At 38.5% G+C, this 72,089-nt stretch overlaps 2 protein-coding genes across 2 annotated transcripts; both read right to left on the reverse strand.

Annotated features, from left to right (window-relative positions):
* Window positions 1-22,286: 22,286 nt before the first annotated feature.
* Window positions 22,287-32,292, reverse strand: LOC112468199 (fatty acyl-CoA reductase 1-like). Its single transcript, XM_025037270.1, has 4 exons — window positions 32,108-32,292; window positions 29,818-30,291; window positions 25,503-25,730; window positions 22,287-23,403 (listed from the first exon to the last, which is right to left on the reverse strand). The coding sequence occupies exons 1-4, from the start codon at window positions 32,290-32,292 to the stop codon at window positions 23,085-23,087; spliced, it is 1,206 nt and encodes a 401-aa protein (XP_024893038.1). The 3' UTR covers window positions 22,287-23,084.
* A 3,752-nt stretch (window positions 32,293-36,044) lies between these two features.
* On the reverse strand, window positions 36,045-39,710 carry LOC112468208. The gene is made up of 4 exons (XM_025037296.1): window positions 39,065-39,710; window positions 38,109-38,390; window positions 37,185-37,567; window positions 36,045-36,104 (listed from the first exon to the last, which is right to left on the reverse strand). Exons 1-4 carry the CDS (start codon window positions 39,708-39,710, stop codon window positions 36,045-36,047), a joined length of 1,371 nt encoding a protein of 456 aa, XP_024893064.1.
* Between the last annotated feature and the right edge of the window lie 32,379 nt (window positions 39,711-72,089).

Genomic DNA, 72,089 nt, shown 5'->3' on the forward strand with positions numbered 1-72,089 from the left:
TTGAATATTCATAATAATGAAATAATACGAAATAATAAAACGAAGTAAGCAAACGCCGAGTCGAGTGATATACCTAAGTTGCGAGATGGAATTATAATACGTATATTTCACTTATTAATAACGTGGGAGGGAAGAGGATTGTAACGATTCTCATCACGGGGAGTTATTTTTTATCAGTTCCGCGGATCTATCTATGATGCCTAGGTCGGGCCTCGTTAAAAATTTTGTGGTTTTCTTTGCAGGGAATAATGGTTTTCTTGATTCCTGAAAACTTTTGTAATAAGTTAACGACAACAATTATATATGTTTTAAAATCGAATTATGAGATTAGTACATTATGAGAGAAAATTTTATTCTTCTTCCATTATATGTTCTCCTCTCGGTATTAATAATAGCATTAAAGAGTGAACATGGATATAGCAATTTATAGATAAATCTCAATTATGAAGAAAACAAATTTAAATCATAATAAGTTTGATAAGGGTTATGGTTACGAATGAAAATATTTAATTCTTTAATTTTTGGTTTCTTTTAAGAGACCATTTTCAGACAATGCACATCCTGTCACTTCTGCTTGTCAAAATATGTTTCTAATATGTTTTTTTAGATTTTCTTGTAATAAAATACATGCGCAAATTATAACATGTTATTTAACATATTTTTATCTCTTAATTATCTCTTAATTAAAGTTTAGTACACATACTTATGTAATAGATTATACCTTTTCTTTTAGTAATTGTATGAATGCAGTTAAAAATGTGCGGGTATATTTAAAAAATTCGAGACAAGTCGAATGGGTACCTCGATACCAGTGGGATATTTATTACCTTTGTTATCTTACATGTAACGTTTAAATAATACTATGCAAATATCAATTTATGTTACAGAAACATTGATAAATTTTTGTTAAATATCTTTATATTCAACTTTCTAAAATTATACTGTTTTAATTATCGGTCTCGATTTGTTTCGAACAATTAGTACTCAAGAATTATTTGTACCCGCACATACAATAAATTAAAAGAAAAGCGCATGTATCTTATAATTTTTAAATATATTCCTTTGTAACCACATTTTCATATAAGAGACGTTCTATCCATGTATTTTTTAATAAAAGGAGATATTTAGTAACATATCGTGGGAGAATATACTTTTTGTCTGAATTTTACTCTCATTCATTAAAACACAATGATAAACATTGATTAAATTATCGCAGAAATATTTCGAAATTATATAATATTTATATTATGCAAAAATTTGAAAAAGTAAACATTGTTAATTCTCTGCCAAAATTATTAAGAGCTGTCCTTTCTGCGATAGGCGATAGGAACAAATTACATTCGCTGGATCGCTTAATTTTTTTTTGCAATTGATTCCGTGGAACTGGATATAAGTAGAAGCAAGGCTTGTAAGACCGTTCTCCACTTTGAGGATCGTTCTTTCCAGTATCGGTTACTAATTAGCGTACTATCCAGTGCGAAGGAACTTTGATCTGTCAAAGTCAAATCGTTGGGTCTATTATCCTCCATAAAACGTGGTAATAATGTAGTCTCGCGATTTTTAAACATTTGAAAAATGTATCTTTAATTTAACATAAATAAATTTTATATATATTTATAATTTTTTTTATTACTTTATTTACTTAATTAAAAGTAAAATGTATTCTTGATTTGCTAATGTTGTATTAATTTTATTCTATTCAGAACGTAAAAATTTGATAAAAAGTGATAATAGATTAAGTGATAAGTAGCCTTTCTTAATATATTAACATCTAATCTTAGATTCAATTTTAAATTATTTCATAGTCTAGAACATTGAGATTCTGACGAAACGTTAAAAAAAAACATGATGGGATATACATACCAAAGCAATTGTGCTCGATCGTTAACGAGATCGTCGAGTAGCAGATAGAAGCAGCCGCGTACAAGACATTTCCGTATATATACATATAATTTACATATATTTTACATATCATATAGGATCCTTTCATATAATTAATACACACGATCTCTGATGGCGTAACCTTTCATGTACAGAATAGTTCTAGCAAGACACTTTGATCGATATATGTCGTTGATATTATAGACGCTGCAAACGTCACGGACACCAGAGACGTCATAGACGTCGGGTCACGTATCTAATGAGCAATCGTGGCGGCTAAGCGTTGCGATATCGATACCACCATTATCTAATTTGGGGCCAGGTTGTAACTTGCAGTATCGTCGTAAATCCAGTCGCGTAGTCGCGAGCAGAATTGACCGGTCTTCCCTCGGGAGAGCGAGAAGTACCCATTCTATTTCGTAATTGTCTCGAGTCAAACAAGACCTACTTACGTCTTCAGCCGCGGACATGATTGAATCCCTAATGAACCAATAATTTCGCTAATGATGCACGATCAGGAACTGTTTGTTCACCACATGCGTCTATTAGTACCACTGTTTGGAAAATCAGTATAATTAATTGGCAATAGACCGTGATTGTTATTGAAATATTTAAAAAATGCATGATACCTGAAATATATTATGATGGATATTAAAGAATAATTGTTATCTATTAATATTGAGTAATAAAATAATTAATTTAGAATTTCCATTCACGTTTCAATTCTTATATTGAAAAAATAAATTGCACGAAATGTCTGCTTTGATGAATACTCTACTTTTATATGGTTGTGAATCATTAGTCAAGAGTTATCTAATTACAAGGACTTGTAATTTTTATTACTACTTTTCAAATATCTGATATTATTTACAAACAATTATCTTTTGGATAACTATTTTTAATGATGAGAAAAACAACTCCGTTTTTTATATTACAAATGTATTTTTAATATATTTATTATAATGGCTTCTCTTTATATCTTGTAACTTAGTATTTTTTTTCTTAATTCTTATATACACGTAAATGTCATGATAACAATTAACATATGTATCAAGATAGGCACGCGAAACGCAGAAGATTAGTTTTAGTCGCATGTCGATACGTCGATTTTTCGTCGAGTTATAATATTTTAAAAATCCGGCGCGCGTGTATCATTTATGAATGAATGTAACGCAGAAATGTGTGCATATACATGTGACATGTATCTCTATTTTTAGACATCATCTAAAGTATTTGTATCGAGATTGCAGATTGATATAATTTTTGAAAAATTGTAGCGGTGCCATCTTAGTTTTGTTCGAAAGACTTTATCGCTTCCAATTAGCGTGAGATCATTTATCTTAGATTAATTTACGAAATATAATTGGTTAATTAAAAAAATAAAATTGCTTTGCTCTGAAAATAAATCTTACTTAAAATTGAAAGTCACATTCATGTATTCGAATTAATTTATTATTATCATTCTCTATATCAGTTTTTCTATCCCAAAAGGATTAAAATTATGTGTTTTTAATCAATTATTAAAATAGAATTATCAATGAATCATGTGCATATTAATCTCTTAATACGATGATTGCCCGGCTCATTGTTTTCAATATTAATCGTACGTTAAACGCGTAATCCCACAAAAATAAATAAAATCTTATTAATAAGTTATTAATAAGATTTTATTTATATTATAATATATCCTACTCGGCGTTTCAATACTTTAATCACTTGATTCGATTATGTGTTTAATTTTTCACATTTTCTATCCAGAAATGTAGTAATGTATAAATGCATTTAAATCGACGAAAAGTTTAAAGTGCAATGCGAAATATATATTCAAATTTAAATATTGTTAATAAATACACGTGTGATATTAGATTATATCCATTTAAATTAATTAAATTACTGTTTCAGAGACTTAAATTACTTGTTCAAAGACCAAGACAACTCTGAAAATTCATTAGATTCTTTATTCTTAGAACTACGTTTTAAATGAATTTATTGTTAGAACAGAAAAAAACCATTAATAACTGTTAAAGAAATTACTTAAAATGTACATCTTAGATTTAACACCACATTTCCTCTTTTTATCGCGAAGTGCGCAGTAGAATCGATCGAAAATTTTTGACGATGCTGCCTAACCGATATCACGGGAAATGGGCGCATCCCTCTACTGTTCTGAAATCTATCCACGCAAAGGGGTATGCGGGGTATGCCCTGTGTGGTGTACGGTTACTGCGCCCATTCTTGCTCCACTCGATGCAGAGACGAGTTTCTGCAAAGTTGAACAGGAGCGGCTAGTTGCACGTACGGGCACGCGATCGAGCGGGAGATTTTTGCACGCGATCGCGCGCCTCGCTGGCTGAATTCCCGAACGACGACGGCCCTCCCAAGCCCGAGGGAGCTGGTACGTGCGTTAACGCGACCGTAACCATCGGCCGTCGCGAATAAAAGTGTATTAAACGTAATGAAATCGTATTTGCGAGAATCGTAGGAATATCGCGGCAACTGATAGCTGATATCGTTAACGTTGAACTGTAACGAGATGAGGCTTGTTTCGGGGAAAAAAATGAGGAGAAAAAACTGGCTGGAAAATTCTGAATTCCAGACAAAATCGATTTGTAGCGAATATTAATATGCCAGCATTTAAAGCTAATAATTTTTCAATGATGTATTATACTTTTTATTCAATTTATTCTTTTTATATTTTATCCACGATACACTGAAAAAAAGGTTTGGTTATAATAACCTAAGGCTTGGTGAAATAGCTTTAACTAAAGGGTTTAGTGATTATGACGAAATATTTGGTTAATGTTAACAAATTTGGTTAATGTTAACAAATTCGGTTAACATTAACCAAATATTTCGTCATAATCACTAAACCCTTTAGTTGAAGCTATTTCACCAAGCCTTAGGTTAATTATTCTAACCAAACTTTTTTTCAGTGTATGTAACTTAACAATTAATAAAGGTTTTTGTACAAAATTATTTATAATGAGTTTTTTTAAAAGTAAAATGCCTAAAGCTAAAATTTTTTATTAATTTTCGTATTGATCTAGTCTTGAATTTTACTTTTCTAAATTTTACATAGAATGTTGCTAAAAGCCGTCGAAATGGATTGGAAATACCTTGTTTGACCGCGAGGCTTAATTATCTGGCTATTTACTGTAGGAAATTGAACGGCTATAAGCAATTAGAGCGGACGTGATACACGCGGATGAACGCAACGTCGCAGAGCCGATACCTCGTAAGTGTATACTGAAGAGAGATGTGTTTGCTATATGCTTTATTTACCGTGTTTTAGGCCTAATCGCCTTGCATTAGGCCTAATTGCATTTTCCTCGTTCATTTTCCACGCTAAACCGGGTTTTAATTAGATCACAAATTGAATTTCCGCTGCGAGAAGTCATTTGCAAATTATACGTGAGATAAAGTCATCGCATCGTATCGGCACTTTTCCAAAGTACAGTTCCTATGTCATATAAATCAAGTATCCACGTTAAAGCCAGATAATTTCAAATAACGATAAAATACGGAATGAGTAATTGGAAGGTAAATTATTACGTCTGCCTTTCGAAAGGTGCGGAGTTTTTTTTTCTCCTGACCGGACAAGTCGATCGTTGAAAGTGGTCGCTGACCAGATATGCGCGGTTATATACGAGCGAGTGATCGATAAGAGGGTGCTTCAACGATGATAAGAACGAACCAGTTCTGTGCTACCAATTGCTCCTTCGCCTTTAAATTGCAACCAACGAAAGGGATCAAAGGCTCTGCTCCCGTTCGCCCAGCCGAGCAACTTTACTGACTAGTTTTTGCCCCAGATATCTTATTTCGCATGGTCCATTCTCTTTCTTTCTCTCTTTCTCTAATTTCAAAGGACGTTTATAAGATTTGAACGGAAGTCATAAATATAAGAATATAGAATCTACCTGCATTTTAACAAACACATATTTAATATGCCTGAGCGTGCAATAACCAATTTGTTAGATATAATACTTCGCTTCGTGTTACTTATTCATTCGCAGTGAGCCGTGCGTTTAATCGCGTGTCGTATCGGTAGCGCAGAACGAAATACCGCATTAATTAAAGTGTGCCGTAGTAATTAGCCGGTAGTAATTACCTGTCGGTGTGTCTCGCAACCCGAAACTGCCGATCCTTTCTCGAGTTTTCGTACGAAATAGGAACACGCGTGCAACGAGGGGGTGTCGAGCAAACAGGCGAACGACACTGTCGTAATTAACTACATTTTCACGTTCGTATCAATGCGAGTCTTTGCAGTGAAAATCTATGAATACCTGGAAAGAAAATTTAGATGACACGATGATATCAGAGTTAGTGAGTACATTTATAAATTCCTGGATGGTATGTGCTCCGGGAAAAATATAACTCACTTTGAGGTCTACGATTACGCGTAACTAAAAATCGTAATTAGCTATTTTATTTATTTCAAAGATTTTTAACACTAGTCAATTCTCTCAATTAGTTCTGTCGATATTCAGTTACGCAAAGATAATTTTTACTTAAGGGGCATTAACCAAAATGTTAGGGTTTCAGTATCCAAATAATTTGATTACTTATAATCGTGGGCCCCAAAATGAGTTATAACAGTCTTTATTTTTCCCAGAGATGTGTTATTTTTGCAATTATTTTTTTAGCCTGATAATAATAGCCAATGAATTTTAATTGTGAAATAAAAAACGGTATATTCCTCGAATATCATTAAAATAATATTGTATTTGTTCAAAAGACAGATCAAACGGGTGAGTCTTTATTCTAGAAAGATAATAGGTCTCAATGACGTCTATGTCTCTCATAATAGTTGCGTCTATAACATTTTTTCACCGTTTCCCTATCTTGTCGTAGGACCAACTTCCTCTCGAACGCGCGACAAATCGCGAGTCGGTGATTTATCGGTACTGCCGGACCACTCGAACGTTCAGGATCGCACCGGCGATAAATTAAGCGTTTCCACAGGGCTGCAGCCCGTAAATGGGTGACACTCGATTTGCTCGCGTGGCTTTTAGAACACAGCCGGAGGTACGATCGAAGATATGACCCAAGATTCGGTTGAGAGTGTGTGCCGTTGTATCTATCGAAGGAGCGTGGTACTTTACGTGGGAGAATAAATGGTATAATGATGGGGTCCCTTTAGGCTAGCTCGAATAGATTATTGATCAGAAAATCGATAATATCGTAAACCATTTCCTTGTAACACCTAGAAACATTTATCTTGAAGAAACATACGTTAAATACCCATGCAATACCCATGCAATACATTTTCACAAATTTTGTAAAGAGATAATATAAAATCACAAAATTGATTTGCAAATATTTTATTTTAATTATTTCAAATTATAAATATACTAATTAATTATGTCTTGCGATATGCAAACGGTAGCAAAACATCAGTTTTCAATTAGTTTTAAATGGATTTTAATACAATCTTACAATTGTGAAGATTTAATTAGAAAAGTTAACATTGAAATTTATAATTAACGACAAATGATAATATCCAGCTACGTTTTTGTTGCGGCAGTATCTATCGCGAAATTCATTAGAGAATATGATCTTAAGTTTTGAAGGCAAACCTCACGGAACATGCTGCACCGTGACTTTATATCGTTCAACTTATCTTTTATTATGAAACAAGGATAAATAACTTCTTTCAAGGCAGTTTCCTACGATATTTCTTCTACCGCCGTGCAATTTATCCTGCAGGCAGACGGCTATAGAGAATCGCTTGTACAAATCTGAGACGTGGTTTACCGCATGAGTTTACTCGGTGGGCTCTAGTCGTTGTTACAAGAATACGTAACGAGTGTGGCGCCCTAGCATTAAACCGACCACGCGCATAACATTAATCCGCATTACGCTGTTTTACGCGATCCCCGACGCTTGCTGGGAATAATGCGGGATTACGTTGTAAATAATTCCGCACGCTGTTACGCGAATCACGGGCGCGCGAGTAAAAGATCGCTTTCAACGCATTTTTATCGATATAGTCTAAATCACCGCAAATATTTTAAATTCATTACATTTCTTTGGTTTATTTAAATGAGGTAATACGCTTACAAAGAACGCATGCGTAATGCAAAAACTTTTTCGGTTAAAAACTGCAAGTATGTTATAGAAGAGAGAAACGTAAAACTTCATACATCAAACATTTGCATAATATCTTGAACACACTTTTATATTTCAAAATTTTTTTCTATATTTTTCTTTTTCTTCTGTAAATCGTATTTTAATTAAACTAACTGATTTCAATGGACGAGCGACTATTGTCTGTTTTGTATAAATTCAATGCCAAATAATTTTCTATTTTTCTTCTTTCTGACTTTCTCTTTCAAAGCTTTTCAAACTCTCTAGATGAAGTGAGAGCAATGATGATAATTGTTATTATTTCCCTTGGATTGCAATAAACATAACGTGAGACCTAAATATGTATACAAGTCTTAATACCTGATGAATGAGTCTTTCCACATGGCGCGGGCGGTACGATCGTTAACCATTTAAACGGATTCCCACGATGGCTTTAGAAACGAGACAAGGTGTAGCGGAGTGGCGCAGGAAGACGGTGTAACCTGGGGGGTGGAAATGGTTAGAGTTTCCCTAGTTTCGATATCTGCCTTCGCGAATGCTGTAGCGGGCCGCGCGTAGCGCTCAAATATTTATCGGACACGCCTTACATACCCAAACTAAAACTCCGGATTCCGGCAATTACGACGTTATTAATGGCCCGCTACGAAATGCTCGTAAATTTCTCGGGAATTTAACGCCAATTCTCCTTTACACGATGCCGGAGGTCGATCCTTGCTGGAGTCGGCAGCAAATTGTTTACCATACCGATTGTCCCACTTTCCCTAGGTCTATAATTGGTCATTCTCTGTGTATTGAACAATAGATATATTAATCCCATTTTGTCTAATTCCAAATTAGGGATCTAAGTATAAGAGCAGTACAGGCTGGTATTTTTCTACGAGCGCGCGCATAATTAATAAATCATGCGCTGCTCGTAATACCTGCTAGTATCCTGCGCTTTCGCCGTTTCCTTCATCGATCCTACTACGTCGAGAACGATATACGAGCCTCTTATAAAGGGTCGAAGACACTGGTCCTATCTGCGTATAATGTAACGTACAAGATTTACGAAGCAGCTCTTGCTAGGCTTGCTTCGTAAAACTTTTAACGTTCCTGTAATGTGTAATAAAAAATTCATGGAGCAAGCGAATCCTATACAAGTTTTCAAATTTGTATCGCGAAAAAGTACATAATCTATAATAATTACACGTGATTTAAGATACACAATTAATTTATATAATATAATAATCACAATATATTATACAATCTTCCGTTTATTATTTTATCTCGTTTAAGCATACTAAATCTTTGTGTCAAATGTAGTTTTATTTTTTTCATAGATGCATATGAAAAGGTATAAGGAAGTGTTCGTAGCAGAACCAACGGAGAATAATCGGCTTTTTTCTACATTTAATACGGGTATCTTTGCTTAGCGAGCGATAATACGCGTTTTCATTATATATGTATTATACGCTGAAGGATATTAAACGTGGTACAAAAGTCTCGCAGTCAGGATTTTTTTGTATCAAGCGCACTTTTCGTAACGGTATATTTCACGACGCGCTTTAAACCGAAGTGTCTTAAAGGTCCTGGATAGTATGGTCCCGCTGCAAACGTACGGGGCTTTACGCTTCGCCTGCATATTCTGGAGTGTTCCCGAGTATACGCCGATGTAAAAGCATCGAAGACGAGACGACGCGGGTTAAGCTCGTCTTTTCCTCTTGCAAATGAAAAGTCGCTCTTCCGAAAGACGAACGAGGTTGTAACCGCGAATCTACGGGTTCTCTCCCGGCGGTTTGCAGTGACGAATCGAAAGGGGAATCCTTGAAAGCTTTGGCTTGCCCTTTGAGAGAACGGTTAATTTGCGAATGCTTTACTGGTATATCCTTCGTATTTATTCCAAGGAGTATGAAGAACGTTTGATACAAAAAGAACGAGTACATCATCGTGAAATAGTGTTAATCCGAGCGAAACTAATCCTTTCGCATTTATTTCCTATATGCTTTCCTATTTGATTTTTTATTCCCATTGTATAATATTATCGAGACTACGATAAATTGAGTTAATCTCGATTAACATCTTAATGGAAATTTTTCCGATGCACAAACGCTTTGCGCCCGCGAATGATTCTTGCAAACCATATACACATGTATAAGACTCGCGAAGACGCTCGACACTCTTTCTCGAGAGGAAACACTCGAGAGTTGAACCATTGACGTTTACCGCGGTTTTTCTCGTCTCTACTTCTCCTCTCCTGACGCTCTACCAAAAAATCCATTAATAAAATGGAGCAAGTGAGGCAGAATACGTCCGTATGCATTCGTATTCTCGTGTTCTCGTGTACTCGTGTTTGCGCACGAGACTAGAGGTAGAGGGTAGGAAACTATAGGAGGACAGAGAGAATATGGAAGAGAAGAGGATGTGTAGGTAGACGCGGCGAGCCGCGTAGCACGAAATGGAGTACATAGTGGATTGTGTAGCTGCTCCCCACGTAGAGGATATGAGCGCATGGCACGTCGTATATACGCACGTTACGTGCGTATGTGCATTATACGCGCGGTGCAGGGTGCGATTCGCGCTATCGTGTTCTCGGCTCGGCGCGCGCGCCTCGCTCCTCCTCGTACTCCAATATCGAAAACAATGCGATTTTACTGCCGCGAGCGCACAAGCGAAATGCACACCGCGCGCGGTTCTCCTCCGCGCGAGTACACTCCGGAAAGCTACTAAAAACCGTGCCTGAAACGCGGCCTCCATATTATCGTTACACGCGTATTCGCAAAGCACGGTCGAAGGAATTTTTGGCGGGGAATAATAGCGCGCGATACGCCGTGAGTGCGTCGTTAAGCTTAAGCGTTTCGCCCAGCAGTTTGCGTGCTCTTGCAGTCAAAAACGCGGCCGCTTGCATCGCAATATTAGATACCGTAGGTGCTTGCCTGTGTGTATTGCCTGTGCGTTAAATTTCTGCCGAAATTAGATGTAATTAGCTGGGCGAGAGCGGTTTAAAAGGATGCCGTCTCTTTAATATTTTATCCGCTTTAATATCCGATATATATATGTCTGCGTATAATGGTTCCCGAGCTTATTATCCGAACGCATTACCCAAAATGGGGGAAGAAAATAATTATGGAAAAATGTGAGAAGATAAAAACTATATATCTATTTTTGCGAGATATTTTCTATCGATAGACCTGCCGACCTTTTTTTGATTTCCACTCGTTATATATCAACCTGAATTACAAATCATAAGGTTACATGATTGCTGATTCGTTGGATATCGCCGAGAGCGATGCAGAAATGGCATTACATGCAGAAACGCGCGTACACACGGAGCAATCTTGGCTGATTTTACGGAATTATATTTGATTACATCTGATCTGATTGCATGGAACAATATCGCTGATCGAAGACGATTGATATATTATTATTCTTAACGTGACGTGCATCTACAAACCGTCGCCGAGCACACAGTTACTCCATATATCAGTTTCATGGAAAAAGACTGAACCCGCTAAAATTACATTGGTTAAATCTTGAAGTAGATTCTATAAACGATCTGTCCGCAGTCTTTCTATAGTCGCGGTATCTGCCACGGCACACGGCGATCGACCCCATAAATTCTTCAAAGTATTCAACGATGCTTGAAATCTCGGTAAACGACGTCCGCTCGCTCGGGCCAAGCAACACGGTCTTTGTCTGCCCGATTTGGTTTAACCTCGATCGAGTAGATAAGATTGAAATATATGACATCGATAATACCGATATCGCGTTATATGCTTCGACGCTACGGTTGGGTATATCGAATAATTCCGAAACCAGCGATGGATGCAAGCCATTAGACTAAAGACGTACTACCTCCGCGAAATTAGAGAGACATGAACAAATCATTTTACGATTCGCGATTCGAATTTGATGAGAATTAATGCTGAGATGTATATTTCACAATATAGCTAATTTTCTGTACATGATTACGTATGGCGCATTAATGAGATGAAAATTCTAATAGCTTAAGGAGAGACTTTGAAACGTCTTTTATATCAATTAGAAGAATTCAGGCAACTTACTCACTAATTTAGTCTTTTGCGTTCGTTTCGTACCTTTAGTTGTTTGCTCCATCGCGGAAATTTAACACGCGTATGTACTTGAAACAAAGAGCGCGCCGTCGCGCGTCGCCGTTCTTCTGTCGGGTACAAAAAGGCACACTGCAAGTATTTTCGACCCGACGCTCGCTATGCGAAACAAAAGCATCCGTTACACGGACTGCACTGATGACCGCGCGTGGTAATTTTTCTTCCACCGATCGCGGCGGACGCTTAATGATTAAAAGACCATTTCGTGGCACGAGGAGTTTTCCTAATGGAAAGTGCATGAGGTGACTCGCAATATCGGTTACTGCTGCCGTCCGTCGTTGCGATCTTCTGTATACCGAGAATGTAATTATTTCATCGACATTAATAATATCGAGCAAGGAATAATGAAAGCAACATCGATTTGCTCGCCTTTATATGATACTCGCTTATGGTAATTATCATGTCAGAGGGAGTAGTATCGCGTATTATTAAAAGCGATGCATAGAGGTGTAAAAATCTATCGCGGATTGTGCGGGTTCGTGTTAAATATCATCGTGAATTACAGTGTATGAATTTACAGTGAGAACGCTAAACGCCCTGAATTTATGTGAAATCGAGCTCTCAATGTACGGATGAAATTGTCAGATTTGTTATTAAATTTTATCTGCTATCGGATTACGAGAAATCGGTAATCTGACCGGGTATTATAGAGGTTAATAACGGCATACATGGTACATACATATATATATATGTATTGATTTAGGTCAATCCCGGTTGCAATAGGTAGTTTGTTTAGCTTGATGCACTTATCTACCTTACGCGTCATTAAACCCAAACTTTTATGTCTGCTGACACCAGTTGAAAAGCACTATCAGTACAGGGAGGAGAAATGAATCTAGGAAACTTAATATCTTGAAATCTTTATTTTATACATTTTGTGCGCTATATATTTTTTACTCGAGACTCTCTTATACCTATCGTACATTTTATGACTTAAAAAGTCCTAAAGTAACAAAATACGTTTCAACTCGTATTTTTATCGCAAGTTTTATCATTTTCTTTTTCTTTAATTTCTTATGTTTCTGTAGTTTCGAGCAGAGATGAGACGATTCGCGACGATAAAATGTGCATCCAGCATGCGCGGTATTTAGGTGCAAGGAAATCCGGCTCGTCAATAACCACCGCGTAATCGTGATAACGCAGTAGCAAATGGTGATGACACACCCCGTGGCCGTTAATTCGTCGAGTGTGACTGTAAAGCGTTTTCGCTTTAGCGTTCTCGTTAAAATGCGCTCAATCTGCGCTCTCTCGTCGGACCGACGACGGTGGACGGCGGTGACGGCGCCGGCACGTACCGAGATGGGCGAAACTAATTTCCGCTCGGAGATGAAACAGCCACCGTCGTTTAATTCGTGCCTTAGTGTCAATGGGGCCATTAACGCTTCATCGGGGTGTGGATATTTTGCGCGTCGTTCATCCGTGGAAAGTACCGCGCGGCTCTGAGGAGAGAGATCCGTTTTTAACGGATTCATTTCGTTTCATAACGCGCGGTAGCACCGGTCGCATCGCGAGCTTTGCATTTTGATACCGTGATGCGCGTCGAATGCGCCTCGTTATTCCGCCGGTTAATGATTCACGGCGTAAAACATGGCTTCGAAATTCGAACACGTCCGCAGCGTCGGCTTTGTGCAGTCTCTGCCAGCCTGGCAGTTAAATTACTCGATGCGTAATCACGAAATCACCTAATTTAAATTAATTTTTTTGCGAAACTTTTGACTGAATTTCCTGACTACTAAATCTACCGACTATTCACAATTTGTGCAACGGCCAACGTATTGATTGTTAACTGATTGTCAACTAATTAGCCTAATTTATTTGCTATTGTTATATATTATCTATCCGCGTGATTTACGTAATTTTGGAGTTGATACGAAACGAGAATTGCTACAGAATATGTTTTTATTTTTAAATATGTATGTCACGTAAAAAATTTGAATTTAGTATCATGATTTTAACAATTATTAGTATAATATATATATCGATTTATTTCGATAAGAAGTCTCTCTCATATTTTGAGATACGTCGAAGATATCATGTTCTAGTTAAAGCAAACAAAAGCATCACTCGTGCCATGCGAGAAAGTGCACGACAACGCTTTCGTCGACCGAAAGCGCAGCTTTTCTCGGCTGGCGCACCGCATAAATGATACATAAACACTGGCATCGCGTAAGAGTGTACATAAGCGGCGCGAAGCGTGAAGGCAGTCTTCGCCATCTACGTATAAACGAAGAAGCGGTCCCCTCCGGTGCTGCGCAAACAAATGCAGAAATTGGAGCCTGGTACTTTGCCATCGTCGCCATCGCCGCCGACGTTATCCCCCCGAGTGTTGCACAAGCCCCACGGTCAATAAACACCAACGCCTCTTCCCTTTCTTTTCTCGTATCATTCTCCTCTTCCGGAAGTTGCTGCTGCGAATGATGAATCGCCCTGAAATACGCGCGCGCGCGAGCTTTGCGTTCTCGCTGTAAATTCGCTGTAAGCGGATTTAACTCGGTAATTACGTTCGTTGCGTATATTTATTCCCGAGAGATGTTCCGCTACGGTGCGTCTTGCAATGCACTTTATTTATCGGGTTATTTGCAGCATTATTTTCTGAGACAGAGATGCAAATGCGTTTTACGTATTATACACTATCTGCACAACACACAGAGAACTATCGTCACAACTTTGTTTTATAATCTCCTGGATTTCGGTCTAAGCTGCAGCGGTATTTTGTTTGTCCATTAAAGTCATTGCTTTTGTTATACAACGCGCTTTCATATTCGTTACATTCGTACAAGATATCGCATAACTTTTCGAGAGAATTGCAATCGGTGCTTTTAATTTATGATGCCAGTACTCATTTATCTTAACATGTCACTACATTTAAATATCGTCGAGTGCTAATTAAAAGAACTAATTAAAAATGTTTTTCTGCCGCGTTATCGCGATGTTATCCGAGTTTCTCTAAATGAAAACTTTCTCAATGAACCAATATTTTTCACATTTTTTTCATTTGTTCTTGTTGAATCTCGACGATGCGGTGATATAATTGAAGATAGAATCGATGAGATAGCGATATGCGCATAAATATATAAAAAAAGATACGCATTTTTTATTTTTATGCACACATGAGATGAAGATATGAATGCTATCTCTGTCGACGTTTTTATATTTCTTGCCACAGGGAAAAGCGATACTGTGATTACTTTAATGTTTGAATTCGTATTGGCTTTTCCGTAGTTGTTGCGATCGCAAAAAGGAGAGCGTTTTCTCATTAAAATAGTATAATAAAATATACATATATAGGCCTCATTAAAAAATTTTGTAATTTATTCGTTTTAAATGCTTTCTCTGACGCTACAAATAGGTTAATGTAAAGGTTCGTAAAATTTACCGCGAGCTTGTGTCCGATGATAGCAAAGTTTTTGATTTGCAGTGTTCGAATTCCCCTTGAGCATCGACGACAGTTTCTACGACATTGCTCAAATGAGTTTCCAACTGTCTTTCGCGGTTACCGTATGACAGCGAGATCGTTTCTAAAATAAAGCGGATATTGGGAAATGTCACAGAGAGATCGAATCATACTTCGCTCCGTCGATAGTTCTTCGGAATGTTCCGTTGTACTACTTTGCAACAGCACCCGAGTACTACTTCCTCACAAAGAAATCACTAACATCTGCCGTTTTTGCGGTCCTTTTTATCAAGACATTCCACAATGTTCCGCTGTTATACTTTTGTAATTACTTGTTCGGTATAAAGCTTTTGCTATTATATTTGTAACAATAATAAGAAGTGTATTCTCTTAGAGGTTTTGTAAGAGAGACATCTCAAAGAAGTTTAGCGAGTGAATTTGAATAATTAATGTATTATTGGATAATAATTAACAGCTAGAATATTTTGAACATTTGGAATATTCAAGTAAAAATTAGCACAGCGGATTTGTTTCTCTATTTTAAATCGTGAAATAAGCTCGTTTGTTTCGATTTCAAGTTTCAGGATTTAGCTGTTGCGATTGTCCGCGCATCGCGTTCATTAAGATTCCTAGCGCATCAACGGTGCGTTTCTCTCGTGACTTTCTTAAGAACTACTCGTAGCGTTCGTCGCTCCTGCGGTTTCTACATCTCCCGGCAAGGATAACACTGGATACAATAATGGCAATTATACGGCTCGGAGTGCCGTTAATTGCCAGACGTAACTCACGACTGCCGCGACGTTCGCCGCACGCACGAAGTTCGTGAGTGGGTTGCGGAAACTTGCCTCATAATGCGCTTACATAAGATCGTCCCGAGTCACGGGGGGAGGATGAGATAGAAATAAATTAATTCCTGTCAAATGAGGAACGGGGGCGCGAATTACGCGAAACGGTGGAGCGCATCGCGGAAACGGCCGAAACAATGTTGAAAGGGGCCGCCGCGCCGTATTGCAGTACAGCTATAGCAGTCGACTGTTAACCGAACGATAATACGGAAATGTACGATCTGTTTGTTTGACTTTTTTTGCAAACATTTGCGCGCAGACGTAATGGAAAGCAAAGAAACTTCAACTGATGCCTTGCATCATTATTGCACCACTCTTATTGCACCACCATTAAGGTCCATAATTCTCGACGAGTTTTTTGCGAAACCTCGTTTCTGAATCGCGGAGCACACTAATTGTTAGAGATATATGGTCGTAGTACATTGTTTGTAGTAATGCTCAGTCATTTTTAGCATATTAAGCATGCATTATTGCAATTTGCTTGCGACTAAATAATGCAATCTTTAGCATCTTAACAATCGCGATAGAATGGACAAGCAAATCTATTGCATTATTTCCTGCAATTTTATGATTCCTCGAACAAGAACCGCATTTTACGTAGTAGGTCTTTAAGGCGTATCGGAGGAAGGTTTTCACTTCCTTGATAATTTCATCGCCGTTTGTGGAACTTTCGTTCTTGGATAGTACTTTCCATCGAGAATGTCTTTGCAAATGTTGGCGAATATTCTAGGTTACTTCCTTTGCAGTCGTTATCGCAGGAAGGTCTCTGTGTTTACAACTGTGTTTACAAGTTCATTGTAATGTTAATAAAAATTCATCACGTTGATGATGTACGGCGGTGCTCACTATATGACTTTATTTTGTTGAATTTTATACGCTTTAAAAAACACTTTCACATTTTTTAATAATATAATAATTGGACCGATAAAAGACAAATTTATTTGATTAACACGTATCTCATATACATTGTTCAAATTTTATTTTTTATTTTATATACACTGAGAGAAATGTTTTGTTGAAACAACCAAAATTTTGTTACAGTAACAAAATTTTGGTTGTTTCAACAAAACATTCTTCAACATTTCTCTCAGTGTACTAAGTGGTAGATTCCGGTTCATTTCTAGCTGATAATTTTGTGCCCTAAATTGTTGGAAATTGTTCTGGTCCAGCTAGATGTCAGCGAATTTCAGATTATTCGACGTATGTACACAGTATATCAACTACTACTTAGAAAGTTCCGTCGAGGAGCTTGCGTCCCGCGTTTACTCTGCTAAGATCGCATATCCATCTACTGACACGGATATCCAGCTGTTTTCGCCGTGCGAAGAAGTCACGCGAGTCGAGCGAATCTTAGAAGGTCTCATCTAATCAGTGATCGCGCAGTGTGTGTGTATACTGTGTATTTACTTAGAAAACGTCGATAGATCAGTTTTCACTTCGTTTGAGAAAAACTAAGGAAAGTACTTTCGATTCATCAAATTTTGTCAAAGATCCATCAAAGAGGATCTGTTAGAATAAAAATACATCTCGCAGGAGCAAGCTCGGGTCCGCCCATCGGGTGAAAAAGAATTTTCAATTAACACTCGGTAGGTTCCCAGGTTACTCGAGCGCCTGTCGAGAAACCGTCAGATGTTGCGTAACGAAAGAGGAAAAGAACGCTGAAAAGCTTAGCTTAACGTAGATGAAGCGCAACTACTTTATCGCAACACACTCATTCGTGAAAAGCTTCTCCAGTTAAAGAGTTATTCGCGAAATTTACGTCGGTTCGATGAAATGTAACACTGCTTGAATTCGGACAATCTACTTTGCACTGCGATTATTAGATTAAATTGAAAACGATTGATATTACAATAGCATCTGCGTTGCAATAACAAACATTAAGATTTTTGATTTAACAAACGTTTCCAACAATATAAGAATATGTAATATTATTATAAAATTATTACATGGATTTTTATATTTTTGTCATAATTGCAATTTATTCTTTAATAATAATCATTTGTAATGAACGTCTCAATTGCTCTACACTAAAGTCGATTATTACGGTTTTTACAAGCAATTATACCGAGTTCAAGCGATAGAAATAACTTCGTACACAAGAAAACACTCTTGCCGTTTATAATTTTCATCTTTTTTTTATCGCGCTTGCGCTATCTCGTTCACGCCTAGGTATGGATGGTGGTTGCTGTTTGTACGTAAATCATTTCTCCGTCCTTCTTTTTCGCTGTTGTTACGAGAGTAAAACCATTTTCTTCCGTGTTCTTTTTACTGAATTCCCCGTATACTCGGCTATACTTCCACATTTTTCTCTCCCTCGCGTACGCGCTTCTTTGTTTGTGGCTTCGAGACGTGCGTTTTCTTCGATATTCTTCCTCGTCGATCGCGCTAACAATAAGTCCTATGTATGATTCATGCTTAAGACCTTTTCCGCGAGTTGTGGCTTGATTAAACGAAATCACGAGAAATTTACGGTCTCCCATAAAAATTTCGGGCTTGTTGAAATTCGCGTGAGAGACACTATTCAAGGAGCAGGAAGTCGTAGTCTGAAAACGGCAATGAAATTACCGTGCTCCGGATTATATCTACGTTCTTTAATCTGCTAGATTGGAAGATACTGAGAATGGTTGGGAGTGTACACTCATAAAGGAAAAGCTGTGCCACAACAACGGAGTTGTATCGCAACCTGTTCGTATCCTTATTCCAATTAACCGCCACATAAATTCTACAACCTCTTAACAATGTTGCGCTGCTGCGAACAAAGAAGATAGCCAGATCGCTTTCCAGCAATAGGAAATGTTACTTGAACTGTTCAGTGTAATCTTCTAACTCCTTTTATGTAATCTTTTGAAGTCACAAAATAATTGTTACAATTTTCTACCGAATTACTCGAGGAATTACTTCAATCCTAAACTTAATTATTAGCTTATTAATTTGTTTTCTTATATTTGATATAAATCAAGAGTACTCTGACTCTTATTTCTTACCAAGAATTCAGCTGTTCAATGTTAATATAGAAATTTCAAAACAGTGTTAGTAACCTAAGGACCTATTCACACTGAAGAGAAGATATCTTCTTCCATCACAGTATCAAAGCGAACGAAGATTTCAAGAAAATCTTTCTTGATTCTTATATTCTTCGTGCTGCGAAAGTGGTCAGATTGTTATGGAACGTTGCATTAGTTGCGAGTTTTGCAACTGCAATTATACACAAAACGTACGCGACTTTCGTTTCGACCGCGTATTATACACTTCCGCAATAAAACTCCTTGAAGAGCTACCGGATAGTCGTCATTATTGTCAAGGTTTTAAGAAGTACAATGGTCGAGGGATAGTTTCGTGGTGAGGAAGACGTGCCAAGGACTAAAGTGACCAACGCAAGGAACGTAAGGTTAAGGAACAACTCTCGATGGCACATGGTTTCCGTCGTGGCCGCGACCACGCGACAAGTCTTTTCCATCCCCGCGAGAGTCTTATTTTGTCGCGGACGGTTAAGTCACGTCCGTGCATGCGACAGCTATAAATACTATTAATTGAGGCCATTAATTGAACGAAAAGGAGAAAATAATGCGCCGTGACGGGAACCACCGAAACTACGTTTTCCTTATATTTCACTTGATTCTGGAACCATACACGACCATTGTATCTATCCGGCTGCTGTGGTCGAGCTTGCGAGTCCCGACGTTACCAAGGAAATAGAATGGCTGCAATTAATCTCGCCCGGTACAATCGGACCAAGAAGGTGCGCCCTACGTTTATTACTGCAATATCTCTCGCGCTGATGACGTTCGCCGCTCGAGTGCACGTTCGTCACGTAACGTATCCGCCGTATAACGTCGTTACACACTCGTTGTACAGCTTGTTTGTAATATATTGCCGACGATTTCTTGGTCTAATTTTGATTAGCCGATAGCAACGTGAATCTAATAGAGATGACTACAAACGTCAATGTATATTTATATCGTAAAACGTTTTTAAAATAATAGAGAAAGAACCTATAATTTTTTACGAGTATTTCTTAATCTTTTTATGTTCACAAATAACTATATTTATTGCCAGAAATATTGCATAAGTTAGTATATAACATGTAAGAAGAAGATGAGGATCATACTAGTATACATGTATATTAACAATATTATATTATATATTGTTAAAATTATTGCTATATATATATTAGCACGGCTCTTGTATCATTGAAGAAAAATAGTCGTTGAATCCGGAACTTCCGTTTATTTCAATCTCGCTTCATTACACGTGTACGCGTAAGAAATACGGCTTTTCAGTTTTCGGTGAAATTTCCGGCGGAATTCGAGCGTGCGGACGGTGCACAGAAACACATCGGGTAACTGCCGCTTGAGAGTTTCAAGTACTTCTGCAAGCAAGAAAGATATCTGTTCTAGCTCGCGTAGCAGGTGAAGGCGAAATAAGATCGAGGAAGGGGGTGGGGTGCGCCCAGCAACAGCTGTTAGAAAACTTTACAGACCTTTGGGGTAAATAATCTCGAAATGGCGAGGCACTCGCTGGAAAGAGAGCGAGAGAGAGAGAGAGAGAGAGAGAGAGAGAGAGAGAGAGAGAGAGAGGCTCTCGTTTCTCAGAACTGTCGAGTTATGATAATTCTTGCAGTTCGCTCGGTCGCGCGAATACAAGGAGACACGATGACAGAACCATTAGGAAATTTAGAAGTAGGTACTAGCAAATTTCACACTTTAATAGAGGATGATATTTATAAAACCATCAAGAACGCTCCAATTTCCCTATAAAGTATTGATATAAATTGTCTATTGAAATATGAGATAAATAATACCTACACATATGTATTGCTATTAATTTCTATAATTAATAATTATTTTGATATGCAAGGATAAGTAACAGACTTTTGTTACTATAGATGAAGGAATGTTATCAATTTATTATAACATTTCTCGCGTACACTTATCAACGTTGTCGCGAAAAAATTATTTTCATCTACACTTAATAGTTGCAGAGATTTTTGCGAAACGGTTCTACAGAAATAAGAAACGTTGGAGGAATTTACAAAGGGATCTTTGATGTTCTCTCCCTTGAATGTGCTATTCTATCGTTCCAGGCACGCCGGCATAACTCACTTTTGCAGAGAAGCAATCACATACATATTTACTCGGATATATACATCTTATTCATACCTGTTAGAGTTAAATTGAATATGTACACCCACCACGTTCTCTTTTCGCTTTACGATTTCTCATTCTTTCCTGTGCTATTTTTTCCCGTTATTTCATTCTTTTCATCCACTATCCTACTACCTGCGACTTCTTTTTTAACTTCTCAACCTTTCAGCGCCGGGCCTCTCGAGAAACTTCGTTTCACGGAATAGACGTTGCCTATTATTATTATGAAAGCACAATTCCACCCTCCACATCCAATTATATCTCGTGAAACTAATCCGCAACTTTCTTTGCTAAATTTCACGTAATAAAATTTTGAAAGCATAATTCGACTCAAACTCCCACGCTACTGGTCACGCGAACGAAATTTTGCTGACAAGGAGGAGCGGAAAAAATGGGATGACGTACGTAACGTAGTGATGAGAATATCTCACCGTGAGATAGACGTTACTATTCTGATTGTATTACTACGGAAATGATAAAAGAATTTAAAATTTGCATGAGTTTAAAAATAACTGAAAGCTCTCAAGCAAATTATGCGGCAGCTTTTAATGTATAGTGGATAATATAAATTTTACAACATCATGTCTGGTTTAATACATGGTTTAATACGGATGAAATACAATGAAGGAAGAAGAGAAAATAAGTTATGACAGGAAAGAAATCTCTTTTATTATTTACAAAATACAATTTCATTTTTGTGCATGTGTCTAACAGTAATAATTTATTACATATGAAATAATATCTTTTTGCTGAAAGTGCGAACAATCATCACAAATTAAAAATATCTAATTGTGCATAAGTAGCAAAAAATAGGATTTTTATACGCATTTTATTGTTCTAAACTATCGTTACTTAAAGTATTATCGCATCTTATCTTCGCATTCGGCCTTGAAGCAAGGCGATTCCCATATACCGCGTTATTGCATATACCGAGCAGCTTTCGCGAGAATTTTGCGCATTCCTATTCTCAAGAGGAAACATACAAAATCTGCAAATAATATTCCTTGTTTTTCCTGTATCCCTTTCGATAGGTGGAATGAATGCAAGTCAGCACGGCGATATTGCATATATAGAGAGAACGTGCTGGAAATATATCTTCGTTGATACTGCCGCGCCTAGAAACTTTCACCCAAACGGCATTTCCTCATGTAGGCGTCTCGTGCAATTCTCACGAATATTTGCAAAGCGTTACGTACGGTTCCAGCCGAGTATGCTTCCAAAATTGACCTCGTGAATGGTCGAGGTATTTTCCTTACACCAGAAAAGACTTCGCGCTAGAATGACTTATAATAGAGTAAATATTGTATTATTAATATTATTAACATATACATATATATGTATATACTACTAATATAAAATCTAATATACTTTAATCTTATATGCTATTCGATTGAATAAGGCTACACCTGACGAAAATGTAAGAAATAAAATTAAAATTTGAAGTGTAAATTTAATTTAATGTAAATCTATGTATATAATGTAATTACGTAAACGTGATTATTAATTATAAAAGTATCTGTTCTCAGAGAGTATAGATGTTTCAAAGATATGTTGTTTCTTTTATATAAATTTTTGCAAAAAAGCCTTTTTGTGTACAAAAAAAAAACATTATAATTGTTACTTAACTTTATACGCGTGACAACAATGTACGTGACGCAATATACGCGACGACAAGTATCACGGGCACGGATAAGAAGAACAGATAAATCATTCTTATGCTTTTAATATTGTCTTCGTTCACGCAGTACTTCCGGGTGGCAGCTGCGGCGCAGAGGACATAACTTTCAATGTCGATCTCCGGAACGATCGGAAATACATCCTGCTCCTCCTTCGTGAGACGTTCCTGCAGCAGGTACACGCGATTCCTTTCCGCTGGCCACGGCCTCGTTGAAATTGACTTCAAAGGTTGAAGTGCATTACGAACTCTGTCGTACTCCGCGAGAATCCTGGGGAGCAGTAAAGGTTTTACCTTCAGAACCGATCATTTCTTTTTACCTCCTTCCTGCCATTAATGGCCGTCTTGCCCGATCTTTTTGGCACTCGAACTCTTAACGATTTCGACTATTCCCATCTTTTTTTTTATTCTTTCTGTAGGATAGAGATCTTTTTCCAAATATTTAGACGAAATCGTAGTTTTCCTCGAATATGTATGGACGCGTATATGCGATAGAATGAATGAAACGTTCTTGAGATTGATTTTTAAATAGCCATTTCAATCATAGTTGAGAAAAAAGATCGCAAAGTACCATTAAGTGTGCGAGCAGGGTAATAAAAAAACTTTCTCCGTCCGTCGCAAACTATATAATTTCCAATCCAACTTATTACGAAGGAAATCGCGGAAAACTTGACGGGGGAGTTTCCTTTCAAGAAGGAAGAAAGCTCGAGCTAAGTTAGCGCGCAAGATTTACTCTGCACGCGTCTGAGAGCAAACGAAAAAATCTGAAAAGTATTTGACAGGACGAATGCCGAAAGCGAAAATATTTTCGTTCACAACTTGATCCGTGAAACGAATCGGTTTCTATAATCTTATTTTTCTTGTCCTTCCCTTTCCTTCTTATCGCGCATGGAAATGTATAAATAATATCAATTATTTATTTGATATTTTAATACTCTACTAAAAAAAATTTTTTTTTGAGAAGGTTTGTTAAAAAGTTAATAGTCATTCGAATGAAAAATTCGTTGAATCGCTGGTTTCTTGTTGTAATAAGTCGATACACCCTCTCAGAACATAAAAACGATAGCTTACGATAGCCCGTCAAGATTTCCCGAAAGTTTTTTTTTGTTGTGATCACGACAGACCTCACTTCTCAAAGCAATCAGATATCGGTGGCGCAATTTCTGCAACCGTAGAAACGAGTTTTTCCGTTCGAAGACGCAATTTTCCTTCTCGCAATGTTCACGCACGCAAGCGAAAGTCTGTTTACATCACTCTTGCGCCTAAATCGCAGTTCCAGATAACTTTTACTTTTACGATTTGCGGCGCGCGTTAACCGAGTGCTCCGCTGCAGGCCTTTCACGACGCCGGAAAGTTGAAGAGGCCGAGTGTAAGCGTTTGCGATCAGGCGATCACGATCAAACTTTCGCGTGAAGTCTCGTCGAAACTTGCTCGCGAGAGTTAGTTATCGGTAAAATTCGAAGCTTCATATATGAACGGTTTTAATCTTTTCTTAATGTTCGCGTATGCAACGAAGGATTATCTTTGAGGTGCATCGAAGTTTAATACTAAACGATTACATCCCGCGATCCTTAGAATTTATAATCATCGTGTCATATTATTTAAGCGATAAAACGTACAGAAATTACAGACACTATGTGCATGAATTTTGCTATTGTTAAATTTTAAATTGTTAAATAATAACCTCGTGCCTTGTGTAATATTTTACGCAAACGGAAATAATTGCGTTAAAGAAAATTGACGGTTTCATAATTTAGTTAGAAAGTTACGTAGAATTTCTATCTTAATTTTTAAGCTGCATATTTTAACGCAACGTATAAACTATTTATAACTTATAAATTGAACCGTAATATCAACTAGTAAAGCGTTACGCTCTTAGAAAATGACTTAGTACCTTTAATAGTGTTGCGTTCTCTGAACAAGTTAATATCGCGAGCAAATTTAATATTGCCAGCTGTTGCAGAAGAGCGTTGCGAAACCAACTTTAAACTTAGACAATACTCCGGTACAAGCAGCTTATCCGTGATCTCTCGATCAAGTATCTAATATAAAGAGTACGTAATACAAGAGTAAAATGTAACATCTATTTCAGCGATAGCTCCCCCTAGCAATTTAAATGTGTCCTATTTACATAAAATATCAATAAATTATGAAATGGTGATTAAAAGTTAACGGAAAGGAACAACCTCGACACTTTCCAAAGGTATTAAATCATTTTTAAAGCAAAGTTAGTGACGGCGAAAAATGGCTGCGCTGAATTTTCCGTGAGACTAGGAAAGGGCCACGCCAACGAATAAGACGTTGACGAAGCTGTGACGATAAATTCGTGACTCGTGAAATTTCACGATAAATTTCGCGTCCGTATCGTACCTCTGTTTTCTGCCGATTAGACCGAAGACAATGTCGCAGAGTAAGGATGGCAGCCATTCGAGGAGCAGCACCAAAATCCAGTACAGCGGTTCAAAGGACGTCATTCCGCGGATACCGAAGGTTGGATAGGGAAATGTGCAGCCAGCCCGTTGACTCTTTTTAATCAGATTGTCCCACGTGCAGCCCAGCAGTGCCGCATTATAGACCACCGGTTTCGTAGCGTTGGTTCTGCGCGAAAATACGAGAAAATGCATGAGATAGAAAAAGAGAACACATCCATTCACCGCACATTTGATGATTATTTATTTAGCATCATGCGATAATTAATTAACTGTTCTATGAAATATTTTGAGTACTTTGTTTCATTTAAAATCATGTTTTATTTAATAATTTGTGCGAATATGTACGTATATACATCTGCATTAACACTTAACACGTAAATTTTACAAGTTTTGAATGTTATTATGATTTTATTTTTTTAATTATAATTTATTTTATTATAATCAGATGACGAAAGATTGTATCACATTACAAAATTTGCTTAAATGTTAATTTTTTTGCACATGTAAAGGAAAGATAACTCAAACATTGTTAGACAGTTTATCCAGGTAATAGCTTAAGGTTATAACGTACTCCTAATTTCTTTGTTAAAACTTACGTAAAGTTACTTTTAACAATTATCAATAATTAAAAGTATTTCTAATTAGTAATTCCTCTCAAATACGATAATAATCGGTAAAAGCGAAAGGAGAAGGCACAAGAAACAGATATAGCGTGCTTTGCTTCTTGCAAGGCGAATGCAATCAACTTATTCGCAGTTCAGTCGTTCGGAAATACTTCAGAGCGAAGCGAAGAGATGCTTCTGGTTGAAACTAGAATCAAACGTAAGCTCTCTGGGTTTTCTAGGAAAAGCCCGGAAAAGCCTAGCTATAAGTTTCATTCGATTGGCCCGTTGTTGGCTGACTTAAATAAAGCTTGCGATTTAAAAAGTCCGACTTGATTCTCGTTGTGCGTATCGTCTAATTAAAACCTTAAAGCGGATAGAAACGGAAGTTTCGTAAAGGGTATCATTAGCTGGGGATTTAAATTAGTTTTCTTATGATCTGATACGCGCGTCGATGTTCTCATTACAATATTATTTTAGATCTCAGATCTTTTTTACGCTCTGCGTGACATGCACTTTCGTCAATGCCTCTTACACGTGAAAATCAGAAAGCACCACCTGTATTTTCGACTATTTCGTTTGATAAACTGATTTAATACAACTTAACTAACTGTTCCTGTTATGAGCATGGGATACAATTTAATTTAACAATTTAACTATCGATTTCAATTATCGTCTCATACACAATATTCGATAATCGCTTTCTTTGTTGTACACAAATCGCCCAGCCGTTATACTCCCTATAAGAATCGAAATTGTACTCACATCGAAAAGATATATTTTTTTTTAAATTAACAAGAAATGCAAAAGTTCTTAGCCGATACTGCCTAAAACTCAATAGCAAGTTTGTCGCGGTCCTTGATTTAAATTAATACTTCTTTAGGAGTATATTGTGCATGATTTTAATACAATGCCACACTACAATCATGTACGTCTGAAATTTTAAAAGTATTAGCAACAGCAAGAATTAATTAAAAATTAGTTGGAAATTGAAACGAGTAATTTTACATATTTAGATAACGTTACAAGTCTGTAACGTTACAAGTCATGAACTGATATTAAAATAATGAATAATAAAAATTTGATAGATATCTCCAATAAGAATATTTTATATTTTTAATATAGACAATATATTGTTGAATGCAAGAATTAGTCTTTCAAATTTTGGTTATTCAAGAGGACTAGCAGTTTTGTTCTGTCGATACAGTGAATGCCAATTTACAATACCTACTGACAGTCTGTACTGATTGACAGTCATATTACACATAGGTAACTGCGTTAGAGAAGTTGTCGAAATATTTGTTAGCTTTTTCAACACAAAGAATTTATGATTTCGTCAAGACGGGAGTAATCATGCTTTCAGCGGATTGAGGGGTGAATCTCAAACAAAAATCGAAAAGAACGAAATTCCGCTTTAGACAATTGGAGCGGAAGCGTAGAATGCGAGCAAACAGTAACAACCACGGAAACCGCGCGCACATGTAAAACGTGTTTGTCCGTATCCAATATTTCGCATTGGAAAACTAGATAAGCCGCGTCTGCAACGAATTCCGATTGCGATATGTTAAAACCTGCAACGGATAGAGAGAAAGATTTTATCCTTTTTTTAAATTAATGATTTAAATTTTTTTAATCAAACAAATTTTGTTTTTCACAGATCCGTTAATCGATAAGTAATTAAATTTACGTGGGATTTTCCACGGATTTTCACGTTTTTTCCCCCTCGAATGGATTGCCACCTTGGAGTGGTAGAGGGGTTTACGGTCGCACTTCAGTTACACTCGTTCAAGAGTGTAACTGAATGTGATCCATCAAGAGGAACCTTTCCGCAAGCCAAAGTGTAAGCTACCGTGTCGACGGCTGGTGGCGCAGAGGGAGCTACCCGAATATCGTTTACTTTCCGGGAGTACGGACCAAGCCCCGGGCATTCGCGGTTCTTGATTCGGTTGACATCGCGCGATCGTGATACTCGTGGGACCAAAAATGTAACCAGATAATAATAATATAAATAATGTAGACAAAGTCCTCCAGGGCGTCTAGCAGAGAGATCCCTGGGAAGCGAACAATCGGAGAAGTTCTCAATTGCGGAGTCGGGTCCGACTAAGACCCGAGCTCATTATAACAGCGCTGCCAGACACCGTTATAAAACGCAGCTGCAGAGAGAGGGAAAAAGTTCAAAGTCCTATCTCTGTGACTGCTTCGAATTCAAAGAATAAGAGAGGAGGAGAGGAGAGAGAGGTGTGATGTGGTCGGCATGCAAAAGCATGTCAGACCGGATTATAGTACTCTCAGTCTGTCGCTCAGTTGCCTGAATAAGAGGCCCAAAATTACTAATCAAAGGTCACGCCCAAATGACTAGAGGCATAATCAGGCCTTTGTTCCTGAGAGCTACCCTGATAAGAAGCTACGTGTTAGTGAGGTAGGAAACTGATCAGGGTGCGTATCATTGAACTTCCCGAGGATATGTTGACTTCCATTTTCATGGGCAGGTGGGGGAGGGATAACACAGTTATCTTTATAAATACTCCAATGAACGATTGGCTAATTAAAAAGCCAATTTGCCGAGATCAAAATCGGGGATACTCCTTTCTATGCGCTGCGGGCTCAGAGTTACTCAAACGTCATCGAGTAGTAGTACACGTGGAAGAACCAGATTTTTCGAGAAAACTACTAAGTTTCTCGACAGACAGGTCTGGCGGCTAGAGTGAGTCATTGTAAGGGAAAATCAAACCAGAGATGCTAAATATACTCATTTTGCCTTGATCGGCGGCCCTTCGTAGAAAGCTCTGCAAGAATTGTAATTTGTAATTTCAAGTCCTGCGGATTAGGTCAGGCAACTGTAAAGTTGCTTTAAAAAAACGTGGAAGATATATGAAGAAAAACATTTGGGATAACAGAGACTCCACGCTCTTTAATTTCTCTGGATTTTGCACTTTATGCTTTTGAAAAGCAGACAGGCAAGATTATCATGCTGACATTAATTATAGTAATATTATTTGTCAGAGAGAGTATAATAGTTATTTATTTACGCTTGAAATCACTTTAATATTTACCTGTAAAAAGATGTTGAGCAATTTTCTCTCAGCACTTCTCGAGAGCTTTATTGAAACACAATAACGATAATTATTTTTCTGAACTGAGTAAAAACTGCTATACATGCTTTGAGAAAAAACGACGAGTTGCACAATATGTGTTTCTGAGAAGAGATAGCTATAATATCATCACTTTGTGATTCATATCTCGTAATTAGATTACTGTTCCGTAACGTTGCATAACACCGTTGCATACACGTGAACGCCTTTAGCACCGGGTTTGACTTTCTCTCACTCTAATTAAACATTAAACGAACGTAATATTTAAGAGCAACTTGATATTCCTTACGTAAATATATTGTAAAGGTATATTGATAAATGGTTTTCTGTGTAGAAATTTAATTATTACAATGAGATGAGTTATGGCGTGTTAAGTTTGATTAATGCGAACACAGCCATAAAATTTCACAGCAACAAGAATTAAAAGCGCTTTAAATTCGAGCTGCTGGATTAAATTATCCCTGGACCATCAAATATCCTTGTTATTCTTATTAATGAATAAAAACTTTTATAAATATAATGCAAAGTAAATAATATAGATTTTGCGTTTTATACGTACATGCCAATTTCCCACGCGGCCGCGATCATCGTGTTTACCGCTGTGTCTAGCGGGGTGACTTCGGCCGGCAATTCCGAATTGCCGAGCGCGAAGCCCGCGCCGATCATGAGGGCGGTGGGTGCTTTGAGGGTCTCAACGAAACCGGGCATAGGTTCCTTGTAAGCCGGGCCGATGCAAGGAAAACGCACCAGAGCGATAGGTAACTCGGGAATCTTTTCATTCTGTAGACACTCTTCTATCTTGCCGCGATGCTTGAAAATGGTGGACGCCACAGCGACGCTCTTGAGCTTCGGCAAATCCTGACAATATTCCAGGAAGAAGTCGTGCGGCCCGGCGGCATGGAAGGCCACGGTGACCTCTCTCAACGCGGCTTTGTCTTCAGTGCTTAGGGCAAGATCCTCGTAAAGCAGATTCCCCTCGAACGTTTTCACGCGTGAGATCGCGCCCGGCATCTCCTGCCTCAGTCGTTCGTACCTGCCGGGTGATAATAACGTTGGTGACGTAAATCGGCTTTGGAATTTACTCTCAGGAGGTTTCATCAAAATGGAGATGCGCCGCGGCAGGAAAAGATTGCGCGAAACGGACGTCGTTAAAAAAAATGTCAAAGAATTGCCGAATAATGCACAAATTTAAATTACGCGACGCAAAGTCCCATCCCTGAGCTCATAGCCAGAATGACTATCAGAGACACCCAGAAATTAAGATGCACAGTGCAAAACTAACGAAAGTAATTAATATTAATCACTGCGAAGAGAGAGTAACACGAATTTTATTCTATTACAGAGATGTACGTAACAATTATTAAAATCTTTTCCGATTCTATGCACTTGCTGTGCTTTAGAAAAATAAAAATAAGAGCACAGCGCGCACATTTTGTCATTTCGAGTCTTGCTTAGAGATTTAGACAATTAACACCATGACTATGCGGAACAATTTAGGGGAGGGGTCGCAAATAGAGCGAGGAAAATTGAACAAGCCGCCACATTCGAGAGCGATTTCGCCGAACGTAATAGCGTTGAAGCGGTTGCACCTTGAACGCTCGAGCTGCTCATCCATTTGCATTTTCTCATTTACGCGCGGGGCGATCCTCTTTTTCAAGCGGAAAAACGCAGCGATCCGGCGGTAACTACGATTTCCCGGGGGAAGACAATCCTTTCGCGGATTTTAATTTTGCGAAATTCAAAACGCGCGGACGAATTTTCCGCGCGGTCGCGGATTTTGCAAGGACGAGGAAGAGAGAGAGAGAGAGAAAGAGAGAGGAAGAAAAAGCACCCCGGGCCGCGTATACTTCATAATCTTTCTAAAGGGGGCACGGAGGCGTGTGCTAATGAAAATAAATCTCTCTCTACGAGCTTTAGCCGTACTCTCTCCGAAAAGGAAAAGGACCATCGCGCGATGCAACGGCGCTGAGTTTCATCTCGCGAGCATCTTTGCTATTCGGACGATCATTGAGACGAGCACGGGATTTAACGAGGCAATCGGGTTTGCGCGACTAAATACGTGCCTAAACACGTGCGTTTGATCGTATCTAGCTTTCTCACTCTGAATTCTCTTGTTATTACTGTGCGATTTCGGACGGGCGATCGCCGGGCGTATCGAGTGCTGCTATCATTTCAATCGACATCGTTCGCGGTAAGTTTCCAATTGTCGAAATTGCAAAACTGTATATAAGGAAAGATTCGACAAATTGTAAAAGAGATCGAATCAAAAGGTTCTAAATTACTTTATTTATATTTTCGGATCTTAACTAACATGTCAAATGTTGGATGGAGAAGTAAGATGTTACAAACAATAATTAACATAATATTGATGTAGAATTAAATTCATATTGAGTAATACATGGAATCAATAAATCAAGAGGAAAATTTCTGTGCTGTGCAATATCACAGTTTTTTATGAAAGAGTAATAAAAGTGATAACAACTTTATTTCGAAAAAATTTTTGGAATGTGTCGTTCTTCCCGTCACTGCGCGTGACTGCTCGCGAAACGAAAATCTAATTTCGCAATCGATTCCCAACGTAAGGTGGGGATCCTTCCACGTTCTCGGAATTCCCGCGGAAAACCACTAGGCGTGAAAAGAGAAAGAGAGAGAGAGAGAGAGAGAGAGAGAGAGAGAGAGAGAGAGAGAGAAAGGTGTCTTTTTCAGTTCGATGTCCTCTGGAATAAATTCGGCGCACGCGAGCACCCCGACCGGAATCGCGATCACAATTTAACGCTCACAAAGACGATATCGAGCGACCGGCGCGATTTACAGGCACAAGATGAACGCGAGGAAGATACCGCTCGTACCCAGGCGACGCGAATATCTTCTTTAGCCGTTCCTCGGCGTTGAGACCATTTTGGGATCTGAGAACGACATACACCCTGACGCCCGGTAAGCACCGTAGGATCTTCTCCAACAGAACGCGTCCCAATTCGCTGTTGACTCCCGTGAGGAGCACCACGCGGTTCGCGTACCACTCGCGCAGAGACATTCTCGATGACTGGGGCCTGCTTGAAAAGTGAACCGCAGTGAACGGCGCGAGGTGTCCGTTTCCACTTGGTGATAGTACCTGGTGGAATATTACTTACGAGAAAGGAAAAGAGACATTTGCATTCTGGCTTAATGCAACGATCAACGTGCAAAATTTCGAGATTATGACAAACATTATTAGCCTTACGCATAATTTGCAATAAAATGCAATATTATATATATACATACATATATTAAATAATAGCGTACCAAACAATATAAAAGAAAGATGTCTAATAAATGTAAAAGAAATATATGTAAATAAAAATTTAGAATGTTTTTTTAAAACGCGTTTAATATGCTTTTCAAATATTTGCGAAATTATTCGGTTTTCTCACGCAATAATACATGTGCTAAAATGAAGTTTGTGTACACTGTATGTACACACACATGTGGGCTACTTTCTAAATGCATTTTTGTTACCGTAAGCATTTTTTTAGCATTATAAGTGGTTTCGATTAAACGTTCCTGACTAACGTGTGCATATTGTTTCACAAGACTAATATTAAAGATTGTATATACGTTTTGTTAAATTATTATTTTATATAATTTAGATTATTTTCTGTAGACTCATACAAATATTGGTTCTTTTGAAATTATTTGCACATTACAGAATAATATACAAACATCAAGCTTTAATGAAATAAATATTTAAAATTATACATTAGGAAATAAATTTGGAAATAGTATGACAATTAGACTGTGGACCACATAATCGATCCGTTTTGATGAGACCTTGTCTCCATTGTTGCAAGTGTCGAATGATCAACCGGGACAAAGGAATTGAATTGGCAAGGAATTGGTAGTGCAAGGAGCCCCATCGATGTCACTGGTATTTCGATGTAAATGAGAGAGACGTTTATGGTAGCTACGTTTACCAAGATTGCCAGTTACGTGGGCTTTACATTACCATAAAATCCGTAGCTTCGAATACGGTCGAGTACTTCATTGCGTTTAGATCAAGCATCACGTGTACCTCTGATTTACGAGCAAATAAATTAATGAATAAAAACGCCCGTAATTTTTTATCACATTGTTGATTTATAATTTAGGTTTGTAGCGAAAACTGGTATCATATTTGTCTGATATCCAAAGGAAGTTAATATATCTCCATTAGTGATTTAATGAGATCTGTTATTTTTTATAAATGGGTATTTTTAGAACGCATGCATCAAATTTAAATATTTGTGTATTTATGACTTTTCGTTATGACTAATTTAAAACGAAAATTACAACTGTGCTCTAAAGAATATAGACAGATTTAGATTTAGATTCTAGATATTGATATTTTGTTCTGTACATGCCTATCTAAACAAAGGTGTTCTCACGACGTCGATAGCGAAATGACGCGCTACCCCACAGATGCAATTTCAGGCCCGAAATTGATGTTAGGACGGTCAATTGGCACAAATAGATATGGCGCGGGAAATATTCGGATTTTGGATGTGTCCGGCTATTCGACGCGCAATTTCCCTGTAACACCGCGCGCCGCGCCCGGCCTCGTTTTTCCCCGCCGCGGTATTTCCATGTATGAATATGTGCATTTTTTTTGTTCCGGTGCATGTTTCGTTTCATACATGCCCGTCCACGCGCGCCTGTTGTTTTCAATGCCCAGGCCCGACAAATCGCGCCCGATGGTTCGCTGTTTACGAATAAAAAATCAAGCCAATTTGAAGCAAACCGTGGTTTTACACACGGATGAAAATCCGCGAGCTTTCCAGCGATGGCCGAGCGTCATAAAAGCCGGTCAATAACGATAATATGTGTAATGATACCATGCATGCAAAGCGCACCAGCGCTGCCTCACAGTTTAATTACTTTTTCTGATGAGCCTTGCTGGTCGTCCGATGTATTATTTGTACCAGAATTTCTTTCGGTATCATACATCTCGTTAGTATACGTAATAATAATAATATGTGCTAATAACTAATGAAATATATACATCGATATATAATATTTTGACATGATGTTAATGATTTAATGATAAAGAAATTGATAACATATCTTCATCCGTATTATTTTTCTCTCATCTATCTTTAATGTGGAGGTTTACATTGATATTTTTTTTAAATTTTAAGATAAGATACATAAGCCGACAGATTTTAATAATGCATACACACAAAGCGAGAACAATGCTGAGAGCATTTCGGCAATCTTTCGAAAGTGTAGTTTAGATTTATGTAATTAACGTTTAAATTAGAAACTGCATAAGTGCTGTGTGTGTGCATTATAGTTGTAAAGTGTGGCTGAAAGTATACGACCATAATATCAGTCGCGTGAGTGCATGAAGATAGAACCGGTTTGGCGTGGCGTTGCATAACAAGGATTGAGATCGCATGAAAGTACGATATCGCGATTCTTAGAATCAGTGGCCGAGTTACGTAGCCTCGACGATTGTTTGTTTTTATTTCGTGTCGGCGTATTTTGCCTCGCGAGATAAGCAACAAAAAGAAAAGGAAAACCACAATTGATAGCACCGTTAACTGCTTCCTTTCCACCTATTTCTCGGCTACATTTCAATTTCTTATTTATTTAGTCTGCAGGGATGACTGAATCCGCACAGTCATTTGGGCTTAGCGAACCCACGGACCCAAGCTCGCATTACACTGCGGACGCACTCACATACATTTACACATTATATATATTCATGCACACGCGTTTTTATGAGTGATACAATAAACATTTGAGGAAAAGTAAAAACAATTTAATGTAAAATAAGAAATATAAAAATAATAATTAGATTCAAATTAGAAAACGTATTTAATATCGAATAGAATAGCAAAAGTTTATTTTTTCATTTACATACTTTAATTATGTAAAAATAAATAATAATGCAATTCATATATAAAAGTTCAAGATAGAGCGGTCATCAATCTTCCCAGTCCAATAAATCGAGATAAACGATTACCAGGCGATCATACCTTGACGAATGATATTATACGTCAGAAATAAGGAAAACTGCCGTACTTTATGCATTTATGTATTACGTAGAGCGCGGGGAGTTCTTTTGGCGGAAAGGCGCTGCGGTTCTGCCATTCGAACGCGTCGATGAATAAAACAGCATCGCCGACCTCGCCAGACTCTTCGTTCGATCCACCTATATATTTTTTATTGTCCGACTCGGACGCGTTCCACGCATATATTCTGCATATGTTCAGATTTCTCTCCGCGTCGACGGTATTTTTTCATGTGAAATTTTACAATATAGCGGAAACAATGAAGTAGCGCATAACGCATGTCACTTGTCAGTTCATTCTGGATGGGTGTATCGCAAAAATTATATTGTTCATGTCGCAAACACAATAAAGCACGCTTAAGGGATACTTTGTTTAACTGTTAAATTAATCCGATATAAATTCACGAGATGTGTTTAATAAATCAATAGTTTCATTTTCATCGAGATTGACGATGACATAATTTCTACGTACGATAAAATTCGAGAAAATAAAGCAATATTAATATATGTATGCATTCGTTTTTATTACTTGGCTCTGAAAAAATTTGAAACATTTATATGTCGTGTTCGTGCATGGATGTTCGGTAATTCCTCCAAACATAGTGGTGATCTTGTTAAGTTCTTTAATGCTTTGTAGAAAACCGTAATACAATTTTAGAAAAGATTTTATCAGTAAAATTAGCAAAGGTGACGCATCATTGGTCGTGTTAATGTAAAAGATAATTGGCTGTTTTGCGAGTTTTAACGTCTTTAAGAGTTCACGCCGGATGTTTCTTCCGAGCACTCAGCTCCGCGTCTGGACTTATTTTACCGTTATGCTAAATATAGGATATGGCATACTCGAGAGCATTGTTTTTCCCTCAGCCAGACAAATAACAGTTAAGAGAGGAGTCGTTGTGTGATAGTGTACGAAACACACGGAATCGCGCTATTATGCGGGAAAGATTAAAATTTGAATTGTTACGGGTACAAATTTCTACGTTTGCGACGCATCCTAAGTGGCCGGATATTTCTAAACGGTAATAACGCAGCTTACTGATACAGATTATGGTGCATGTGTACTGTTATTAAACGATTCGTATTCGTATATAGCGTCCGTGTTAATCCGGTAATAGAAACTACGGTAATGTTGTCGACGAGCTTTTCGCAATTTATGCACTAATTTCATTAAATAAGACAACGATCGTAATATTGTTGCAAATTGTTTCCACCGACGAAAATGCATTATCGTGTAAATTACCACAGTATTGTAGCGTTATATTAATTCGCTACGAACTTCTTAATTGACACAAAAATAATATTCTGCATAAAACCACACAAGAGATTCAATTAGATGAAACTTTCATCCAGTATATATTTGGCAATCATTCGTTAATTACATATTAATGTGTTGACAAAAGAGATAAAAATTTATTACAACCGATATGTATCTGTATTGATTATTATATTTTATCTATACATCCACATATCACACATATTATATTTTATATCACACAATTAAAAGATTATCTTGTCAACAAAGCATGTAAGAAACGTACTATTTATCTCTAATAATCGTAAATTATCTCTAATTTACATATTTTTCATGATATATCGTTCTTTGGACATAGGCCATTTATGAATGCATATGTGTATAAGAAAAGTTGTTTTCTGCGTATCGTGAGGAATTATATAATGATTATCTATCTAGATTACTCGCATTTTTATATATTTAACAATATTTTATAAATACAATTAAAATAAGAATTATATGCCATAATTATATTGCTTTTATAAAAAATTCTAGATTATCATACACGCATCACGAATATAATTCAACAAATGAAAAGATAAGTTTATATGACTCCGTAGATCGATGCAATTAAAATTAATGGAAAATTGACTCCGTGACCACGTACGTAGTCACTTGCGGCAGATCTAGTAATGGTTCGTACGATCTTAGCAAACAGACCTTTCGTTTTCGCGGCCTTCGATTTTTTCACGTAACCCTTTAATACCATATCAATATCCGGGCTGTGAATGCACTGTCTCGTTTCCGGATTGTAGATGTAACCAAGTCGGCAGATGCAGGCAAAATGACCGGGCAGATTTAGGCAACTCTCGCTGTTCCGCGTGCAATTGTGCGTACCTCGGACGCACTCGTTCACGTCGACGCACAGCCCGAATCTGGAAGACCACTCGTAGCCACGCTGATGACATTCGCAGCTCACGTTAATCTGATTCGTTCTGAGTGCCTGGAAGTCGCGATTCTCGTCCCGGTTCAGCGTGCATTTTCGATGCGCTACGAACACGACCAACGGTGGTTAGCTCGCTTGAGGGTGGAAAGACTTTAAGGGTGGTTAATTGCGCGCGCGGCGCACATGGAATGCAAACGAGCATGCAAAGCTCGACCGTAGTAAAGTGCCGGACTCGTTGTGTTTGTCGTAAGACAAAACGAGAATCCCATCTGTGGAATTGCACGTTTTTGAAGCTTGCGATAATACGGCTCTGATTTATTTACACACAATTGTGTATGATGATTAGCAAGTCATGAAATTAAAATATTACTATTTCTTACAAGAAATTATTTTTGCACTAATTATATATTTTTTACAAGAATCGGCTGTATAAAAATAATATAAAAAAAAAAAAAAAACGGGGAGAGAGAGAGGCTATATTTCCTAGTATCATCAATTAAGAATGACATATCTATTATACTGTGGCAGCGTTTTTTATCGATATGATTATACCGCGCGTTACGTAGAGTTAGTTCAATCATTATGTTGGAAAATATAAATAAACCTTTCGCGCGATGTAGATATTTGTAACGGGTGTCTAGTCACCTGGTCGATTCTCAGCGTAGCAAGGGTTGCTCTGCGACTGGTAACAGTCTTTCATGTACCGGATGTGTTTCATAGGACAACAATGGTCCGGGCAGAAACTGTATAGAGCACAGGCGTACGGTTTCGTGTCGTCCGCTCGTGGATCCTTGTTATAAACACCGTATTCATCAAGACAGTTGGCGTGATTGTCACAGGGCTCGCCGAAGGTAGCTAAGTCTGGGACGCCCAGCATCGTGTACCAGCACATATAATAGCTGACAGTGGTACGCCATTGGAAGCGTTCTGAAAATAGTATTCAATGATCTACATCTGCGACTGAAATAATATCTGATATTATCTCTGTTGCCTTTGTTAACTCATCGATTTACGTCACAGAATTGAACGATTTGGTTTTTATGTGTTATTGTAGCCTGAAGACTTCGCGTGAAGGAATTATTCATAATTGTTGAACCGTGCTCGTTTCTATCATTACTATCTCAAACGATGACTAAGACAGTTAGCCAATTTATCTCTCTGACCTATCTTTAAGAATTAATAATTTTATGTGAACTTAAAGAATTATAATATCACAATCATATTTGTAGCAGTAATCTTTAAGCAGAATCACTTTATAATTAAATTATTTTTTAATTGTTTGTGAAAACTTATGTATACTGAATTATTGTGAAAACACTCGAGATTTATGTTTTTCCAGTTTATATAGCTCGTAGCGTTAAAAGTTGGATTGTATTAGCACTTGGTTCTAATTTTGAGGGAGTAAATGATACACAATCAAGTCTATAACATATCAGTATGTGAATCTAATTTTGAGAGAGTAAACGATACAATATGAAGTCTATCGCTTAGTTCGGTTAGAAACATTTTCAATCAGACAACGATTTAGCCGTTAGCATGTGCAAATCGAGCTTAATGTTCCGGGCGTGATTAGATTGCTCGCGACGAATCGATGCACTTGCCGATTGGACCCTGAAACGGAACTGCGGCAAGATTGTCCCGCCTTTGGGCTATCTGGCAGTCCCTTTGAGCGGCCAAAATCTGTTCAGTATTGTTCGCCGGATCCCACTTCTGTTCTCTCATGACCGTGACGGTGTCGTCCTCGCGCCTGAGGGCCGTAAGCCTAATGATCCTCTCGAGATACTTGAGGCACTCGACAAAACTCGCCTCGCAGTGCTTACGCACCTCCCAGTGCAGGGATCTCAGACCGGGTTTCGGGAACTCTTCATACAGTCTGCCCGTAGCCTCCTCCGCACTCTTGTAGTACCGACGATCGTAGTCGTGGAATTTGTGGGCGCGAATAAAATACGCCGCGTCACGGATCACCCGGTTCCTGTCCAAGCTAGAATCTGGCACGTTCGTCGCCTCCGGGTCCACGTCGGGCACGTCGCTCACCCGTATGTTGTGGTCCATAACCTGCTCGGTCAGCGGCACCTTTGGCATTTCCACCTTGTCCTCGTCCTCTCGCGTACTCAAGTCGGTGACAGTGGACTCGACAGTAGATTCGATCATTGGCGGTAATGGCGTTGTGACGGCCGTTATTAGCGGCACGCGGAATATAATAAGAAAAATGTAAATAAGACGTGTTGTACATTTGGTGAACTCCATCTTGAATGTGCAGCTTTTTGTGAAAAGATTTTTTTTTTTTTAGACAAGGATATATAAAATTTTTATTGATGACAATTTAATTTATGTTTTACTGATATGTGTCTGCAATATTTATTTTCTTTTCGGATACAATTATTTTCCTTGAAGTTTCTATTTTGAGAATTTTAAGAAGAATAGAAACGTCACATGTGTGCCGGATTTGAAATAAATATATTTTTTTCTTCTCGTGAATGAATGTGTTTCGGGTGAATTGACAATTCCTTTGCTGGTCGCGTTGCTCGGAGTATCGGGGGTGATCTCGGAAAGCGCGATGCATTCTATTATCTGGCACGCAGATGCACGTTCAAATTACTTAAATTGCGAGGGAGACCCCGCCGCCGCTTATCCGTCTCCTTGCTCGCGATGCTGAAAAGACGAGATGAGAAGCAACGGAAGCGCGAGGAAAAAGAACGGGGTACACGGGAAAAAATTATATTAAGCCGTATTCCACTGTGCTCGAGAGTTATTCACCTCCCGCAACATCCGCCGACTTACGATTTTACCATCACTGGCGAGTGTCTCACCAGCGAGGATAAGTACTGTTATATCTCATTCAGTCGCGGCTTTATTCGGCCGGGTGACTTCGCGTTAAAGGCGACCTCGCCCTCGTCTGTGTCTTAGCGCGGGTTTACAGACAGAAACTTCGTATAGCAACGCGTAATAAGAGGCACCTTCGCGAAACGAGGTGAATCAACTTCACCGGTTCCCTCGAGAGTGACTACTTTAACCCTTTAAGAGTACTATCGACTTAAAGTGTATTCATAACACTCATCTAAATGAAGTTAATCAGAAAATCATGTTGCCTCATATATAAATTACATAGTGTATAAAAAGAAGAACTTATAATATAATCTCTTCTTCTGTTTTCACTTATGAATAAAAACCAAAGTTATTTTAATATAGCTCGACTTGCATTCAGCAAAGTATATTTGAAAATTTAATTATAATTAAGTATATTTATTCACAATTTCAATGTTCAAGTAAATTTTGTACGCTTTGTAAAGATAGATGTTAGTGCCGCGCTGTTGAGCTTTATATCAACGAAGCTTGCCGTTCGTAAATAAAAGACCCCGCGCGAACAGCCGCGAGCGGATATCTCATCGAATTTCGGACCTGGTCCAGCGATCCCGAGAGTTTCTGCCCGGCGCGGCGTGGAAGAAAGAAGGGCCGCAGCTCTCCGAACTTCTCGCTCATCGCGTATTCCAGTCAGCACTTTCGAAAGACAGAGTAACGTCCAATCCGACGGTGAAACTGGGTCAACATTTGCTCGGTGATCTGAGAAAACGGCGAAATACACGCGCGCGGCCCCGTCAGGCGAGCAAGAAGCATCAGCCTCCGCAGAATTTCATCCGACGCGCAAGAGCGATTCGAAAGTTTTCTCTCCCCCGTACCTATTCGCCGAGTGCCCCATCGCGTCGAGAGCTAGGCAATCGTTTGTCTTGGATAATGGCGAGCAAAAAGGTTCGGAGGCTTTGCAATGGTGCTTATTAATTCCTTGGCCAAGCTGACTGCAGAACTAGTTGGCGAATCACGAGCTGGCTTCTCGATTGTGATCCGTTTGAGTTCCGATTATTATCGGGGCGTGAAAATTAGAGGAAAAACTTTGGAGATTCGCGAAAACATCTTCTCCGTTATATCGAAAAGATAAATGCGAATTTTATGGACGGTCTCGCAGTTCATTTTATGAAAATCAGAATCGATTTGCAAACTTAATTTTGCTAATTTGCTAGTAGAATGTAAATCGTGGTGGTAGCTGCCGTATATATATGTCTGGCATAACTTCGATTAACGTATGTCACTGTTCCGTACGTGAGAGGTATGTTTGTGTAAAACGTACTTGCAAAATTCACTAGAAGTACATGTATTTCAAACGGAACATGCAACGGCGCGAGTAGAGAGCATTGGGAAAAATCAAGTGGATCATATCTGTATTCAGTATTCGGGGAAATGGTAAAATCCGACGTGTACAATTTAGTTCAACAATGGCTAGTGCCATTGATCGATATAGCACGCGACCAATATCGTAGCGTAAACTGCAATTCCGTCAGTATACTGAAATGATAAACCATAATGGAGCGATGCGATTTCATCTGCCCGTAACGAAAGCTGCTGTGTGCACGCTAAAATTGAAAACACGATCTGAAAAGATGAATTTAATTGAAATCTTAAGGGCTTAAAGAAACGTCGATTGTAATGTATTTCTTTCAAAAATCTTTCCTTTATCGATCATAAATGAGGAGCTTTACAGCGAAAACTATAAAACGCAGCATTTTTAGAATAGAATATCTTACTGATCAACAATGTCTGATATATCTTATGGTCAGAATCTAAAAAATAAATCGACTATTTTACACGTGCATTCTCGAATGTGCAGAAATCAATTAATAATAAAAATGACAGAATAAAATACATATTATTAGCCATGGGTAGCTTACCAACGATCGCGTGTAAACTTCTCTTTTCGTTTAAACAATATTAAAACTCTGCTCGATTGAGACTATGCGCAAGGAGATGCGGAAGAAACGTAACTCAAAACAAGCGCGCGAGTCAACATTTGCTCTGCGGTGCTGTAAAAGTAGAAAAATACATGTCCGCGATTCTAACTCGTCGCGGTATTGATCAATCGGGAAATTGTGCTGTACCGCGTTTCGATCTGTGAAACGATAAACCATAATGGAGAAGCTCGTTTGTCGCGCACATGCTTGAGATTATGTATCTACGCTTTACTGCGGAATATTCCGAAGGCTTTCGTACATTCCTACGGATAATAGAAACTGGTTTTTTTTATACCAGCTTTAGTAGCTCTTGACTCCGCTGTGTGCGAATCCTTCCTCTCATCCATGGCATCCCTCCGTCGAAATAAATTCATGAAAAGCTAAAATGACTGTGTGCCACAAAATTACTTGCAAAAAATAAAAGCAAATATAATTAAATATTAAGTTGCGAGACTTAACATTTTTTTTTCAATTTTTGCTTTTGTAGCAGCTATTTTAACTTAGAAAATATTAAATATGATATGTATTATAGAAAACAAAAATTAATTACTATAGTGCTTTGAAAATTTAATTAAAAATTTTTTTGGATCTTATATAAAAATTTAATTACATTGTACTTTTTTATAATTATTACAAACGATTCTCAAAATGTATGATTATTTTAAAAAGATTTTCACGTTATTCCACTCTTGGAAACTTTTTCAGACTGCTTTTATATAGGCATGTTGAGAAATTTTAATACAGTTTTCATGCGAATCTTATAGAAACTTAGAAACACAAGTTAGAAGGAATTTTCATTAAGGGAATGAGATATTTATTTTTATATTCCACGTTATATAATGACACAATAAGTTTCATTAATAACACATGGAATTTGTTAAAAAATTTGTTTTGAAATTACCATTTTCTGCTTAAATTTAATTCATTTTGGGGAAATGCCATATAGCCAGCATTCTCTTCGTCGTCTTTTAAAACAGCGAGGAAGAACACGAGTAAACACATTTACTTTAACGTTCAAGCATTTACGTCGAAAGTTTTAAACATGCAAATAATTGGACCGTAAGGAACATACTATGGAATATTACAGTATGAACAAACAAAGTGCAGTAGAGAGATCGCGGCGTACGTCAATATGTGCGCGCACATGTGTATCTCTCGTACATACTATCTCAATTTAAAACTTAGTTGCGTTACATTTAAAATAAACTATTATATAATCCCTTTATTTTGATAGAAAATTTATTTTCACATGATTTCTTTCTCGTTTATGATACGAAAATTATCAACGCCGTGCCGTTGAAACAACAGATTTCTCTTAAATTAATCTCCGATCACGAGAAAGTGTACGAGTTCCGGGATACTATATGTACATACACAATTATCCAGAAGATGCCTGTTCCACGGCTACAGAGAGTCACGCATAACGTGTTCTCGGCATAGCCTCATTTCTCCATATCGGATGGCGTTCACCCATTCTCTTTCTCCCTCTCTCTCTCTCTCTCTCTCTGGCGCGCGCGTGCGCTGCGGTTACGTGACAGTGCGTTGCAGTTTCCTGATAAGATCGACTATATAGCTATGCCGGATACATTGATTAACAGTACAATCACCAGCAATGAAGACGATACTTGTCTCGCTTACTGCCACTTGTAATTTCTTTCCGGAACTATCCGCGTGGAAGTTTGTAGACTTTACTTTATGTTAGACGTTGGAGAAGGAAACCGCGAGCTTCCTAAACTTTGCTAGATAATACAACGTTAATTAACTTCTCGTTTACCTACCCGACCGCTTAATGAAGCTGAACGTTCCTTATTGTTATCGTATATCTTCGATGTTTGTTGTTTGCTCGCTGTCACATATTAAGTTAGGTATTTTATCTAGAATTTTTTATACCTATAAATCTCACGCAAATAACACTTCCCGTAATATAAATAGATAACAAAGCGCTTGAGAAATTTTTGATATTAATATTAATAACTACCGCGATGTAACAGTAGTGACGATGGTGAAAGTATCGAAATGCCTGAAGAGATTAATAGGGTATAATGGTATTGAATTTCTTTATATAAGAGGGATACTTGACAAATTCATAAGAGCTATTTAGGCTGGCATTAACGTTAGCGTATGCATACGGACATTATTTTCTGGCTCAAAAAATCCTTCCGTGAGAGAGAATGAAGTGATTACGCGAAACCTGGCTTATCGGCTACGCTCCTTTACTTTCGTGCGAAAGTGGCTAGAATTAAGTACCTAAGGGGACCGTGGCTTAAACGAGATCTTCCTCTCAAAGGATGGCTGACATTCTCGCGGAAAGAGAGAAGAACTTAAGGCATAACTAAGGGATGGACGGCGAAGGATAAGGGCGAACGGTTAAGTAAAAAAGTGGAATCCGTAGAAAGTTTAATTGCTTTCGAATATCGATGAGTGTTGTGAGGCGTCGTCTAATTTGGAAGTCAATTGATAGACGCGTTCCCATTGCGCGCCTCTCGTCCTGTCTCGTCTCACGCGCGATCTTATTTACTTCTCTTTCCTAAGCGAGGGAAACTCGCGGTAGTCGGGCATTAGCGTGATCGAATATCCGCAGACTGCCACCCAAGCGCATCGCCGCGATTGAACGGTAGGTAGAAGTAGAACGACGACGACGACGACGACGACGACGACGACGACGACGACGACGACGACGACGATCGAAGCCATTATCGGGAAAAGTTATCGCTCGTCGAACAATCCTTGGGCCATGCATTCGCGTCGCACTTATCGTTTTACGAACAGGACCTCGGCGTTATGTACCAGCATTACGCTCACGTTCTTTCAAGATTGCTTAACGATGTCACTGAGCTGACGATGCTTCCGGGACAATCAGCGTAATCGTCACTATTTTGATAAATATTTTTAACTGTTTCACACAGTAGAAACGTGTCGAATTAAACTTTTCTGACTTTAATCACAGGAGGAAATAATCTTCAGCCTGAAAAATCGATAGTATAAAAAAAACAGATTGCAGTTTATAGGACGACATGTAACGAAAAGTATAGGGATGGGAATAGATCCGTTGTGGAATGCTAATGTGAAGTGTAAGATTATAAATAATAAAAAGTCTCTACATAAACGACTTCGTAAGAATCTCAATTATTAGAGTATGTAAGAACTTAAATATATTTTTCATTGCAAATTTAAATTGCATTCCGATATTCACTGCCAGTACTGAAGATCTATATTTTATGTTGCGTACAGATTTTCAGTACTGACAGTGAATATCGGAACGCCTTAGTTTAGATTTAACAAATCTTATATATATTATTGATTATAAAAAAACTATCGTAAAAAGGAATTAAAAGACGAATGAATCGATTTTTGCGAACGATATTACAGGCACCAGGCTATATAAATGCTCTTTTCAACAAAATTAGAGAACTATTTTGAATCGAAATTATAAAAACAATTAAATATACAAATTTATAATCTTGCGGAAAATAGAGAGCTATTTTCAAAAAAGCATTAAGATGTAAAGTCTCAGCTTTCAAATCTCGTTGAGTTTTTCATCAACGATGTTTGTGGTTCTCAAATAGCGCCATTTTCAAGTTAAATTGATAAAAATATTAATTTTGAAATTACGCACAGAGTTGAAAAAAGATTGTTTTTAACTTTAGACTTTCTGAAAACTTAGGTCTCCTCTTCAAAATACTTTTCTAGATATTCAGCTATGATGTTTTTTCGCCGAGTTATCGCGAGTTGAAAATATACTGATCGAATAATCAACTTGCAAATAACACTATTTTGAACAGAAGCATTATCAAAGAAAAAGCTTGATGAAATTAGAATAAAGCATGATTTTTTAAGATTTAAACCGGTTACTTGAAAATCAGTTTGCAGTTATTTTTTTCGCAAATCTTTGTCACTGGATTTGAAGTGACTCTTTAATACGTGTGTGAAGTTGACATGACATATTACAATTTTTCAATTTCAATTTTTATAAAGAATGTGAAACTCTTTTTTAAGTTTATCAAGAATTGTAGAACTATGGAAAGTGCTACTAGAACTCTTAGTATTTTTTGGAATTCGTAGAATGTCGTGCCAATTTCATAGACGCCTCTTTAATTTTGTCGTTGAATAGCATATTAAATTCACGCGAGTTGCGGGATTATATCATACCAGCAAAATGTTTATCATTACGATGTTTATCATTCTTTTACCAGTTATCGGTTATCATAAACGTGCATTTCTGTAATTATTTTCAACGACGCATGATAACCATTCTCAGGTGTTCTCGTTTATACGTAATAATTCATCCTTTATTACAAAGCGTAATATCGCGCAATAAATCATAATATTAAGTAAAGTATTTCCGCTTGAATATTAATCGTAATGTCTGAAACGGTGCCGTATTTTCAGAGGATGTTCAGAGCATCAAAATGTCGACCCGCTTTCGCACGAGCATCACGACGTTCGAGGGTAATCGCGTCAGCTCGATAAAATACGATTAATGCATGCAACAAAGGCGAGCTGAATCTTCCGATGGAAATCACGTCGCAAATATCCGGCATATCGCGCGTTCGCACGTGGTACGCGCGCGAACTCGCGAGCGTCGGTGCGCGGCGTACGTGCGCGGCCGCGCGTGGAATTCTTTATCCTCGCTTCGTACGGACGTTCATGACTTCTATGGGATGTCGCGTCGCCGTGCTATTTTGTCGGATATTAATGGAAGCCGGGTTGATAAATGAGCCGGTCGTGGGGGGAGAACACGCGAAAAGACAGGGAAGACACTCTCCGGACTCTCTTCTTCGTTCGGCGAATGACGCCTCCGGGCTTTAAAGAGAAAAGCCAGACTCAGACTACCGCGTGTATGGGATGATCAACGGCGTCTACCTAACGATAGATGGATGATATTTTCAGCGCGCGTCTAACATTGAATACGGCGTTTGAATACGCCATAGAAGTTACTTGAAATTCTATGAGCATTATTAGTGATTTTATTTAACGACCTTATATATATATATATATATATATATATATATATATATATATATACACACATATATATATATGTTATATTCATTCATTACTTTGTTATTAAAAATTACGATACATATTTGTTGAACGTACTCTGTCCCATGTATTCGCATATGTATTCATTTTTCATAAAAGTTCTGATACAATGAGAGACACGTACGTGTGTGTAACTCGACGTTCCCCATTTTTGAAAATTTCTCGAACATGATTGGATTTTTTAAAAGCGCGGTGCGTCCCGCAGTATCGGGCAGTGGCAATGCGACGTTCACTTAAAAAAAGGTCACAAGGTTTACGCGTTTGACATTGCGATTACGTAACGAAGTTTTCGCATACGTGGTACGACCGAGCTCTTAATGCCAGGCACGTTGTGAGCTGTGTGCGCAAAAAGGATTAAGCTCGACTACTGCAAGGCTTTATTAGCCTCGCGCATGTGAAACGTTCATCTGTAAGTGCAATAGACGCATATACGATGGGTCAGGGTTTGCAATACCGAGACCACGTGTTCTCATTGGTCTCAGCCGCAATTACAACCTGCCAATCAGCCGGACAAATGTATTCGCCGGCCTAACCGCGTTTAGAGACCATGCCGCGATCATGAGTATTGCTGTACCTTATAGCCTGTCACACACGCTTAACTAACGACGTATAGTTCTCTCTATCTTCCGAATAGCGTATGGTTAAAGTATTTATGAGGAAGATATTGATGGTTGTGACAGTCGTGATGAAATTTTATCTTAATATCTGTCCACATAATAATCTGTTTGCAGCGCAGTTCCTTATATAATTTCTACTTGAGTAAAATTATCGTACCAGCTTAATTCCGATTTAGATAGACGCGAAATATTCGATTAAAGACATCTTCGAGTGAATTATTAGAAACTGAATGAATCGTTAATAATGCGGCCAGCAAATAGAATCGGCGACTTTAATTATCGGAAATTACTTCGCCATTGCTAACGTTATAGCATTAATACAGTCCGCAGCATATCGTAATTGCAATACGCTTATACATACAAAAGCTCGATGTAAACCGCCTCGAATTCACGGGTAAAGCACAGCCGTTAGATTTTGTGCAATTTGCACAAAATCAGTATGTCCAACTATTATATAAATTTTTCAATAGTTGCAGCACGTAATCCAATTATGTAAACATTGCAGCATCCATAAATTTACATGAATTTCAATTGCATCGGTCATATTTTATAGTCTCGTTAAATCACACAGTTACGAGCATCGTTTTCAACATCGCGTTATTAAAAAAAAAAAATGGATGAAATAATTCAATATTCCGTTATTATCCACTCTCGTTGTTATCCGGCTGTCGTATTAATCAAAGGATACGTATGCATTCGATTGCTCATGGTAATGTCGAATTGCTCGCTATTTCTAACAGATTATTGGCATTAATTATTAGTTCATGACATTTCAAACAATCTACTGGAGAAACTATTAATCACGTTGTCGATTTTTAATGAATGGATTAAAATAAATCGCTAAAGCAATAAAACGTGAATTTTTTAAAATTCTATTGGCAATCAGAGGATTAATGTGATGAATAAAGACTGTGCTCGTTTTCCTCGGATGTTTGTCAGTAAACGTCTAATAAGCATTGTGGAATACGACAAAAGGTGCAAAATAATGAACACTGATACGATATCATTGTTGTCCAAACAACGGATACGCCTGTCGTATCGGGGGATCGAGAATGTTAGGCATACAGTATTCCGTGGATATTAATTGGAGTTGGAATTAATTTCTCCCCTATTACGAACCGTCGGAAAACTTGATTAGTATTCCCCAACGAACGGCGCCGACACGCTGACGGCGGGTTTCTGCGAATAGTTGGGAATCGAAGTAGATATAGGGTCGCATTCGCCATGCTATCTACCAAGTCGTTCATCGGCCCACGTGAATTCCTTTTCAACCTCCATTTGTTACGGGTCGCAAGTAAATGACACGAATAATTTCGCAAAACTGCTTCTATACATTCAGACAAGCAGGAAATTATATCTGAAATGGCGCGTTTAATAGCTAAGCTTATTTTTTGCCTTAATTAAACACGCTAAGGTAGAACCTCAATCATTTTCGGTTTTTGAGCATCGTCATCGTTTTGCGAGGAAAGTTCAAATTTGCTGATCGAGACATATAATTGTAACGTCGTTTACATTATAAAGAGATGTATAAAGGTTTATTAAAATATACGTTGAACGTGTCGTACGTCAATTAATATTTTTATTTAAATAAAAACAAAAATGCAAAATAAAGTACACATACACACACATCAGATTATTTAAACTTTACACACTCGAGATGCGATAGGATATTTCCTTCTTAACTCCATCGGCGAGTTCGCGAAATTCTTGAATAACGGCGAGCATTGCAGTGAACCGGTCGAGTTCGAGCATCGGTCGAACGAAGGAAGAGCTCTTTCCCCTTGATCGAGGATCGCGACGTGAATCTACCGCCAATAATTCCAACGCCATACGTTTTTCCTTTTCTAGACGAAAGCATCAATCGCAACGAAATAAATCGCGAAAAGTTGTGGGCTGTCTTGGCTACGTGGGGCACGAACGGTCCGGCGCTGGTCCGAGTTGAAGTTATCCGCGGCTATCAAGTCCGAAAGAATTTTCGCAGTCGCGTCGTGTCTTGCGCCCCAGGGACTGCCTTCTTCGAATCAAACTTCGACACCCGAGATGCCATTAGTACCCAACGAGTCTGCAAGTTTTCTCGCTCTGTCGACGTGGTCGAGGTTAAAGGAACGAGGAGAAGGGCTGCTGTGTGGCCTTCTCTCCCATTCTTTCGGAGGCTTTTCGGGAGTTAAAGAGGTGATTCCGCGCTACGCGCCCTCCCATTCCTTGCTGCCGGGCTTTCGAAGACCGCGCTACATACATTCGAGCAGTATTTCACATGTTAACACAGAACCGAGAATTTTCTCCAATAATCCAGGATAATTGGACCTTTTAAAAAGAAGTCGACGTTGAATTCAATTTAAAAAAATTCACGCAATACTGTTAGGAACATTGCTTGGAGTCAGAAAACATTTCACTCGATTTAATTTTGAATTACGTCATATATTTGAACAGGCGCGACACACGCGATTTAAAAATCTAACGAGCTATTCTTTCAATTAAATGCATTTTTTTCAAATGCGTTAAATATAGTTGGAAGCTCTATAAGATACAGCGTTACTTCTCAGTACAAGCATGCATCTTTCAACGTATCAGCAGTCGATCGACAGACCACTCTCGAACGTTTCTCGACGCGAACATCGCTGCGGTATCCACCAGCGCGCTATCAATCAATCGACGGACATCCTCATACCAGTCCCGAATTTGCGGGCCGGCATTCAAGGATCATCTGGGCGTCTGTGATCCCTTAGAGTGCGCGCCGTCCTCTCGTCAAATCCTGTCAGCGTACAGGATTCTGTACACGCTCACCTCAGTCTCTTCCACTCGAGCATCACGAATGGGTGTAACTGCGGAGCCGATCGTCCTGAATAGGCTTTCTCGCCAATCGAATCCATACCTCGACTGGCGACCGCCGGGTTCTTGACGCCAATGAAGGAAGGAAGGAAGGATGGAAGAGAAGTAGCTTGTGAGCCGGCTGATGAAATTGAACACGGAAGGCACCGAAGACGTTTCCCTCGGAACGGCTGATGCCGAGCGAACCGGGGAGAATGTACGAGGATGAGGTAGGCGAGGTGTCATCTGAGGAACAGATCGAAATACGCAGAGAGAAGCTGGGGCGACGCAGACGGAGGAGATGTAAATGGCACGCTTCATTAACGTGAGTTACCGTCGCATCCATTATTCGCGGTAACCAGACTGACAAGCGCGATTCCGCCCTGTCCAGAGTATTACCGTGCGGAAGGAGAGGACGGGATTTTCGTGCGCGTTACTTCTCGGGCAGGAAGAGGACCGACGGCGGCCAAATTGGAGTGAATTCCGTCGCCGTTACCGAAACCGCCGTCGGTCGCCGTTGCCGTCGCCGTCGCCGTACGCCGCGGGCGTCGTCTTGGAAAAACGTTTCGCGTGGAAGCGGCGCGTAATCGCGCGATATCAGAATAATGATCGCTCAGATCAGAATTCGAAAGGGTTCTGCGTGGCAAAGTGAGAGAGGACGATAGATCACGCGATTGAGCGCGAGGGTGTGCGCGACCGTTTCGCATACCCGGTCGGAGAGATTCCACGTTTCGGTGATTAAAATTTTCTTATTACCCGACGAGTGCGTCGTATGGCGCCGGCAGTTAAGGTAGTGTCGCATTTTATTCCGCGTATCTGCCGTTGAATGGGGATATGATCGAGAGGCAGTCACGATACGCAAGCGGAATGATCGATCGACTGCAATGAAATCAGGAGTGATGGGGGTTCAGTAAAAGTTTTTCCGCGGTGATAAAAAATATAATGGAAGAGCTCGTGAACAATTGAATTAGCTCATACAATCATTACGAAAACACGTAAAAACTGTTTATTATTATGTATTATTCTATTTGGTGTATATTTCCCTTGTTTGCGATTCTTTTATCTAAGTATTACAATATTTCTCAATATTCCGCTGTATCCTATGGGAAGAATGAAGCTCACAGAAATAACGATGCATAAAATATTTCATTTATTCTATTATCTCCGAATCTATTATCTATTATTATACATTCTGCAACGCTTGCGATTTGTATCAATGCGGAAAACGCAACGGCATAGCACGGCATGGGTATTAACCAGCCCGGTTGAATTTACAGCTCCAGCTCGGCAATACAACGTTACGCGGCTATATTTAATAAAGACTCGCGCGCGCGTGAGCGCGCCGTTGTATTCCCAACTCCAAAGTTCCTATGATTAAGATTTTCATTAATCTTGTTATTCATCGGCGTGACACGTATCGTGCTTCGCGTGCATTAGCTTGATACAATGCCTGTGACATCAAACAGACGCGATCTTTCATACCGTGCATAGCTCTCGCGAGCCGTAATGTCATATTACTTCGTCATAACGTCAACTTAGGCCAGGCATGCCGGCGTAATATCTATTTAAAATAAAAAGTATTAATTAGGCGAATACCAACGTGGAAAATAATATACTGTAGACGACGAAATGTGTTCCCGCGTCAAAAGCTTCGTAAGTGCACTTATTTAACGGAGAATATACCGCTGTCGAGAGACATCCTAATCTCGATATTTGAAATATCTTCCGTCATTTCGTGGCATCCGAATGACAAAGTTCTGCCTAACATGCGTATGCGAATTTGTCCGATATTTCAAAAGTCTTACAGAAATATTAGATAGGACATTGTTATTCCGGCGCCACGATTTGTCACCACCGTCGCTATACCGCCGTACTTTCGATAAGCGCGCGATATGTACTGTAGCTCGTAAATAAGTGAACCGCGGCTGACGCGTGAGAACTCGTGGGAAAAAGCCGCATGAAGACATAAATCGAGGAGTTATTACCTGATTTTCCGTACGACGAAATTCCTTACGGATTGCTATTAGAACATTGATCACCGTAAGATTTTTCTCCGATTCTATCGCGCTTTAGAGTGTTATACAGGTCCGGACTTTTTTTTGCCCGAAAATATCTACCGAGATAAGAGGCTGGGGACGAAGTTCGAGATCGTAAATCAGAAAACGGGTTGGTCAGTCGTGGTGCAGAGCTTCATTTCGTGTATGAGCGTGATTTATGCGGTCACCATATACATACACACATTCATACATCAAATATACATACATATATGTGTGTGTATATATACATATATAAATATATGACAGGTGTGTGTGTGTGTGTGTGTGTGTATAAGTGCACCACAGTCTCGAGCCGCCTTAGAAGCGATTTCTACCTGCCATTACATTACTTATATATACTTATTTCGCGAATCAGACTACCGGAATTAACAACAATTCTTCACTACGCAAGGATAAAAATTTCTATCGCAAGAAAATTAAAGAAAAAAATCAATGTTGCGACAATCGCGCGACGAGATTAAACTTTTACTAAGCTGCAAAGTAGCTCTGGTATCGATTTATCCCGCTCTCTTTAGATTTAAAAATTTAGAACGGCAACTACGTTCAACACGGGATAGCTTCGGAGTTAAATTTCCGCGAGCGTTTGCGCGAAATGTGGAAAGTGTCACGAACGCAACAATCACGCCGAAATGTCGACTCTCTGGCAAACTGGGTTCAAGCATTGAAGTGAATTTTTGTATTTTTTATTTTTTTTTTTCACGACGAATCCATTAAACAACCACGGACAGCCATTTCTGGATGGACTCGAATCGACAGCGCCGGGAGGGAAGGGCACGAAATGAAATTCTGATGCAATCGGGAGTGTGGAAAATCATAATGGAATTACATTACGGAACTATTAAACCGAAAGAGCGCCATCACTATCGGACGAAACGAAAAATGGACGTTCTCCATCAAATATTCCATATTTTAATCTCGACCGATTTACTTATTTCCATTAGCGCGATATGGGTGGCCAGGATCGTAGTCATATTTTTTCGTAATTTCTTACACCCGAAGGTCTATATTTAATTATTCAAAAATTTAATTACGATCGTAGCAGTGTTTTGGCGACATACTAGTTCGTTGACGCCAATATTTTGTTAGATGTACGCATTTTAGGCAAATATTTATGCAAATATTTATGCAAATATATGCCGGCGTATTGTGTATTTTCTATATTATTCTGACGCTCGCTAGAGAGATTAAATTATGCACGATTGAATGAGTTTCGTGACAGAGAGATTATTGTTGAGCATGGATTTTATTAAATAACGTCCACAGAACATTTTGTAATGTTGATAACTCATGAATCGACCATGCGCATCATTATCGTTGTCCTACGTTTCTTCGTTCGCGTGAGAACGTTACTTTTGAATTTACATTTTATCACGCAATGTGCACTTAATAAACTCGTAAACCGAATTACCATATTGTTCAAAGACGACCTTGTTACTTCGAAGATTAATAACAGCCGCCTCTCGCGAGAACGCGCGCCATCATCGTTGTAATTAAACGAAACTGCGTCGCGCATCAACTGTGTCGGCTATGAATGCGTGAAATAAGAGCTACGCTTGGCTGCAGTACTCGCCCTTCTCGGTGGTATCGAGCCAGCCCTTTTCTCATGGCGCGCACCCCGGTCTAATAGAATTCATTGGATTATGCATCGGAGGGCACTTAAATATAAGTGGTTAAACGAATTACTGCGCGGTACCCTTGGCCCACTCGAGCCCCTCTTCCCTTCTGTCCTTCACAATTCTGCACGAATATTATTATGCTAATCCATAAAGCTAAAACTTTTATGGCAGCCATGGTCGCGTAAACACTGCCAGCCGTTATTGCCCTCTGCGGCGTCAAGAGTGCTGAAACTTTAATTAGATCACGAATTAGCATGCACGCTTTATTCGACTTTTCGCAAGTACACTCCCCTCGTCTTGAAGTAGTATATATATTGTTGAGATATATCGTCAGACAGATCCTAACAATAAGATACATCATCAACGAGTAGCCAACGTATATCATAAGCTGATTAAACCAACTTAATTATATATTTTAATTTTATAAAAAATAATTAAGTATTCTTTGTTCATTGAAAATGAATTTCTGTTCAACATTTAAAGTTGTTGTAAAATTTCAAACATTACGTGTTTTGCTCGCGGACGTGTAATTATTCGGGCACGGTTAAGAGGACGGGATGAAAAGGTCGGTGATTAGAAACACGACACCGAGAAATGCATTCTTTTTACAACGAACTTTTCTATCTTTGTCGTCTCGCTTTTCTACTGAGGATGAATTTTGTAGTATGTTTAATAATTCTGGCATCATGCTATAAATTTGTTGCCTCGTATAATCCACGTTTTCTGCGACATATCCATTAATTATCTCGGCATTCCGCTGCGAGTCATCAGTCGATAAATGACTGGGGTTTGAATTTTTAAATATGCATTTTTGCTACAGGTATGACTGATCCGCATAATCATCTGGGGTTTAGCGTTCGAACTGACGGACCTGAGTTCAAACGAACATTCACATACATTTTATAAATGTACATGCATACGTTTTTGTGAGTGATAGTGCAATAAACATTTGTCGAAAAAAGCAAGATACAATCTAGTTTAAAAATCACAAGAAGAATCAAAATAAGAATAAACTCCATATATGTATTTATACAGCCAAATTTTATATTTATATTCCTTAATTTAAAAAAGAGGATTTAATCAAATTACAAGTTAATTTATTGACAGTGATGATATAATTATATTAATATATTTATATTTATATTAGATATTATTTAATACAATAATGTATTATAGCATCACATTTTAGTATTTTTACCATTTTAAGGTTTTTTTCTTTATATATGTTAGAAACTTTATATTAGTTTTACTTATTCGAGGTAATAAATAGTAATAATTTACGCGAGTTATTAATCTGCAACTATATAATTATCATTTCCACAATTTCGTGCGTGGTGCGTTTCAATAAATCCCGAGATTTGCAAGCGAGTCCATTTTAAGCGGAATTACATCCGTATGTTGTTTGACACGTTTCGAAACGATGAGAAAAATGCCCGTTTGCGAATCCATTCATGGTTTGGCCCGATACCTTCATTAAACGGAAAAGCGAGAGCGCCGTAGAAGAAAAGAATTCACGGTAATGTTCGCAATTGCATTCACCCAGATTAATCCGGGATATGCATATCGCTTAAATTTATTGGACGCGCGACAAATTTTGGCGAACAGATTTACGGATATTTCGAGAGTAAAAGGATCGGAGAAAGAGAAACGGAAAGGAGAGAAAATAAGGTCGCTGGACGAGCGAGACGCGACGCGACGCGATGAAGAAGAAGCGTTAAAATAAAAGAAAATAAAGAATGCGCATGACGGCGGGATAGTGGGGCACGGTGTGACGAAGTCTGTCGCAATATCCTGCAACGAAAGCCAATAAATAAAGGACGGCTTGGCCGCAGAATTAAAACACATACATCACGATACTGGGCTATGCGTCTCCGCGCGTGCCCGCACTTTCTAGTCTCGGCTGGCGCCTCGCCCATCTTTATCTCCCTTTTCCTTTTTTTATTCGATACTTGCACCTCGACGGGCCGATCTACGTGAGAGTTGAAATTAATCCCGGGCTCCGCGGATTCTGATCGCGAAATAATTTCGCGATTGAGCCGTGGCCACGCGGCGATTTCCGGTTGTTATACGATCGCTGAAAGGCGCGAGCATGTTAGTGGAAACTTGGTTTTATTCTGGCTTTAAAAAGCTGCCCGATAACTCACGGGTGTGTTCGAATGTCTCGACGCGATCGCTCATCGCTTAGACGTAAAACGAAAGGTGACGGCTTGATCCGCGACACGGACGATCCGTCATTCGATGCGCATTATACGTATTGAGATTTAAGCGCTTCGATGAGATGCAACCGAGCAGAGGTATGGAAATTAGTTGGTGCGCGATTGCGAATGCAAAAACGCTAAACGCCCGCCGGCTCGGTGATAAATTTATCGAGCGGAATTTAATTGGCGCCGTTTCGTTGAACACCACTATCCACGAATATATTTTTCTTGCGGACTACTATTTACGTAGCATTTATTTCGTGTCTTTGCAAAACATCGTGAAGATTTTCTTTATTTATGTATATCGTACTCATATTTAATATTTATATTAGAATGATAAAGATGGCTTTTTTTAATTTGATTGCGAGGTATTACGCGCGCGAGGAAAACTCATCGGAAGTTCTTTCAAGGCGGGAGGAAGAAGGTTGTTACATAAATAGAAAATTGCATCTCTAGAGTCGAGATGAAGCAACTCGTTACGCCGCCGATGGAATTACGAGGAATGGAAAGAAGTAACCGCGAAAGAGTAAATGCACTATAGAACACTACAGTACACTGAAATAAAAAACCAGGAACTACGCAAGTTCAAAATTCCCATGCGTCTTACGAGTAGCTTGCTGCTTTCGGCTTCAACTTGTAGCATCGCGTTTTGAAATGATTCCTCTCGCAAGGAATCCCGCGCAGAGATATTCGACAGAGCTCGCATGTGCTCGCGTGTATCGCGTCGTAAGAGACTGAAAAATCTTCTCTCGTATATTATGTCAGTAATTTCCGCGTATGTATCGTTAGAATGTTGATTACGTCATTTTCCTTTGCGAGTGCAAAAGAATCAATTTCCGTATGAATTTTCTTTGATGCGAAACGACGTGATTCGATCGGACGACGAGATTGACGCGAGATCGAAAGCGATGCAAGAGTTTTGCTTGACAATTACGCGATATAGCTGAGCAGATACTGATGCGCCACCAAATACATAATAAAACGCGAAAGTTCCGGTTTCTTGAAGGAAAACGGCAAAGTTCAACACAGCGCGACTCCGTTGCATTCGTCTCTGGATTCCGATTCGAAGCGTAACGCTCGAAAGTGTTTCGCAGGCCGGGCCAAGGCAATAAAACTTTCGAAATCTCTTGAGGGTTTCGAGGACGATGCAGCGTTCCGCGCAGCGCCGCGCTGTGTAGAGAGCTCATGAATATTTAATTCCCGGTAGTGGCGATTCGAATGTTAACAGTGTGCGAAAATCGACGGCAGAGACTAGGAATAGAGAAATGCAGGGGGAATACAGGAAGGGACGAGGATCATTGCTTGCACAGCGTTCTATAGTCGATACGTAAATAGTCGCTACGCGACTATGTCGCGATCGACAGTTAAATGGCGCTGATCTCACCCTGACGACCCGTATAACGAAATTCGCGATATCGCTGTCTCGACAAAGCGCAAATTATTTCTATATCTCTTTTTCCCTGCCTCGAATCGCCAGGAAAGAAATTACAGAGAGAAACTCTCAACTCGATTTTCTACTCGGAGTTTGTATTAACCAACACACAAATGTGAAAGAAAAGTTTAAAGAATTGAATTCTTACTCGATGTTTCACGTTTTTATAGAAGATAAAAAATCAGGAATTTAAAGTAGTTTAAAGAAAAGATTAGATTTTTTTATCGTTTAGTTCTTTGTATTATTGTTGCATTTTATGTTAATCTCAGTAATGTAATGAACTCTTTAGGAATTTGCGTGTGAAAATCTACACTGATCTGATTGATGAAAATTTGACTCGATATAGTCCAGAATCATGTTAGATCACGTGCAATTGGCAATAGTCTGATTAAGACGCTGCTCCTGCTTACATCGCATACATTCCATCACCAATCGCAAATCCGCATTGTAATCACTAGTTGGTGGTCAACAAAATTAATCAGTGGTACCAAACATTTGTTCTGATAACGTAATCATATCCATGCTGTATTTGCAAGCGGCTTCGTCATTATAGTGAACATACAATTGAGCCCACTGGAGGCTATCTATTTTTTCCTTAAAACTTAATTCGCATAAACTTTTATAATTTGGATTATTTATAATTCACACACTAATTCACATACTACTTTTGATTAGCTTTAAATAATGTGTTTAATAAATCGTTAAGACTTAATATGACAACAGATATGACTTAATATGTCTTAATATGACAGCAGATGCAATATGTAAGAAGACTTGTATAATATGGCTGCGCGATAAAACCTGTCACCGAGTGAAATTTGGTTTCGAACCTTGTAATGTCGATGCCTCCCTTTGACCTGATCTCTGTATCTCTGTCGAGATTGACCCGAATTGCACCAACAAACTTCTGCAGAGAACTTGCGACACGTTAGAGAAAGCAGCAGTAGATGATATAATCGACTACGATGACACACACACGCACAGGTCTTAACTTTTGGCATGCTATGCTCTTAGATTATTAGATTGCAAATGAAAGTCCACAATCGCCTCAGTGAGAACTTTTCTGAATTTGAATAATGGCCAATTGCGCTTAAATCTCTTGGTGCTAACTTAAATTATCTTTCTTTGCTACATTAATGTAATTTATTCTTCTTTTTATTTTATAAAATATTCTAAAGTAACGTAAAAGTTTAATGAACACCTGTTACACGGTGGGCCGTAATTTAGAAAGAGATAGCGAATTGTTAAACCAAATTTACTTAACTCATAATCATACCCTTTACCCGGAGCTTATGTCACGCGCATACGCAAGTACACTAATTAGATCTCTCTATATTATTGTATTACATAATCAGCCAAGGCGAAGGCTGTCACGTACGTCGCCTTGCTTCTGTCAGTCATGTGGATTTGCAGACACTTAATGCCATTACGTATGTACGGAAGGAAGGAGACGAACGCGAAACGGTAAATTAATGTTTCGGTTTGCCGACGAGGTGACGGAATCGCGGCACAGCGGGCTTCCGAATGCAACGCATAGTTCCTCTAAGAACTAATTAACGAACAATTAAAATTAATTTCACGCCCGGGTGAACTGGAGTTATTCGCGCGATTGGCGGTCGCCTTGGCGTAGCGTTTCCTACAAGTCAGAGGAAACCGGACGGTTACGAAGGGATAATTCCGAGCATAAATCAGACGGAAATGTGAAAGTTTCAGATACGTGGTTACTCTGCGAATGACCCAGCAGAGAGCTTCGCGTCACGTGTAGTACGTTTCAAAATTTGTTCCGCAAGATGTTATATTTTTATTACTTTCGCGTACTCCTAAAATATGGCTATCTTCTTTAAATATTCTACCATCTGTGCGTCTAATATTTAAATAGAAATGAAATATTTTTATTGAAGAAAAATTTTCTTTAAAATAAAAGTTGTATAAGATATAATCAAGGGAAGATGTGTGATTGCAGTATTCGTAGTCTTAAAAAAATGTTTGTGATTTATCTTAATATCACTGGTTTTTCTTTAAAAAATAAAATAATGCGTACAAAAAGGTATCAATTGCCCTCGGAAGAAGAATTGCGCATAAAAATATCATTCATTTGTGTTAGCAAGATTCTGTGTCTGGTAGATTAATATTTCGCATGACGATGGCAGAGCGTTTCTTTTTGCATGCGACTGCTTGACGTTGGAAAGAAGAGGACGAGCTGGAAATTGGTATATTTTGAGAAATTGTCGGGATTACGAATACGACGTCAGCTTCTTCGGCAATGTCTTAGGAACGAGGTGGAAAAAAAGGTCGCCCAGTGTTCGACCATTTCTGAAGCGCTCCGAGCGGCAATGTCCCCGGGTTATGTTCCGTGGTACACGGAAAGAAGCTTATCCCGAAGATGCATATCCTGAGATGCAGCACGTCCCGGACACTTAACATATAAAATGGTATCTGTTTTTCAACTTTCTCGCGATAAACTCTGAATTATGGGCACGAATACGAAACAGCTGGTCGATTATAATGTGTCTTCTCTTCAAAGACCCCAAGAACATTACCGCTTCTTCCTTCATCATCCTCATTATTTCCTCTCATCTTTTTGCGGAGCGAGATGCCGAATGTTTGCCAAAAAGCTAGAACAAACAAATCGCGTATATTTACGTAAAAAAAATCTATATTATCAGGAAATTTTTAGTCGACGCGGAGAGCCCGTAGATAAAATAAATTCCTAAAATTTGTCGAGTGGAGGAAACGACTTTGATGCCGAGGATTATCGAGCGGCGCATGCGAGATGATCTACCTCGTTTCCTGAAAGTATATACGCGGCACCGTATCGGCAGCTGCCTTAATCCGTAGTCCTAAATCTAGTAATGGCTATCCGCGTTGTAACTCTGCCACATGATCGTGTTGCTCTGCTATTAGCTTGAAGCCAGCATTAATTATCTCTCGTGAAATAGCACGATCTGGTAACCGGGCTGACCTTTACTAAAGCTACATCGTCGGGTAATACATCCAGGTATTTGGCCATTTCGAATAATTTAGTGAGTTTCTATGCCGGCCACATACTGCTGGGTTTATCTAATTATGCGACTCATTTGTATAGCGAAATACTAAATATATGACAGGTCGCGAATGTCATTCGCAGATCGTTGGGAGCGTCTAGTATTACAGCGGTTCGCTCGTCACGGAATTAATCTTCTCGGGCATCAACTATCAAACAACATATATTAACCGAGTATATTTCAACGAACCTAGAAGCGAACAATTATACCTCGTCATTAACATTATTATTAATCCTCTATGACGCCGTGTGGCTTAGAAGTTATATATATATTTTTTTTAATTTTAATAATTTAATGTTTTCCTTTTACTGTGTGTGTGTGAGAGATTGTGTAATTTCTTTTTCATAAATAAAAAGAGTCCATTTATAGAGGTTTAAGAATAATCTCTGAAATTTTGTTGCAAATTTTTATTAATAATTCATGTACTAAAAATTAATTGAAAACCACTAGAATTTCGATAATTAAATATAAAATTATAATGTAGATACAGAGGGATTCCGTTAGTAAAACAATTATCGTTATAACAAGGTAATATTTCTTTTAGCGTTATAATAATACACATTAAATACACATTAAATTTTGCAAAAATATGTTAATCGAAAGGAAATTTATTGTTTTTACCGTTACTCTCAAGCAGCTAGACAAATCATTCATATTGCGATAAAATAAGTAACAATGAAATAACATACAAAATAAGCAGTTTTTATTACCTTGCTTTATATTTCTAAATACATGAAATGCAAACACTTGATAGAATTTATGTGTCAATATTAACACGTACGAGCAGCCATGAAAATAGCGATGTCCTCTCGAGATAAAAAACGAATAAATGCCAATTTGGAAAAAAAGCTGTCTAATAATTTTATTGTACGATTCAATAACTAATACCAATTTTGCATTCCAATCGTTCGGGGAAAAAATTCACACCATCAGCAAAATCTCATTGGGTGCGAAACTAGTGTGACTATACTACCGCGCGATCAAAATTCCACTCGCCTGAATTTTATTTACCAGTCGCAGTAGATGTTGATTCGATTACATAATAATAACTGTTACGAGGAAACTGGATTGAATTTTGTATACAGCCCGACACTTGCCCGAATGCCGTTTAACAACCATTTCGATTTTATGCAATAACAAACGCGATTACAAAAATATATGTTGTGATAATTAAATTTGTCGTACTTTATACGCCACGATGGCTTCGTAGTGTGCACGCTAATACCGGATTAATTTATTGGCCGACTATAAATTATTATCGATATCAGGGAGTTAGAAGATATGTTAATAGCATCCATCGGAGTTTACTCACGTCGCAGAAATACGTGACGACGGTATTGCAAATAATTTTTGCACACAGCAATTATGCCAAAAATGCCATTAAACGTTAAAACGTTATTGCTTTAAAATAACATTACACGAAACAATGACTCCCAGCGAGATGTACTGCAACGCAGTTTATAACGGGATTCCATTAGTTGTTGAATGTTTTTGCCTATTTGACCTACTGTCATTCGAGCTTTCAAAATAATTACAAATTGTAATTACACGTACAAATCTGCGCAAAATACGTGAATTTGATTGCTGCATAATAATCCCCTCATATCGCTATCAATTAACTCTTTAAACATTAGATATGTATTTACACAGCAAGTCATTAACATCCATTCGGCGTGGTGCTTTTTAACATCTGTTTAAAGCCAGTGCTTTATACATTTACATAAAAAGAAATTTGTTTGTGCGAGTACAAATATTTGCATTATTTCGCTAATAGATTATTTCGATTATAAGTCTTAACAAATATTTTTTACGAATTCGAGTAGCTGCATTTTTTATATTTAATAGATTGCATGCATTTATTTGGATATTTTATATGTCATCGAGATGTAACTGTCAGTATCGTAGATGGAATCGATCGAGAAAACACACTATATCGAAACCGACAGATAGACTAGCGCTGTAGAAGGGTACTTTCGCTATAGCCAGAAACTTTCCATAAGTAACTAACCATAAGTTAGCCCTTAAAACTGCTTCTCTGCCGGGAAACTCAACACAAGAAATCGCGGGTCACGTCGTTCTATCGATTACCCCAGCGGAAGTGATTACGCATGAATATTCAATATATCATGTTCGTTCTTGAACATGAGACGATGATGTCAAATTATTACTAATCGGTATTATTATTGTTGTTTAAAGATTCTACCTGCAGGATACTTTTGTGTGTGGCAGGATCAAGTTTATTGCCATTTTGAGCAATTTGAGTCAGAGATACTCCAATTCTCATTGTATTTTCTATTTTCTCTCTTGCACGTGATCCCTTTAGGACTTCGGTGATAGTTATTTCCTTGATACCTAAACCTCGCGCATTTTTGAGATAGCACACGGGATACTCGTAAGTGAATCTAGAAAAGCCTTTATATACCGAATGTCATTGTCATCCGAAATCCCCATTTGACATTCGAGATACATGAGTCTTCTTCGGGTAACTTCCGATAAACAGGGATTGACCGAGAAACGATGGTGGAAGATTCCATGGAGAACACCGATCCGCCTACCTCAGCATGTGCGAGCATGGCGTATTTTCTTCCACATTTAAGTCACGCCACACGGCTATATCGGTCTCGTAGGAATCGGAACTCGTCGGAACGGAGGATTTCCAATCCTTGACAGACGCTGAACTGGCTTGCGCCCGATGCTATCGACGCGCATAGTCGGGAATTAAAGAGGAAAAGGGAAAGAACGCGAAGAGTATATAGGTCGCGAATCATAAAATGAAAATTCAATCCGCACCTCGACAGATTAAATTCAACGGTCAAAATATCGTTAAGACGACAAGACTTTAATTGAACATCGATAAGTTGTTTGTTAAAAATAACTTGACCACGTTAACCTTTATAATTTCTACGTATCTACATCATGTTATTATAAAATTTAAAATTGTTTAATAGAATCTATATATAATCTTGTCAATATATTACGAATTTATTAAGTCTATAATTTTCCGTAACAATCTCATCAAATATTGATCAAATCAGACCTTCATCTTCAACCAGTATCGAGAGACATTCATATCTTTAGTTCTTTCATTATTTCAGTTTTATTCTCTAATTTTTAAATTTAAGTTTTTCGCGTTAAGCACATTTATTTGCCGCAATTGTTAGTTTTGATATCTGGCTCACTGTAGCAGCGGCTTTAATATTTTACCGATACATCGACGTGGATATATCCTCTCTTTTACTTTTACGAACTGAACTAATGCGTAATCACGGATACACGTCGGATATCTCCGCACGCCTTCCGACTCGACGATACGAAAAGCATCTCGAAATACGTCAGTAGCCAACGAGATTTCCCGTTCGTTCCTTCCTGTAATGTTAAGATTCCATATTGCGCGATATCGACGATATCATGAAAACTGTCAGAATACAGAAAAATCGACATTTTATCGATACATCGACGTGCTTGGATTTTTCCTTAGATAAATTTACGCGATCACTGCATGATCAACTGATGTAATACCTAATATAAATATTTATGGAAATTTGAATGCTGTATATTGTGGAACATGTAAACATGTTGCATATCGAAGATTACAAGATAGCTTCTATCAATAACGTTTCTGTATTTATATCCGTCAGTATCGTGATCGGCACCATTCGCTGGACTACCAAGATCTTTCCGCGCGAAATGCAGCAACGTGCATAACGCAGTAATAAATCCGTCGAAAACAAAGTCAAAAGTTCTCTTTTGGCGTAAGATGTAAGGTAACGTGAATCATCGTTTAGACCTCGTTAACGGATAGGTTAGATACGTAATTCTTTCACGGGTCGAGAGGAAATAAAGCCCGGCGCGGCGTTCGCAGTCGTTGATAAATTGAAGCGGTGCGAAGCATCCGGCAGACTGGTCTTGCCGGCAACTTCTATTTATGCAACCTTCAGCATCCGAGATACATTATTTCGCGACAACGTTAACCATCTCCCCCCTCTCTCTCTCTCTCTCTCTCTCTCTTTTTCCGTTTCTTTTTTCCTTTCTCGTTCCGCTTACCGTCTTCCTTGCCGCGCGATTTATTTCACCGTCAGCGTTAAGAAGCTTGCGACGCGTGCGACATCGCTGGCGGATTCTTCGCGACGCGAGAATTCCGCTTTATTGTAAAACGCCCGAAGATTTCGGCAGAAACGAGAAACCAGCAGACATACACGTCGCAGTCCCCGGCAGTTTCCTAGCTGACGGAAAAATCTATATAGGTATCGGGAAATTATCCAAGTTTTTCTCAGGATATTGTAACAACATCGCGCGTTTATCACCTCGCATTTTTTCACTCGGGAATTTCGCACTCGCTGCTTCCATTTCAGATTATAATTTCCTGTTGCGGATGGTTTTCAAATCGGAATTTGATAAAAAAATTTCAGACGAATTTTGTTTATCCTGAGGAAAATATTACACATATTGCACCAAATAATTCAGTTATATATAAATGTCGTACAACAGTGTTTACAAAATTGAGAGATGAATATTTGAGTTTCTGCATGATATGATTCATATATAACAAAAGGTACATTGTAATTGTGTAATTATTGTAGAATATATATTCTGAAAAAGGTCAACATTCAATTGTCGAAGTGTTTAAGGTTCGTTATTCTCTCTTCCTCGGCTTTTGTAACTTGTGAAAGATTTCTCCAAGTCAAACATCGTCATTGTAATTATCGAAAATGTCAGAGTGCAGTTTTAGATTGCGAATGACTGCAATGTCTCGCCGTTAAAAATTTCAGGTTGGCCTTAAATTTAGATTTCGACCCATCGTTGTTTTTGATTCTGTACACTAGGTTACGCGTTAGACCCCACTTAAACTTTAAGCAAGGAAACTTTGGTCTTGTCTGAGACGTGTGATAAATTTTATATAACATCTACTCAGGAGATTGAGGAGATGAATGAAGACAACAAAATCTTAATGTTGCCTGTTACGATTTATTTGCTGCTAACAAGATAATAAAGAAAAATACAGAATGTTATTCAAAACTTAGAATTTTTGCGTTCAATATTTTTGTTATTTTTCATGGTTTTAAATAAACAACCGAAAAAAATTTTTTGTTACAGTAGGAATCTCCTGTCGGAATTCATCACTCCAGAATAATTGTTTTCTTTGTCGGGTTGTAAAAATAAATAGCCACAACGAAATTGGGAGATTGGATCATCTGTGAAGTTCTAAAAGAGTTAAGCACATATGGAAACGTTTTCATCGTATTTAAAACCTTAAAAGGTTTTTTCAATACAAAAAAAATACATTTAAAAATCGGATTTTTGAAATAGCAGAAATGCCCCATTCTCAATTCTCTAATGTTAATCAAAAACAGAGACGGAACCTGACCCTTGCGGCAGCAAGAGGCGAGCCCGAGTCGACGTTCATCCTGACGCGTACTGACAGCTTCCCGCTAGGGATTGTGATCCTCTTCGATTCCGCGTCTGGAGTTATTCAGCCTTTAAATTGGAATCAGTAGACGCGCGACTGCGAAATCAGCGAAGCGCCGCCCGATTCGAACAGGAACAAAAGGACACGACAAGATATTCTAAAGAAGCAAAGAGAGGAATGCTTTTCTCTCTCATTATTGCTAGTGCGAGAGCATCATCCGCGCGCGGATCGACGATAAATCTCAGCAATGCGATATCCCGCGCTCGTTTGACGCGCCGAGCTGAGCCGAAAGAACGTTTCTTTTCCGCCCATTGTGGGTACCCTCATTCTTCCCGCTCGAGCGATCATGCTCTGAGTAAGCAAGCCATTAATAACGCATCGCATTAATTTACGAAGCGAACCGTACCGCGCAGCGTGGAGCGCCGGTATTTTTCTTGGCAATTAATTCGCTCGTTACCCTCCATCCTCGCCTCGCCCGCATTACGTTTCTCGAAACAATCGATCGCGTCTTCGGACGATTAATCCTCGACGTGGATTCGTGCGAAAATGAATAGCTTTTTTCGCGCGTCATTATGCAAACGAAAATATAGCTTGCGAGGCGGCGCGGCGCGGCGGACGTTATTCGGCACGGACCCAGTCCGATGAACAGTTTGCTCTTATTTTTATATCGATCGTAGTATCGTGGTTTTGGTGTAAACCAACGACTCCCTATCATGTGGTGCGGCAATAAAGGTGTTTCGATAAAGCGTAATCATTTTAGGAGCACACATTTTTCTTAATAATAAATTTGCGCCTTATGAATTTATGCATTCGTTTAAGAAAAGAAATTGCGATGAAAAGGAGAGGCCGAAATCACAGGATTGTTAATAATTGCGTCTGACGAGCGGCCGCCGGGGTTAAAGAGCGTGCAATGTCAATTTCCCAGAACTCCTTCAATTAAACACCCCGTTGAGAAAGCATTAATCTATTCTCTGGTGAAAAATTCGAGGTGAGGGGCGCCGTAATAAATGTAAAAAAGAAAAAAAAATAATAAAGGAAGGACGGCAAACGGACACGGTCAATTACACGGCCGTCGCCGAGCGGGGTAATGACGAATCCGTCGTAAAGGAACATTAATCTTGCGGCCAGGCTCGACGACGTCGACGAATGAAAAATAACGTTTGCGATTACGGGTCCGCGAGCATAATGAATTTTCCGTTACGCGGCGACAGAAGTGGGGACAGTGTGAAATCGTGATTTCAGACGTTGATTTTCATCGTTACGCGGCGGTTAAATCGCGGCTGCGTACAAGCGTTTTCCATTAATAAATCAGTCGCTAATGACGTGACCCACTGGACATCCTCATTTAACGGCACGATCGATCGCACGGTGACCGTCTATAGCGGTTATAATCAAGCAGCGCTACGCAACGCTGCGGCTAACGTAATGCAATCATTAGGATTTGACGCTGATTTCTTACTACTCAGACAAACGGTGTGCAAGTAATACGAGTATTTATCCCAACGCCAACGTGCCGTAAACGTCAACGTAGTCGTTCAATTTAATTTAACAAAAATAATTGCAAGAATAATTATAATAATACTCGTAATAACCAGGTGACCGTAATTACTGCGAAGTAGAACACCGTGGCGGAAGCGCTTTCGATGACGCGCATTTGCCGCACTCCAGAGTGCGAGAACCGCAAATTTGCGAATGCACGTTCAGCGCACTTGAGCTTGCACAAGGACTTGCGCCAACACCGCCGTTCGCGGATGCAGAAACAGCGGATTGGCCAGTGAGTGACTATTGGAAAAACGAAAAAAAAGCTCAAACCGCGCTCACCGCCGTAGTGTATACCGCGACGATAACGCACTAATCGTCCCGAAATTACGCAGCGCTGCGAAATTTCTGCAAAGTGTGGTGCACTGTGTGTCATTGCACTTTAGCGCGATTAAACAGTCTTCTTGCTCAAAAACTGCACACTCACCGTCCCCGATAAATCGAAACGAACGCGACGCACCTTCGACCTACGCGTTTTCACATAAAAGTGGAAAGAAATTTATTTAACAAATTATATTCTACTCAAAAAAGTTTTATGAAGTCATCTACCGATATATAAAATTAAATGAAAATATTATATATGTAATCAATATATATGGACATTTTGAAATCCATTCTTTTTATCAAATAACATTCTCTTGGGATTTATTCTTGATCTCGGTCACTGAAATATTTATTTAGGAATAAGCAAAACAAAGTCTTCTAATTTTTAGTAGACTCCTAAGAGAAATCATGCCAACGTTCGTGCAGTCGGCTAAGAAAAATACTGTCTCCGCGCCCGTGGGAATAAAGCGAGTCGTGATGTTTATCCTTCGCTTTTAGGAAAAGCTCGAATTGCGTCCGCTGTGCTTTTCATGGTGCCGTGTGGAAGCAAGATAAGAACGTTATTTCGTAAAATGCACTTTTAAGCTGCGTCTTATACTTTAGTATGTAAATGTCTGCGAGTACCAGACGTGTGTCATATCAAACATACCGCTCGATAAATCTTTTAGAGGATCTACTACCTGTTAATAAAATATTTTGATCTTGCTTCGAAATTCAAAAACTCTTTCAATGAAACGACAAAAAGGAAATGTAAAATATTCCGTTGGCGGATCGCCAGATTGACTACTGATATACGTTTCCTGAATAACTTTTTTGAAGAGTCAAGCTATTTCGCGCAATACATATACCAATTCTGTCAGACAAATATAAATAAATATTTCACCGTGCCAAAATGCACGTTGGCAAAATGCAAAAAATTTTTAACATTGTGTCTTGTACGTTTTGCCTTTGTTTATATGAATATATATTTATATAAAATAACCAACGTTATTGAGGATCTGTTTTACAATATTTTTTAATTTGAAAAAAAGGATTTATACAGCATATCAAGCAAAAAATTATATATATGCTGTGTCAATATATCCTGGCGATTCAGAGGTTGTTTATACGAATGAAAAATGAAACGCATTACTTTTATGCGTTTTCAATGTACAATTATTCTACTTTCTAGACAGCTCTTTCTCTGAACGTTTAGCCGTTATTCATGAAAACCATTAATTAATGCAGGTGCACAAACAATTTATCTAATTCTTCAATTATTGAGCAAATGTGATGCACATTTAAATTTTAATGAAAATATATTACTAAAGAAAATTATAGGAGTTATACTATAATTTTATTTATAGTATGTAATATATAGTATATAATTATATAGTATAAAATTATACTAAAGAAATAATACACATATATGCACGATGAAAATTTTAATGAACATTAATCAATCATTATTATTATTTATTAATATTATTAATTGCATACTTATATATGATAAGTATAATATAAACAGTATAATTACTGTACTGACTAAGTGTATTTAAATAAGCTCTTTTCGCTGAAATATTATACATTGCAAATAACGATAAACTAGGTTGTATCTAATATCAGCGCGAACTTTTGAATACCCCCGAGAGAAGTGAAATCTGCGCAGTGTTCGTTCTAGTTTGCCGAAATGTATGCGGCGAATGTACCGACGGCACATCACGAATCACGGCGTACACATAAGTTAGCTAAGCTATTGTCCTGAGAGAGTCGATAGACAATATCCACCGGCGATATGTATTCAACGAAGATATAACAAAGCTGAATAAATCCGAATTAAATGTCCAAGTCTTCATCACTCTTTGCTCACACAATTTCTCCACCTCGGTGTATCAAAGATAAGGTATTTGTAAGAAAGTCTTCGTCAATGTTACATATAATACAATTTTGCGTTATTAAACGCGCACGTTATCGTAATATGAATTCAAGCGAATGTGCAATTTTTGGGGGATTTTTTGAGGATAGTACGTTGTCGAGCGAATAATTCGCAACAATCGGAATAGGACACTATGCGATGTCTGATAACATAACCCGAGGCTATTGCACGCGTGGGGAACGGATTAGCTCTATTCCGCCAAATAATATATACCGCATGAAAAATATCGGAGATATGGAAAATGTTGTTTTGCATTTTCCATATGCGTGAGCAATACCTGTTTACCATGCAGCATCCACCGAGAGACAAAAGCAGAGATGCGTTATAGCAGTTACATGCATACTTTTGATATGAAGCTATTGATAAAAAAAATGTTTTGTTAATAGGATTATAACTGAATGTTTACGCTGTATAAAAAGTTACTCGTTAATCTTTCAATATTAAAAAAAAACCGATAATTTTTTGAGATATGAGAAATACCTTATTTCCAACAACTTTTTTAGATCAAAACTTCTTGATCTATATTGCACAAAGTTATCGAACATTCGAAAAGTCGATTCACATAGATTATTTTTTTTTAACGAAAAACTCGGTTTTTTGAAAATTTGAAAATTTTCTATATCATATAATATAATATGTCGATTCGCATTATTTAAATTTACATGTAAAACTCGTTCACGTGCTCGTTCGCGCGTGCTATAATTTTCGTCGACGATTGTCCTATTTCCGGCACGCGCGCCTACCAACTTAATTATTATTATCGTCCGGGGCTGATTCGATAGAAACAATTTTGATAATGGCAGTTCGTTACCAGGAATGCTCTGAAATTTCGCGCCGCAAGAAATTCCATAGCTCCGGGCGACCGGCGTGCTCGTCAACCTGATCACGTGCCGCTCCACGAGACGGCCGCTTTGTTGTCTGAAAATCCGACTAATGAAGTCTCGTTAAATCGGCAGGATCGATATCACGGTTCGCGCGGACACCGACGCGCCCGCGAATTCAGTCGACGCGCTCCACCGAACAATAATGGTAATATTAATAATAGTTATGTTAGTGAAATATTGGCGCGCAACAGCCGTGTTCCCATTAGCGGCGATATTGTCAACGAAATTCACTGCAAGGCTTCGCGCTGCAAGTAAAGTGCTAATAATTAATGACATTTGCATGGCTACGCAATGGGAACTTGTCATCACTGTCAGCTCTCGCGGTCGTTAAATCAATTATGAGAACATAATAATCAGAGATTATTTGTGGAACAAATGGTGGAACAACGCGGAATAACTGGTTAAAAAATAGTTCGGTTATTGGGTACATTTGGTACGTTGTGTGCGACTGATATTTTCGAGGGGTAATTATACCGTTGAGGGCGACATAGATTCGAGTGACGATTTCAATCTTCTAACTGGCGGCGATATTGCAATCATTAACATTGAATACGTGTATGTTTCTATTCATTAAAACCTTTATATTGAAATTCTATGGAGCAAATGTAACGCAGAGTAAATAGACGATAGATTAACATATAATCGCTGATGGGCGATACATGTAATAGCCAACAAGCTGATACGTTATCATTCACGTAACAGCTCCACAAAGAATAAGCATCTGAATAGCATCCTTTAGATATCTATGTGCTACATTTCCCAGTTGCTTTGACGACATCTCTCTTTCTCTCTTTCTCTCTTTCTCTCTTTCTGTCCCTCTTTTTTCTTCTTTCTCTCTCTCTCTCTCTCTCTCTCTCTCTCTCTCTCTCTCTCTTTTAATTATGTCTCCCTTTGAATGCAAATAGCTCCATGCAGGAGATATTAATTACCGTGTATTTAATTTTCCAATCGCAATCCGATA

Source organism: Temnothorax curvispinosus, unplaced genomic scaffold (assembly GCF_003070985.1).
Source record: "Temnothorax curvispinosus isolate PA1 unplaced genomic scaffold, ASM307098v1 QBEX01018224.1, whole genome shotgun sequence".
NCBI lineage: Eukaryota > Metazoa > Arthropoda > Insecta > Hymenoptera > Formicidae > Temnothorax > Temnothorax curvispinosus.

What these genes read in the sequence shown, in the direction of transcription:
- LOC112468199 (XM_025037270.1), bottom strand. Translation starts at nt 32,292, where the DNA reads ATGTCTCTGCGCGAGTGGTACGCGAACCGCGTGGTGCTCCTCACGGGA. An exon ending in AAGATATTCGCGTCGCCTGG is followed by an intron (nt 30,292 to 32,107) that starts GTACGAGCGGTA and finishes ATCACCCGGCAG; the next exon opens with GTACGAACGACTGAGGCAGG. An exon ending in GCCGCGTGGGAAATTGGCAT is followed by an intron (nt 25,731 to 29,817) that starts GTACGTATAAAA and finishes ATTTTCGCGCAG; the next exon opens with AACCAACGCTACGAAACCGG.
- LOC112468208 (XM_025037296.1), bottom strand. Translation starts at nt 39,710, where the DNA reads ATGGAGTTCACCAAATGTACAACACGTCTTATTTACATTTTTCTTATT. An exon ending in TCCGTTTCAGGGTCCAATCG is followed by an intron (nt 38,391 to 39,064) that starts GCAAGTGCATCG and finishes TACTATTTTCAG; the next exon opens with AACGCTTCCAATGGCGTACC. An exon ending in CTACGCTGAGAATCGACCAG is followed by an intron (nt 37,568 to 38,108) that starts GTGACTAGACAC and finishes TCGTGTTCGTAG; the next exon opens with CGCATCGAAAATGCACGCTG.